We start from the raw sequence: 72,089 nt of genomic DNA, 5'->3' as shown, positions 1-72,089 counted from the left end.
GCTTGATTTGTGGATACTCAGTGAATACCTCAATGTGACAGAAAACAATGGTATAACTCAATGTGAAACACGGCTACTGTTTTGTTTTATTTTATTTTATTTTATCCTATCCTATCCTATCTTATTATACTTTTTGTGGTCGCTATTTTCAACTAAAAAACAATAACAAAATCACCCCAGAGTCATAATGAATGGTAAGGTATATATCACCGTACCATTCAAGAAGCAATATATATTTAGAAAAGAAACAAGTTAAATGGCTGTGAAATGCCTTCTTAGGATCATTTGGATAGGCTTCAGGAAAACAAAAAAACAAACAAACAAACAAAAGAAAAAGAAAAGCCGTAATTAAAAGCATGTCAAATGGACCTTTACCACACCTTTTCCGAGCTGGCAAGTAAGAAGTCACATCGTGTCGAACCTGGTGGTTCCTGTGAATGGAGCTGTAGGGAGACCAGCCCTTTCCCATGCCCTTAACTCTTTCTCTTCCACTCTAGAGGAAAAATGCATAGAAATGAAATTTGACTTTTGGTAAAAAGAAACTGGCCACAGCATAAGAGCCTGAAAGATAATCATTATTAAAAAGACTCTGATTTTGCTGCATCCTATTTAAAATTTGTATGTGAATGTGTGTGTGTGTGCATGAGTGTGTGTGTGTGTATGTGTGTGAGTGTGTGTGAGTGTGAGTGTGTGAGCGTGTGGGTGTGTGTGACTGAGTGTGTAAGTGTGAGTGTGAGGATGTGTGACTGAGTGTGAGAGTGACCGTGAGTGTGTGTAAGTGTGTGTGTGTGTGTGTGTAAAGGCTTTTTCTTGCCTTCCAGTAATATACCAGCGTTTTAAGTTTGTTCTAAAATTGGTGAAAAGTCTTTTGTTGAATTTACTTATTAAGACCATTTTATCAGCACTGAAGTTTCTCTCCTGGTATTTAGCCAAGAATTGCATCGCTATTACTCACATTCGTTCCCCTTATCTAACTTATTGTTCTTTTCTTCCTCTTGCCTTTAAAACTTAAATATGTAATTGCTACTGTATTCATTTTTACTTTTTCATACTTTGCTTGTAAGGATTCTTTATATGTACTTTTATCTGTTTTCAAGACTTCTCAAATCTCCTCAGTTCCAGAAATGTATTGGGGCAAAGGAGGGAGATGCAGGAAGAGATTTCTCTGGTAGGGTGTACCTGGATCAATGTCACCTGAGCTTGCTTGCTTTTTCTTTTCTTACGACTCAGATGTTGAGGTGAGACCTCAAGCTGGGTGATGTGCACCCTCCGAATTCATGTCGTTTCTTCAAGGCTGAGTGTGGACGGACCATCAGATTGCTCGGCCTTCAGGCTGTCCACCCAATGGATCATTGCACTGTTTCTTTTATTTATTTCCATGTTGAGTATGTCTGATCCCTTCCCTTTCGTATTTCTACCCCCTGAACTCTTTCTCTGATTTTCAGGATTATAAAGGAATGGAAACTAATTAAGGAAGTGACAGTCCTATGGATGAATAGGCTAAGTCACAAGGGACACTAAGAAATTCACCCAAGGTTACTGAGAGAAATGGGCCAACAATTTCTGGTTTCTGAAATCAGCAACGTTTAATCTACACACTTATTGCCTCCATGCATTCCATTCCTATTATGTTTGAAATAAAGAAAAAGTAAATACGTTTGGGGGAGGATGGATACCTATATATGCATGGCTGAGTGGCTTTGCTGAGCACCTGAAACTGAACTATCACAGTTTAGTTTGGCTATACTCCAATATAAAATAAAAAGTTAAAAAAAAAAGTAAATAATTAACAAAATAAAATATTTGGGAATTTGTTGATTTTGCTCTCTGTTTATCTTTTGAAAATGGCGGGAATGCTGAGTGGCAGGTACTGGTGGTCCCCAACATTGTGTGTCCTGATAGAAAGATTACACTCCCAGCTTCCCATATGGATCTGGTGACAATGTGGCTAAGCTCTGGTCAATGAGATGCAAACAGATGTAACGTGTGCAACTCAGTCACGCTTTAGGGGGCTGGGGCATGGTATCCCTTCTTCTTTACCTCTCCTGCTGGCAAGGGTGTGGACCTGATGGTGCATCATCCTGGACCACATGAATGCAGCCAACGCCCCAGGGTCAGCAGAACATCATGAGAGGAAAGAGGCTGAGCCTCTCATGACTTCATGGAAAAGAGCCATAGATAAAGTCACTCAAACCCCTATGAAGGATAAATAATCCATCCTTAATCTTTGTCACATGTAGATCAGCCTGTATTCCAACTAACACAGGCTGTCTAAATATGATACCAAAAATATCCTGTTGAAATACTTTAAAATTCAGACTTACTTCACTCAGTACGACAGAGAAAGAAATATCGTATGGTATTGTTTATATGTGGAATATAAAAAAAATGATACAAAGGAACTTATTTACAAAATGGAAACAGACTCATAAACTTATAGACCGAACTAATGGTTACCAGGGGTAAGTAGGGAGGGATAGATTCAGAGTTTGGGATTGACATATGCACACTGCTATATATAAAATAGATAACCAACAAGGACCTACTGTGTAGCACAGGGAACTCTGCTCACTATTCTGTAACCTAATTGGGAAAAGACTTTGAAAAAGAATAGGTGCATGTATATGATAACTGAATCACTTTGTTGTACACCTGAAACGAACACAACATTGTTGATCAACTCTATTGCAATATAAAATAAAAAGTTAAAAAAAAAAACAGTGAAAAGTTCAGACAAATCGATTTCTGAAATTCGATTAAAAAACTGTAAAATGTTAAGTTCAGTCTCATTGATTTGTGTGAATGGTCCCAGCTTAAGCTATATTGACTTTGCTACACATGAGAGATGCATTTCTATTTAGATGAACGAGAAACGTCTTACCCTAACTACACTTATAGGTAAATTTACGCTGTGCTTTATAGAATTAGCAATGTATTGAAATCGCTACATTGAAACAAAAAATTGTTCTTGGTGACAGCATTCACATTAGAATCGCATACTTCATACAGAAATCAGAAGGGGTTTTGAAGCCAGAACTTCCCAAATCTCCTAATTTAGGGATATAATTTCTACATAAAGCATAAAACTGGAAGAGCTAAAAATAGTAAGTAGGCTTTTTGGACCCTGGAAGAGAATAAATGTACCCATGAGGTTGGAGAGAGAACAGTAAAGCCAGGAGATGCCGTAACTGCCGGTAGGCGCTCAGGCTAGTAAGCACCCCATCCCCACACATCATACTCAAACAGTACAGAGGGATTAAATCTGCGCTGTAGGAAACCACGCACGGCTTTATGTCAACGACTTTGGAGGCTTCTTGAGAATGAAAGCCTCACATCTCAGATTTGTGAAGGCCAAGGGTCTGCTCCGTGGCATTTTGTGCTTTGCTGTGTTGGAATCACTGGGGAGAATTTTTTTTTTTTTTTTTTTTGCTGTACGCAGGCCTCTCACTGTTGTGGCCTCTCCTGCTGCGGATCACAGGCTCCGGACGCGCAGGCTCAGCGGCCATGGCTCAGGGGCCCAGCCGCTCCACGGCATGTGGGATCTTCCCGGACCGGGGCACGAACCCGTGTCCCCTGCATCGGCAGGCGGACTCTCAACCACTGCACCACCAGGGAAGCCCTCTGGGGACCATTTTATGGCAGACGTTCCCTAACAGCCCCTTTAGTGATGAAGCCAGGCACAGCTAGGAAACTCTCTGGTCCGGAAACACCTCGGCTCATATAATAAAAGACAACGATGCTAGTGGCTGGTTGTAAGTACTGGGCCCATCCAATAGCAACAGTGTGATTTCTTGCTTTGTTGCTCACATCTTTAAAAGGTACTGCTTGGGAAGTAAATATTAAGTGCTCAAGGCTTAATCACATATAATCGAAAGGCTCTAGGTACACATTGTGCTTACAAATAAAACATCTTAGGTCACTCTGGGAACACGCTAGCTAGTTTTAGTGCTAATTGGAATCCTCAGATATTAGCCAGAAAATTATAGTGGATAAAGCTCATTCGACAACAGTAACAGCAGAAACTCAAGGTAAGGTCTATGTTAATCAAAGGGCTCCAAGCAGAATTATTGTGGGAAAGGAGTCTTTCTGGGGGAACTGGCATAGGTCTGCTAATGTAGCTATCATTTATTGAGTACTTACCCAGGTCCAAATATGTGCCGAGTACTTTCTAAGGATTATCTCATTGGCTTTTTAGAGGAATCCTATGGAGTAGTTACCGTTTTTGATTTCAAAAGGAAACCAATTTAGAGAGTTTAAGTACATTGCCCCAAATTGCGTAATTAATATTTGACAGTGCCAAGTTACAAACCCAGGTTTGTCTTAGACCAAAGCTTATGCTCTTAATATGAAGATTCAATCTATTTATTAACAGAACAAATAATCATATTCCATTGATTATAAGAAATTGAGTCAATGTGATATACATTTTTTTATGACAAAGTAGATCAGTAACTTGTATAGCAAAGGTCTTTTCCAAATAAGCAGTTAGATCTATTTAATATATATGGCCCCTCTTGAAATCTCCCTTTTTCAAAAGCTCTACTTGTGTTATGGAAGTTTCTGACAAAAGGCACTTGGTCTTTCAAACACATGGCTCAACATCCTGGTATGCTTTGCTGTTTCCAGGGAGATATTCAGACACTCACCTTAATGCTCCCCCAAGCAGTGAAGGACCCTCTGGAGCCCTGGACAGCTTTATGATGGCATTGGGTACCTGAGGGTGTCTAAAAAAGAAGAAAATGCAGCTGGTTTCATCTTATCCCCTAATTGGACCAACATATATATGTTCAGAAGTTAAATCCATGTTTGAGAAATAGTTAGAATTTGGAATTGAAATCTTACCTCTGGAAGCTGAAATAAAGTAGTCAAATCAATGTTTAAGATAGGATATATCTGTGGGTTGGAAGGCTTAGAAAAGAAACAGAGTTGGAGAAAAAGAGAAGAGAAATCTTCACTTTATAGGATGTTATGGCACATATACATTATTCTGACAACAACTAGATGAAAAAGATTTGACATTTTGAATTTCCCTGAGGAACTCCCTACCAACGACATACCACTTAAAATATAGTCATAATGGTATTAATATACATATCATATTGTTGTCTCTCTCAACCACTTTTAAGAAATCTAAATTTATTTGTATATCGTATTCTAACACTTTTCATTCAAAAGTAATGGTTTGAAACATTTTAGGATTGATTACACAGGAAAGTTGTAAAGGGAATTAAGAGAATAGGTATGAAATTAATTGAACTTCACCAAAGAAAAATCATAGGAAATTAAAAGTAGGTCATATCCAATTATTAAAAATATTTCATTGGGAATTCCCTGGCAGTCGAGTGGTTAGGACTTGGTGCTTTCACTGCCGAGGGCCCAGGTTCAATCCCCGGTCGGGGAACTAAGATCCCACAAGCCTCGTGGTGTGGCCAAAAAAAAAGAAATTCATTTATTTATTTTATATCAATTAAAGTGTAAAATGTTCAGTCTTTATCCATGACAACTGCATCTTAATGTCAACGGATTGTGACAGATTCATAAGCATTTCACACATTTGTTTAAAAACCATTAAAGTGACCCTCTGAATTTCAAAATTGCTTGCTCACACGTAGTAGGTGATCTAGAAACACTTTAAAAATAAAGGAAGGGATGAATGGATTAGTATGAAAAACCTTCTTGAATAAATAATCCCCAAATATAAGGCTTTGGCTTATAAGTGAAAAGTAACTCAGCTAAAAATGTTTGTCTCGGTGGAAGTTAGATAGAACATCTCTTTTACAGTGATTATTTTGATTAAGTACTTGATAAATAAAAGAGGATATGACAGTCTTACATTTATACATGGCTAAAATGGGGAATAATATTATGCAGTCATTAAAATAATACCATAAAAGAATATTTATTAGTATAAAAATTTAGGAAGTATTATCAAGGGGAAAAGATCATAAGATATTAGTTAATAATGTGAAATGTGGACATTGTAGTCCCATTCAAAACATCTCTCCACCTATCAAGAATAATATAGAAAAAAAGGAAGTATTTATTATACACTAAAATTCAACAATTCATTCTGGATGGTGCTTTCCAAATTTTGCAAAATTTCTACCATAAACATTTGTCTCTGTCTCTTAACAGAAACACTTTATAAAATAAAATGAAAACCAAAATTTCCTAAGCTGGGAATTCCCTGGCAGTCCAGTGGTTAGGACTCGGTGCTTTCACTGTCAGGGGCCCAGGTTCACTTCCTGGTCGGGGAAGTAAGATCCCGAAAGCCGTGTGCATCACCGCCAAAAAAAATTTCCTAGGTTAATAATGAGATGAGATAGTGGAGAGAGAGTCCCTCTTTGCTTTAAGGAAGCAAGGAGGCCATGGGGCTGAGGAGACGGTGGCCAGCCCAGGACCAAGCAGGTGATTCGCTTGGTTAGGAGATTGGTTATATACAGAGAGGTTGAACAAATAAGTAAATATATTGGGTCTTTCTAATGATTACATTCAACTTTTGCATCTTTGGCAGAAGTGGAACAGAAATGACACTGAGTTTTCACTGCATCCCATCTGGGGGCTCACAACTTTAGTTCCTTTCATTAATGGTGACATTAACTTAAGACTTAACTTGATTAAAGCAGGTCTTTCAGGTTTCTTCACAGTAAAGCTTATTCTCCTCTTCATAACTAGCAAGGATTCGTGGGGCAATACTTTGAGACTCTGTAAATATCTTTTTCCTTTTCAATCTTCCAATTTAATTAACCAATATCAGTATGAGTTCATGAGTTCCTATTTTATGCAATGGGTTGAATTATCTATACCATCATGTCTTCATGATCAGATTATCTCAGAATTTGTCCCAGAGAGATTCTCTTCAAGTAGATTCCTGCGTTCCTACAGCACATCCTTATCATTCTTTGAGCACTTCCTTACTTTCTGGCAAAACCAGGTGTTCAGACTCATCTACTGTTTTCATTGTCCCAACCCTGGGATAAGCCGTTTCTGCAGGGAGTCCGAGAGAAGCATGGTATTTAGAAACCAAGATCTGGGTGTTAGATGTGTTTGTTGCTGCAGGGACTCCACTGCTTCCATTCTCATCTTGGTAGAAAAAGCAAGGGAATATACGTTTACATATATACACAAGCGTTCATACATTTTCACACATTTATATCTATACTAATTTTTCTATCTATCTACATATTCTAAAAAAATCATGGGTTCACACCAGTATTTCCAATTCCAATTTGATACCACAATGTTTATTCTATTATTTTCCTTTTCCCTATTTCTAATTCCCCCAGCATCGTTTCCACCACTCTTGGTAAATTTAGTCATGTAATCAAGCCCCTCTACGTCACCAGTCTCCTGTTGCCAGCTCTCACCCTGGCATGGATATCCTTCTCTTTAGCTCGGATCTAGAACACACAGCACTTTATCAGATACATGATTTGCAAATATTTTCTCCCATTTTGTAGGTTGCCTTTCCATTTTGTTGTTGGTTTCCATATAGATGTATTTTGTGAATTAATATTCAAAGGTAATATCCTTTAAACCATAAGTCATGGTGTTAAATTAGTGGGTCTCAGCCAGAATTTAATAAATGAATGAGAATTAAATAGGAAATAACAGATGAGTGATTGTACAAAGGAAACATATATACCGTCTTGTGAAATTTCTGCTTCAGTTAAATGTATGCGTATACCTGTGTGAGTTACTGGATCACTATATAAAATGTTTCGTACTGTTGTTCATTGTCAAAATAATTCAAAGCCACTGACTCAAAATATGATCGAAATTTTCTATAAAGCATCTTAGATGAAAGAAACTTCCTAGTATATAAGTAAATGAATAACTATCAAGTAGGTAGACAAATTTAACATCACAAATGTACTGAGAGCTATAAAGACAGGTAATTGAACCTTTTTTCTCAGTATTAATGAACTTGCACTAAGCATTGCCTATTAGGTATTGCTGGAAATGAACGCTCTTTCCCTCTATTGCTGACTAAGGCACATGTCATGTTTCTGCCCTTGGATTGGTACACTGGTGGTGTTTCTCATTGCCAGTGCAAGCTGCAGAGTGAGGAAAAAAGAATCTAGAACAAAACAATTGTTTTTTGCAATAACAAATCTGTCCCTGGGTGAACAGTCCCTTTTCAGTTGTTCCTAATGAGGACCAAGTACACAGAACCAGAGCTCAGAAGACCTGGGTTTGGTGTGAGTTCTGCAATTCCGCTGGGCTGAGCACGTCCAGGGGGAGCCATTCGCACGGAGTGTGATGTACAGAGAATACATTTAGCAACACGGGCTCGGGACGGCCATTCTTCTGAGCCAGTTGCAACCCCAGTAGCAAGCGTCCTAAGCCTTCACTTCCTGGATGTAGTAAGTATCCTTTCGTAGTCACTATTCTTGGTAATGGGCCATGTGAGCTCATGAAGAAGAAGGAATCCCTCTGAGTACCTGCTCACTTCTACCTACCTTCTAAAGGTCCCTGAAAGGAGCCCTGCTTTGTGTGCTGTACAACAATGACTTAGGGTGGTACCCTTGGTTTTCATGTTTTATGAAGATTTGGGGGAACTTAATTGTCTCCTATGAATTCCACTGAGATGCTGTCAACCACCTCACCAAGGCAAACACAGGAGGAGCTCAATTCACATCTGTGGTGAACATGATGTGTATCTGTTTCTCACCTATGTCCCTTGATCATGGATGAGCCATGGCTCTTTTCCCTCGGTTATTTTATAGTCACTTTATTGTGCTGTGCAGATATGGTACGTGGCACCACTATGCCTAGGTATTTGTTTTCAAATTGAAGTACAGTTGATTTACATGTGTAGGTATTTTTGAAGCCAGCGTCCAGCTCAATTTTCTCCCCTTCCTTCCCCGCTCCTTCCCTCCCTTCCCTTCCTTCTGTCCATCTTTTTTTTTCTTCCTTTTAGAGGGTGGGTAGAAGGAGAGAATATTACCACATTTACAAATAGTTTTTGAAAAGATAAAACATTAGTTTTATTCAAAATGATAATTTGTGACTCAGATTTTTAAAACTTCCCCTTTTAGAATAGTTTTATATTTACAGAAAAATTGCAAAAATAATACAAAGAGTTCTTATACATCCCACACCCGATATCTCCTATCATTAACACCATGTAATAATATGACACATTTATCATAATTAATGAACCGATATTGCTTCCATATTAAGTAAAGTCCATATTTTATTCATATATCCTTGATTTTAACCTACAGTCCTCTTCGTGCTCCAAGATCCCATCTGGGATGTCATGTAACACTTGGCTGTCACGTTCCCTTAGTGTCCTCTTGGCTGTGACAGTGCCCTTGCTTTGATGACCATGAAAATTTTAAGGACTCCTGGTCAGATCTTTTGAACAATGTTCTTCAATTTGGATTTATCTAATGTCACAGTTAGACTGGAATTTGGGGTTCTGGGGAGGAAGGTCATAGAGATAAAGTACCGTCAATACGACTTAGACTGTTAACCTTGGTCACCCGGCTGGGGTGTGTTTGCAGGTTTTTCCATGGTGCAATAAATCTTCTTTTCCGGGTCACGAACCTGTGTCCCCTGCATCAGCAGGCGGACTCTCAACCACTGCGCCACCAGGGAAGCCCTATTCTGTGCTTTTTGGAAGAGGTCATGCCCAGCCCTCATTGAAGGGGTGGGGTGTTTTGTTCCACCTCCTTAAGGTGAGGAGTTTCTGTATAAATTACTTGGACAGGAGATTTATTTAATCTCCCTCACTTACCTGTTTATTCAATTGTTTATTCCTACTAATGAGGACTCATGAATACTTTGAGTGTCACAGATTTTTTAGATTATGCAAAACGCGTCTGGTTCAATTTGGACCCCATCTTACCAGCTCAACTACTATGATCCCTCACCCAACACCTCAGATTCTAGGCACAGGAAACTCCTGTGTGTTCTCAAACATGTATCTCTCCCAAGCACCCTGCTTCTTCACCTGGATGCTCTTATCCACATTTTATAGTTGAATGCAGGTCAATCTTTAAGATATAGCTCACATGATTGCCTGGAAGTTAGCTTCTCCCTTTGCTTCCTTGGTAGTTTATGTGTCCATTAGTGTGTTTGTCATATCATCTAATAAATTTTTGCCTGTTTATGTCCCTAACGAGCTTGTAAAATCACGTTAGGCCGTTTCTTAGTCACTTCTCCATCCTTGGGCATCTGGCGTCCCACCTGTCATAGAGGAGGTTCTTAACAAGGTATTTGACTGGCTGAACAAGGAATGCCACTTGGCTAGTTGACTTTGGAGCTGATTTTGGAATCACTCTCTGAGTCCTTTCTAGAGAAAAATGGCATCGCAGATCTGCTGTTATTAGGATACACATTTTCTGTTGTTTTCACCTTCTTGTAATGATGTGTTTATTTTGACCATCTAGGTTTCTGAAAGTGGTCATTTTTAAGCTCAGTCATTGGTGAGATGGCTGGTCAGAGTAAGGGTCACAATTCCTGGCCAAGGAACAGCCCTAAAGCCTGTGAAGAGGATATACCCTCCCCCAGGCAAGGATGGAAACGGAGTGACCTTTGTCTCATTAGCAGGCGGCCCTAACCATCCGAGCTAACAAGCCGGACTACAAAGGCAGCAGGCACGGAATCGAACAAACACAGAAGCTCACTTTGCAACCTAAAAACTGGGGCCTATCTTGACACACACAAACTGGCTTGACTGTTTTGACTGTCAAGTAGTCAAGAAAATATTTAAGTCAGTGAAAAAGCAGTCGAGTTAGTCAAAAATCATGTCTGACTTTTTTTTCCTCTGACTAGACTTTGAGTGCAGATTTGACTGGTCTATGTTTGTAGAAACAGTCACATTTTCCTTGCCAAAAGAGGAGGCTTTTTTTTTTTTCACTGAAACTTAATGAAATAACTGTTACATCATATAAATTCATTTCCTCAAGAATATGTGTCAGACTATCAAATCAGTTAAGGAAAATTCTCATCTTTTTTTCTTTTTGAAATTATGGGTGGGACAGTTTGGTTCCAAATTAAGTGAGTTCATAGCACCATCTAGTGCTTCAAAGCAGAATGTCAGCACAAAGGTGGAGAAATTTTAAATCCAGCGTTCGTTGGCTGCAAACGCACATCCTCAAAATCACTTGTCTGATTCAGGCTAGCACTTTCTGGTTTTAAGTTTATTACTCACAGTTGACTGGGTATTGACACTTTATCACACTTTATAGTGTGAGTGATCATTGATTAAAGTTCAGCTTGAAAAGAATCCCCCAAACAGAACCAGGAACATAGGTCCATTTTCTTCTAAGAGTATTAAGCATGAGATGAACCCACGAGTAAAACCCAACAGGACCACGCAAGACAAATGATGAAAATCACAACCTTAAGTCTCCTCCCACCCAAATAGGTGAATTAAAGTGGACGAATCCTGGGACAGATGTCATCTTATTCCATACACTTCTGAAAATATGTATTCTCTGAGTGTGTTTGGCACTAAAACACAGAAAGGAAGATGTTCACTGGAGAGAAAAAGCAACTTACTTTGCTCGACTTCAAGGAAACAGGCAAACCTCTATTTACCAAACAATTTCTGCCTCGATCGCCTTCCCCTCCTATAGAAAATTGTATGAGTTTTGAAGCCACTCTTGATTTGGAACCATTTCTTTTTTTTTTCAATTAGTTTTTATTGGAGTATAGTTGCTTTACAGGGTTGTGTTAGTTTCTGCTGTACAGCATAGTGAATCTGCTATATGTACATATAATCCACTCTTTTTTTGATTTCCTTCTCATTTAGGTCACCACAGAGCAATGAGTAGAGCTCCCTGTGCTATACAGTATGTTCTCATTAGTTATCTCTTTTATACGTAGTATCAATAGTGTATATAGGTCAACCCCAATCTCCCAATTCATTCCACCACCACCCCACCCTTGGTATCTATAATTTTGTTCTCTACATCTGTGTCTCTATTTCTGCTTTGCAAATAAGATCATCTACACCATTTTTCTAGATTCCACATATATGCATTAATATACGATATTTGTTTTTCTCTTCCTGACTTACTTCACTCTGTATGACAGTCTCCAGGTCCATCCACATCTCTGCAAATGACAAAATTTCTGGAACCATTTCTGATCAAGGTGCAAGTGTGACAAATTTGCATTTTTTTCTTTGTCTTTGAAATCTAATAATATTTTATGTTTCTCTGCACATTAGAATTTTGGAAGCACCTGGATGTGTTATTCTGTCTCAAGCAGCCCTGGAAGCATGGTCAGCCCCACTCTCCAGTGAACTACCAAGCTGGCGTGCAAAGCCCATCTCCTCCACTCCAGGGCACTCTCATAGCTGCACGTGCTTTAGTCCCCTTCTCTTAGTGGGATTTTGAAAGCTTGGATGAAACAGTGAGAAAAGGGAGGAAGAATCAAGAACGCCGGACAAGGAGAGAGGGAGGCTTAGACTGGGGCAGGAGAAGCAGGCTGGGCAAGGTTTATGCACCACTGTATACAAGGCATTGTAACTCATAAAGTTATACTTTTTAAAGAATGGGAAAATAATTATGAATATTGTAAGCAATCCCAACATAATGACATGTCCCCACGTAAAAGTTTAATAATGATCAAACACTGAATGAATATTGCTGATGTAAAGAATGGATACAAATTCATTCGGGAGCTTGTTCAACATCGTGACTACCATCCTATCCATCCCAGTTACTTGCACAAAACCAAAACAAAATTTTTTCTTTGGCTTTTTCTTATGCATTCCGATTCATTTCAGTTCATTCACTTTGGGGTTTTAATCTGGCTAGAGCAGCAAAGTCGTATTTTGGAAATAATTCGCAGTTAAAAAATACTCAAACAGTGTTAATTTTTTAAACGTGACAATAAAGCTTCGTTTTCAGTAGTGCTTCGGGTTCATCATAGCAGATCAGCCATTGAAGGTACTCAATAAAAGGAGTTTTCTCAGTCTCAGGAATGTTCTAATCGTTGCCCCTACCTCTCCTTAATTGCCCATCCTAGGAGAAAATCCTTTACCCCTGCGGGATTATGTCACTGTGGATGAAAAAGATGCTTACCTGTTAAAATATTTATGACTTCGTCTACCTGCATTATCAACTCATCAAGACTTATTGGTAAGAAATCGCTGTGCCTCTCGGCTAAAAGAGCAACGCCAGAAGCGGTAAGGATCACGCTGACAGCTGGACCTGTTCCACTGCTAGCGACTTCAGTGCTTCTTGCCCTTGGCAAAGAACTTAGCGAGAGAACAAGAAACATATTATTATAAACCACTCAAATGTACCCAGTTTGCCAGTTTGCATATTTCTCTGCAGGACCCATGATCCAGGTAGCTGTGGGCAGAGCTGCAAGCTCTGCTAGCCTCCCTGGCTTTGAACGAAAGTGTTTTGTTTCTCCGTTCTCTCAGGTGGTTTCCTGTGGGTATTTTGAGGAAGAGTGTGAGGAAAGAGGTATTTTTTGTTTTGCCTTGTTTTTTTTTTTCAATCACAAACAACAAACCATGAATTCATTTACTCCTCACAAAATGGAAACAAAGGGAAAAAGCCTTTGGGAATCACCTTTGAAAGGAGCTGGCAGCAAGGAGGAAGAAAACATTCGCCACAGCCATTAGAAGCACACATTTGTTGGGTTAGATTGATTTTTGTCATCCTCCAAAAGCCTTCAGTTGACTTAGCTGCTGTGTCTGCTAAGTGGATGAAAAAGACGCTTACCTGCTAAAATATTTACGACTTCGTCTACCCGTCATGAGGCCTGTCCACGCCGGCCCTCCTGCCTGGAGGATGGCCGTGGCTGTCGCCTTGGTCCTGGTGTAGACTCACCTTCATCGTCTGTGTCCGTGGTGCCTTGGCTGTGCCAGCAGAAAAAGTGAGCTATCTCCAAGCAGTTCCAACCACACAAAATTAGGCAGAAAGAACTTGTCATTCAGAAAGAGCTAATAAAGGAATAATTTCTGTATGCCTCTGGAGTTAGTATTAAATTGCATATTCCTGCTTTCCTGAAAATATCAGCCTTCTGCCTTGTCTACGTTCTCACAGTGCTTTACCCGAAACCACCGTTGGCACTGAACACTTTAAATTGTATTATATTTCTGTCCTTCTGGCCTCTGTGGGTAGTTTCTGAAAAGCATTCTTCTCTGCATCACCTGGAGGGTAGCACAGAGCCTTGCATGCTGTACCTACTGAATAGCTATTTGTTGAATGAATGAATTTACAAAATACCCTAGCAATATAATGAAGAGACTTCTTGAAATTAAATGAAGGCGAAGGATCATGTTATACACCGATCAAATATATTTTTGAAGTGTCACAGTGTAGGTAAATATGTGATTTGTGTAAGTATTAACATGAACACCCAACCAAGTTTTATTTCCTATACCTGTCAGGCAATCTGTTCTTCCTTAATCGTATTTTAGTTTTTCTATAAACCATCCAAAATGGCCAACCCTCTATGTTTTAAAAGATAGTTTTGTATTGTTTCCCTTCTGTAGAATGAAAATCTATTTCTAAAAATAGAGAAAAGAATTATTTTTCAGAGGAAATTGAAAATTAACATTGGTTCAGTTCTAACCATGTTCAAGAAATGTAATTTTGTGTGAGCTTGTGTTGCCTGTAAGTAAATTGTCATGCCGTGATTAAACAGCAAATTCAAGCGAATTAATACAGCCTTCTTTAATTATAGCTGCTGCAGGTATAAGAAACATTAAATGGTACAAAACAGGAAATAATCTTTTTTTCCCCTTCCTTACCTCCCACCCTCCTTCCTTCCTAATTTCTCTCTCTCTCTCTCTCTCTCTCTCTCTCTCTCTTTCTCGGTTTTGTACTAAGAGATTTATAGAGAGCATTAACCCAGAAGTTATTCTTTTCCTATCAAAATTCCTGGTTAAAATAGTAGTGTGTGAAGAAATAATTCCAAATGTTTGTTCGGAAGACTGGGCTGTATTTTCAGTTTTCCACAAATGCACAGATCTATACAGTAGTACATAGGAAAACAAAAATGAAAAGCTCAAGTTATGGAAATACCATAGTTGAAGAACATCGTTAATTGCAGACTGAAAGATTGATAGCATTTTGTAATGAACACATCCAAACGGACAAGACAAAGTGTCCAGTTAAGATGAAACAAGTCGTTTAGCATAAAACACGGAAGAACAGAACGCATGCATCATTGCACCCACATGGACGCGCACACACAAGGGAGATAAAAGAGGAACTGTGCAGAACAAAGACCAAAGCATTTTGTTTAAATACGTCTGGCTAAAAAGTGCTTCACCTCGTTGAGGCAGAATTGGCATCTAAGACAAATACTACAATGTAGTTGTATCTGAACAGTTCATTAAAAAATAATTACTTTTTAGTTGGCATATGAACATACACTTAAGCTGCCGCTTAGTAAACATTTCATGGTGTGAATTAAGTTGTTCTAGACAAAACTGTTATACAATTTTCAAATTTAAGAGACAACCAAAACTAAATCCTAGGTATATTGCTCAGAAAGGGTCCCCCATCCCAGTAACACCCAGCTGATAACTTACCACAAAACTCTCGCCATTGGAGTGGGAAAGCCAGTTAACCAGCGCCTGTTGGTGGCTCCACACGGGCACTTGCAAAGCTATGTTTGCCTTGACGCCCATCATTGGCATCTCTTGAATATTTCCCCTTCTCTCTGTTTCCAACCCTTCCACTTCTGTGGCTCTGGTCTTTCTCATCTTTCATTTGCTCTAATATGATGCAAATTACTATACGTTTGAAGAGCTGTGTTCCCTGGCATCCGCTTTATACTTACTTTCCTTTATCCCATTCCCTCACAGTATCCGGTATTTAAAAAAAAATTTATTGAAGTATAGCTGATTTACAACGTTGTGTTAATTTCTTCTGTATAGCAAAATTATACATACATATGTATATATACATAGACATATATGTATATGTCTATATATATATACATATATATATTTTCATATTCTTTTCCATTATGGTTTATCACAGGATACTGAGTACAGTTTCCTGTGCTAGACAGTAGGACCTTGCTGTTTATCCATCCTGTATGTAATTGTTTGCCTCTGCTGACCCCAAACTCCCACTCCATCCCTCACCAATCCTCCCCACTCCTGGCAACTACCAGTCTGTTCTCTATGTCTGTGATTCTGTTTCGTAGATAGGTTCATTTGTGTCATATTTTATTTTATTTTTTTGCGGTACACAGGCCTCTCACTGTGACAGCCTCTCCTGTTGTGGAGCACAGGCTCCGGACGCACAGGCTCAGCGGCCATGGCTCACGGGCCCAGCCACTCCGTGGCATGTGGGATCTTCCCGGACCGGGGCACGAACCCGTATCCCCTGCATCGGCAGGCGGACTCTCAACCACTGCGCCACCAGGGAAGCCCGTTTGTGTCATATTTTAGATTCCACAGATAAGTGATACCTTTGTGGAGTATCTCTTCTCTTTATCGTGCAGGGACCACTCTCAGTCATCTTATTATTTCTTCCACAGACTTTCAGTCCTCCCAGAAGGGGAAAGGACACCAGCTCTAATGGTAGAAAGACATGAGTTTGGAGGATAACTTATTCCTCACTAACTGTGAAGCTGTGATAAGTTTCCTCAGTTTTCTTATCTGTAAAATGTGGGTAATAATACCTACCCTACAATCTGTTGTCAAAATTCAATTAGGAAGTGGATGATGTAGTGGTCAGGGACTGGTATCTGATAGAAAGTTCCAGGTAAAAACTAGTTCCCATCTTGCAAAATCACCCCACGCCCAAGATATTCTGTTGGCTCTTTGAGCCAAAATAGTTGCATGAATCACATTCATTATTCCTTGTTGAAACCCAATAACTGGTAAGAGAGGAAAAAAACAAGAGTGTGGTTTGTCAACTTTGTGGGTGGTCATTCTCTGTTAGAAAAATAGTCACTTTATGCTGTAGATCAACTGGGATAGGAGAGTTTAGGGAATACTGCAGTTAGGGAAGGACTGGAGAATCCTTGTATATGGTGAATTTACCCTGGCTGTGAGAAGAATTGCAACCCAGCAAATAGAAGCAAGAGAGCATTAGTGAATATATATATATGTAGTTGGTCTTCATCATGTTTCCAGCCCAGAGCTCCTAAAACCCTTAGAATTTCCTCAGGGATGAGGGTGATAGGGCTGTTCTTGCTGTGCTAATGAGGTTATTTTTGGAATGGCCCTAGATCACTAAGGATGGGGGCTGATCACCAAGGGAAGCAACCCATGTGATGAGAGGGCTGGAAACTTGAGTTCTCACCCCTTCACCCCTACCTCTGGGGAGGGGGAAGGAAGCCGGAGATTGAATCAATCACCAATGGCCTATGATTTAATCAATCATGCATACAATGACGCTTCCATAAAAAACCGCAAAGGATGGGTTCTGAGAGCTTCCTGGTTGATGACACGTGGAGGTGCTGGAGGGAGCATTGGGATAGCACGGAAGCCCTGCACCCTGTCCCCACACCTTGCCCTGGGCATCTCTTCCTTCCAGCTCTTCCTGAGTTATATCCTTTTATAACAAACTGGGAGTCTAGTAAAGAAAACGCTTCTCTGAGTTCTATGAACTGCTCTAGCAAATTAATCAAACCCAAGGAGAGGGTCGTGGGACTCTCTAGTCTACAGTCTGTAGCTCAGAAGCACAGGTGACACCCTGGACTGGGGACTGGAGTCTGAAGTGGAGGGTGGGGGAGGGGGAGAGGGGGGAGAGTGAGGAGAAACACCTTCATTTGGTTGCAGAGGTCGATGTCATGCTCTTAGACGATACAGTCATCTCTAATTGATTTTGATTAAACATATATTCTCAGTAGGAATTTGGAGACGTAAGAAATGTAAGGCCTCTTATATCTGTGTGGCATTCAGTAGAACAGGATGACTAATGTGATTAGAAAATTTTTCCCTTTAAATATTAAAATGTATGTTGCTACCTTGTGAAATATTCAAAGGACCTAAATATTTCCAGTGAATGATTTGACCTACAGAAAAATCCTCCCAGAAATAGAACCCAAACCTACAGTGTAATTTGAGAGTTACTTATAGCCCTCTCTGTCCCATATAGATCTTTCCCATATTTGCCAAGGGGTAGACTATTTCTCCTATTAGTCTGAATTTAACACAGGGCTTTAATTGTACATAAGAGTTTGGATCAATTATTCATTAATTCATTCAACAAATATTTATTGAGAACATACTATGTGCCTGGCACCGTCCTGTACTCTAGGAGAAACAGTAATAGCAGAAGGAACTGCAAGCAATGCCTGTGAACAGAGAAATAATTGACATGGCTTTAAAGAATGAGATGACAAGGGTGATGGAGATAGGCACTCCTTTAGATGGATGGTCCAGAAAGATCTCCTTGACGTGGGGACTTAGGAAAGGGATAATCTGTGCCGTTGAATAACGAGAAAAATAGGAGGAAAGATCCACATATGTGTGGTAGAAGAATGGGCCACACATGGTAGTATGTTTCCCATAAGAAAAGGTCAGCATAGATTTCATAACTGAGTCTTAGTACATCTTTAACAAGAAAGAAGAGCATTCCCCCAAATATAATAAACTGACAAGTAGGCATGAATTTCCACTTGAGATCACGTCCTATAAATGCTACGTTTATTATTAACAGTATTCCAATGTCATATTTACTTTTTATTTGCAGTTTTTATTTGCAATAATGATGTTGGATCATGTATTCACGGCCAGTGGTACCATTCCTTAGGAATTTCCTGTGGTTTAAATTGTCTTTTACTATTGTAAGGTGAAGGGCAATAAAAGATAGAAAGCCAAAGCAACTGTGATACTAGCTGTAAATGATACAACTAATGTACTGGATACAAGGCAGCCACCTTACTTTGTGTAAGTAGGAATTACTGAACTGGTATTGTAATACATAGAAATCCAAAGTCCACTACACAGTGGTCTGAGCAAGTAGATAACAAACTCACAATTTAGGAAATTTAAGGTGAATTTCACACACAAAGTGTAAAAATACTAAAACAGATTAATCTTATTAGGTTAATCAACATCAACTATAAATCTGACCATTATAATCTAAAAATTGGATTGAATTCTTAACACTTTTTTCTAGCAATTGTATCAAATTTAATTCTGACACACTATAAAATTTCTTAATTAAATTAAGTAAGAACACTGGAAACTTCTGTAACTGTCTGTTTGTGTCCAGCTTTTGGAACGTTGTACTCAAAAGGATATGGATCTTTTTTTCTTTTTATATAGCTCATGTTTTACTGAAGTATAGTTGATTTACACTGTTTCAGGTGTACAGCAAAGTGATTCAAATATATATGCATATATATATATATACTATATATATATATATACTATATATATATATATACTATATATATATATATACTATATATATATATATATATATATATATACTATATATATGTTCCTTTTCAGATTCTTTTCCAGTATAGGTTATTACATGATACCGAATATAAGGAATACAGATTTTGAGAAAGACAAAAGAAAAGCCAACCACATTATAAGCTTTAGATGGACAGGGAGCCTGTCTTTTATTTTCTTTGAAATCCATATGCCTCATGATAAGCTTGTCAAAGATACTTGCTAATACGTCAAGGAATTAGGAGATGTTTATTGGTCCTATTTACAGGCAAGGCACTATCCTACGACCTGGGAGTAGAAGTCTGACTTCAAAGACCTCACAATCCAGGGGGATTCCCTGGTGGTCCAGTGGTTAGAACACAGCGCTTTCACTGCCAAGAGTGCTGGTTCAATCCCTGGTTGGGGAACTAAAATCCCACAAGCCACATGGCGTGGCCGAAAAAAAAGAAAAAAACAGAGATAGAGAGAGATCTCACAATCTAAGTGGAGGATTGAACACACATGTTTGGACACATGCATGTATCTTGCAATTTAACAGTATATAATTTAATAAGGTGCCAGCAATAACTCTAGAACATGTACAGATATGACACTTGATTTATTCGGACATGGATTCATATTGACATGGATTCCTATGGTCAAAGCACCATTCTGATGGAGCATCCCTTTCCTGGTTTCCCTATTCTGTGGACTAAACTCTTGACTAAAATTGTAATGAGTGAGGCCCATCTATTTCAGGAATCAATCTTTAAATGGAGGATTTAATGTAAAGACAATCCAAGAGATTAGTTCAGAGTCCCATATTGTGATATCAAATGTATACAGTTTACCAAATAACTAACTTGGACAACAAATAAATGTATGAAATGGGATCTCCATGTTGACTGACACTATCTCCACGGTCAAAAACTGCACGGTGCAGTCCATGGTCTAGGGCTATTTCCTCTGTCCCGATATGGGTGGAAACGCTTCCTTTTAGATTTCTGATTTGGATTCTCCTCCCACACTATTTCACCTCCTACGCCCTGTGGATCACAGTACAGTGTCGTGGTTTGGACCAGGGACGCTGGAACTAGGCAACCCGGCTTTGAATACGGCTCATCCTCACTTCAGAGCTGTGAGTCTGTGGGCAAGTTGCTAACTGTCTTCAGGCTTCAGGATCGTTTTGCAGAGTGAAGATGCTTGTGTTACTGCCGTGGGATGAATGGGGGTCTCCTGAAAGATAACTCCACATCCTACTCTCTGGAACCTGTGAATGTTCACTTATTTGGAAGACAGATCCTCGTGGACGTAATTCAATTAAGGATCGTGAGATGGGATGGTGGTGGATTGGGTCCTAAATCCAATGACAACTGCTTTTAAGAAACAGAAGAGGGAAAAGTGACATGAAGAACAAGACAGAAGGATAAGGTGGCCACAAGCCAAGGAGGCCAGGGAGTGCTGGCAGCCCCAGAAGCTGCAAGAGGCCAGGAGGGTTCTTTCCTAGCGCCTCCAGGCCGGCTGAAACCTTGACTTCAGACATCCGGGCTCTGGAGCTGTGAGAGAATACATTCCCATTCGTTGAAGCCACCCAGTTTGTGGCCATTTTTTCACGCAGTCTCAGGAAACTAGTACAAGTGCCTGCATCTGAAATTTATGGTCAGGATGCAAATTCGTTGGTCCCACGTCTGACATGGAGTAAGTGCTCAGTCTAGTTGAGCTGTCATTGTTCTTTCAACGATGGCCTTCTGTAGTGAGGTGTGCTCTCTTTGTGCCCGACATTCACGCTTGTAACTTTTTAACATCACCTTGACCTTCCTTGGGGGAACTTCTGATTTTTAATCTTGAATGAATGACACATGGGCACAAAATGATTGATACCAATTCCTCTAGGTGTCCTAAAGGGACCGTTCCTTTTCTCCTGACATCAGGCCTTGAGATGCCCCATTTCTTGGCCTTTTATTCCAGTTGGTGGGCTGCATGGTAGCCTGTTTTCCTCTTAAGTTATACCTGTGTACAGTATATAGGTAATCTCTGGAAAGTACTTAACCAGTTATCGGCACATGCTAACAGCTAAATAAAATAAGATCTATTAGTATTACTTCCAATCTTGCTCTCCAATTTTGAGTCTCTTTTTGAATTTCTTGTTGGGTATTTCGACTTGGTTGTTTTGAGATGATTTCACTCCCAGTATGTGTAAAATAAAACTGTTTATCTTCCTCAAAAGCTCTATTTTTAGATTCCCCTTTCTCTGAGAATTACATTATTTTCTTATTCAGGCTTCATTTGACTCATCTCTCTTGTTATTAAGCCTTCCTTATATATTTCCTTGGCTTTCTCAGCATTAATACCTGTTGATGCCCATATGGTAATCTGCATATCTTTTTTTTAATTGTTTTTTTTAATTGAGGTATAGTTTTTGTTGTTGTTTTGTTTCCTTTTTTTGTTTTGTTTTTTGTTTTTTGGCTGGGTCATGCGGCTTGCAGGATCTTAGTTCCCCGACCAGGGATTGAACCTGGGCTCTGGCAATGAAAGCCCAGAGTCCTAACCACTGGATCACTAGGGAATTCCCCAAAGTTGAGGTATCGTAGACTTACGATATTATATTGATTTCAGGTGATCTTTAACTTATTTCTATCTATCATGACTAATAACCTACTAAAGCCATGTAATATTATTCAGAACTCCTCAACAGTTTTTCTTTTTTTTCCCAATACTCAGCCTAGTTCCAACTCACAATTGTTCATACTGAGATTATTGACAAATATTAGCTGAATCTAAGATTTTTCTCCACCTCATATTTAGAATTCAGACTCCTGAAGATAAGCCTTTCTTAAATACAGTTTTTATTCACAATATTTTCCACTAAAAATTATAATTCCACTTATCTAACAATAGAAAAATCCACAAAAGCACATGTAAAATAATTTGTCAAAATTATGGTACAAATTAGAAATAGTTTAAATTTTATGCAAGTCTTCAAACTCCTTCTCCAGTGTTTTATTTAAGCCTTAATACTTGTTGCCAAATTCAAAGAAACTATTATTAAATGATAAATACTAGAAAGCTTTTCATGTTCAATTTCTGTTTTTTAATAGGTAATCTTTTGAAAAGATTAACATATCAAAAATTACTATATTATCACCTATAATCGTCATAGAATAATATTGGTTTTGGGGTGTCACATTTACATCTGTGCAATTACCACAATATCAAGAAACATTTGGGATGAGATAGAAAACCCAGGAATTTGTAGTCTAAAATGAGCTTATTGGAAAAGAAATTCTCTCTCAGTAATAATAAAGATCGCTTTTAACTGGACAAAGTTCAATTTCCATATTTTAACTTCTATGCTGTTGTCTTTCCTCTTTTTTTCTTTCAGTGTTAGCATGATACTAGAGACTCCATGTTGATGAGTCATGATTCTTGGTTTAGATCTTTTTTATTTTCTGTGACAACCAAGTCCTGAGGGATACAGTGTAACTGACAAAAAAAAAAAAAAAAAAAAAAAAGAAGGGATGCTGGACGGTGCAGCATCCCTGCCAGGCAGAGCGTGGTTGAGACCAGAGGCCCCAGCAGGAAAGCAGGGTCTCCAAAGCAGGATGAAACAATTCTCAGCGGATCTTATTCTGGACTGCAGAGACTATTTGGCCAGCAAGTTCCTCTTTTAGACTTAAAAAACCCCAAGATTGATTAAATCCATTAACATACAGCTCTTATCAGCTGTAACATAGGACTATGGATGGACATTTTGCAGCAGGAGTGCAAGTCTGAGAATATAGAAAATTTTATCACCACCTGGGGTACTTGGTGTGCTGGGAACCTGGGAGTGAAAGCATCCAGAGGAAGGAGGTCTCGAAAAAGAGGGGAAGGGGCAGGAATTCCCTGGCGGTCCAGTGGTTTGGACTCTGCGCTTTCACTGCTGAGGGCATGGGTTAAGTCCCTGGTCGGGGAACTAACATCCTGCAAGATGCACCAAAAAATAAATAAATAAATAAAAGAAAAGAAAAAAAGAAAAAGAAAAAAAAATGAGAAAGTAGGGAAGGAGCAACAGCCCAGGGGAGGAATTGGGGCAGCCCCTAGTAGCTGATTATAGGTAACTTTCCAGGTAAGAAAAGGATGAGCTCTGCCTTGTATAGGGTGAGTGAGGGAGGTGATCATCCTTGGGTTGCTGTGCTGTCAGGGGTTCTTGGGTATAAGGGGAACAGGACATCACAGAGTCCCGGGTCAAAGTGACACTGCTTTTAACCTTTATGGTGAAGAAGGATGCATTTCCCCATAGCTTGTTATCCTAAAAGGGATTCAGAAACAGCTGTGCCTTCTTCAGGGTCTGGGATGAAAGGGTAGAAAATACTGGAGCAAGTCCTATCCACCCACCTGAATGCACGGAGCTCCCGGGGCTGTGACGGGGAAAGAAAGCACAGGAAGAAGAAGCTTTGTGCGGTGAAGGAGGAAAATGGTATAGAATCTGGCTGGAGTGGGAAAGCAAAGAGAAGCAGACACAATAGCGGAGGGTAAATAAGAGGTTGCTCCCCGAGAGCAGCGAGGAAAAGAGAGATGGAGAGCCCTTCAGGAGATGGAGCTTTTTGTCTGAGGGCAGGACGCAAGCACAGGGGAGGCATCATTGTTGTAGGACTGAACTGAGAAGAGCAAAGCAAGTGGGAATAATAGGTCTGTAGATGGGACCTAGGCACGGGCAGAGAGCGAGGGAGTGGGTGCACCTCCCCTCAACCCGGGGAGAGCTTCATGCCTAAGAAGTAGAAAGGAAATGAGCCTTCAAAGAATTGGACCCGACATTTTATCAATATGGAGCTAGGAGAGCATAAAGTAGAAATATAATCTAATACTTCAGAAGATGGCAACCAGTGAAACAGCCTCTGAAATTCGGGAAGCAGAAAATGTAATATCTTAATGTAATATCAATCCAAAGGCTGGATACGAGGAGTAAGATTTATTTTAAACTGAGATCTTGATTTAGGATTTCTAAGTGGCCAAAATATAGGAGGTCCCTTCTGGTCAGGATTACCAGCTGAAGAAGGATTTTTCAGACTCTGCACGCAGAAGACATTTAAGGGCTTGCAGAGTGGACATCCTGGTGTCCAACACTGAATCCTCCCAGCTGTGGTAGCAGGAGGGAAGAGTCTCTAGTTGTTCCAGTTTTTTCTAAAGGAGAAAAGTGAAATTGCAAGGTCATGGAGCCGTTTTGGTGATGTTTTGCAGAATTACACACATTCAGGCTTGCATCCCAGTTACTGGCTCTGTGACTTTGAACAAACTGCTCAACCTCTCTGAGGTTTAGTTTTGTCACCTCTATAATGGGGAGACTGGCACTTTCGAGCTATGTTTGTGACAAAGACTGAAAATACTGATGTGTAGAAAGAACCCGCTTCTGTGGCTGCAAATGCTCAGTGCTGCGTGGGAGGGTGACATTTTTGTTGCTGCTGCTTTATGTGTTGTTGAGAATGTGAGGTCAGTCCAGGACCGGAACCCGACTCCACTCCAGAGGGCTTCCTTCCACACCGGGCAGTTAAATATGAGAGTGGGATTGAAAATGCATTTATGAGTGTGACTTAGATGAGCGGACACAGGACTCTGGGATGTGGGACGTAGTGTTTGGAAAAGTGTGGGAAGGTTTTTCAACTGGACACAGGAGACAGTGATAGGAAGAGTCCAGAAGTAGTCAAAGGTGATCCGTGGATTTAAATATTTCCAAGGGTATGAAGCAGGGTTGGTCACTACTTATTTACACACAATCTGGTGCTGTAATTGTTCCAAATCATTCAGCCTATTTCATGTTTGTGTTTACTAAAACAAGCCAAGGTTGTGTGTGTGTGTGTGTGTGTGTGTGTGTCTGTATGTGTTGTGTGTCTCTGTGTGTGTTGGTGGGGACATTTGCAAAGTACAACCTAATTGTTATAAATAGGCAATGCCGTTTTGCCCAGATTGTCAAAATTTTAAGAACAAAGCAAAACCCAACCACTATTTAAGATGTGAGCAGTTATGACAGGGTAGATGTAGATTTTTAACCTCTAAGCACCTCCGCATGTCAGGAAGTTAATAATATTAATTTTGTTTTAACACTCGGAGTATTTGGAACCTCCAGCATTTTTCTAATTCATCTCAACTTTCTTCTGGACAAGCTTCACATTTTCAAAATGCGTCTTTTAATCCTGAATCTAAACATCCCTAATTCATCTTTTTAGTTATGTTTGTAGGAAGACCTAAAAGACAAGACAACCTCTGACACCTCTGTGTCCCAGATCATAGAAATCACAGTTGAACACTCAAAGCCAAACTTGTGATGCATCATGGGACTTCCCTGGTGGCCCAGTGGTAAAGAATTCACTTTCCAATTCAGGGGATGTGGGTTTGACCCCTGGTCGGGGAACTAAGATCCCACATACGGTGGGGCAAATAAGCCCGTGCGCCTCAACTAGAGAAGAGAAAATCCTCATGCCACAACAAGAGAGAAGCCCTCGCGCCCCAATGAAAAGCCCGCACATCGCACCAAAAGATCCCACGTGCTTCAGCGAAGATCCTGTGTGTGGCAACTAAGACCCGAGTCAGCGAACAAAATACAAAAATAAATATTAAAAAGAAAACAAACTTGTGATGCATCAGATGTACACAGCACCACCCATGTTATTAGTTTCATTGTGACTCACGAGAGACTTTAAGGGAATGTTTAGGTTAAACCATTGCACAAAAATGAAACCATATTTCAGGACATTTTGAATAAAATATTATTTTATTTTATTTTTTAACATCTTTATTGTAGTATAATTGCTTTACAATGGTGTGTTAGTTTCTGCTGTATAACAAAGTGAATCAGCTATACATATACATATATCCCCATATCTCTTCCCTCTTGTGTCTCCCTCCCACCCTCCCTATCCCACCCCTCTAGGTGGTCACAAAGCACAGAGCTGATTTCCCTGTGCTATGCAGCTGCTTCCCACTAGCTATCTATTTTACATTTGGTAGTGTATATATGTCCGTGCCACTCTCTCACTTCATCCTAACTTACCCTTCCCCCTGCCCGGGTCCTCAAGTCCATTCTCTATTAAACCATTATTTTAAAGTGAAATGTTCAGATTAAAGGAAAACTTGACATGATGGTGTCCTGAAGAAATACTGACCACGAGTTTTACAAGGCCAGGCTATGACCGATTCTTCTTACCAAAGAGAAAAGGGGGCCGTTGAATGGGTAGACATGGTGACAATAGTGGAAGAGTCTTTCTCCCCTAAAATTAATGTTTCAAAAGCTTGAAACCCTGGCAGACACCTATGGAAGATGAGCAAATCCTTGTTAAAAGGGGAAGACATCAAGAATAATCCAGAGATGAGAGGTCTTCCTAAGACACCAGAGAAGATTGGGGGGCAGGGCGGGGGGAGCGGGAAATACTATTCTGTAAAATAGGAAGCTAGAGAACATTCTAGAAAGGAGGGAGGTTGGGACATCACTGGTGGTCCGGTGGTTAAGACTCCACACTTCCAATGCAGGAAGCACGGGTTCAATCCCTGGTCGGGGAACTAACATCTCACATTCCAAGTGTCAAAAAAAAAAAAAAAAAAGAGAGAGAGAGAGAGGAGGGAAGTTAATGATTAAAGAGCAAAATAAACACGAATAGCTGCTGAAGGGATTATAGGAGGCAGTCCATGTGTAACTTGAATCAGAGATAGCAAAATACAATAAATGCTTGTAGGATAGAGTTAAGGTCACATATGGAGTTATAGAGTTCAAGCAGGGATTCAGACACAGCCTCCAGGCACCCGGGAGGATTTGTGGTGGTCAGTTTATGGGATTAAGACTGATAGACTAAGAAAGAGAAATTGTGGATAATGGAAAAGTTCTCTAGAGCCTTGTTCAAGAGCAAGAAAAAGGAGCTCAGACAGGAAAGAACGTGGCTTAACGCCTCATCGAAGCATCGAGAAGCAAACGAATGGACAGAAGGTCAGGACAGGGGGCTATGATGGAGACGGGGTGTTTGCTGGTCCCAAGTTCTCACTTTCAATTCTACACACTTTCGAGCACCAATAAGGGCAGCTTTTTTGGTTGAACTTTTCATGGAAGATAAACGGGGAAAGGTGAAGTTGATTGGCAGAAGTAATATATCATGATATCTCTAAAAGGCAGGGTAGAGAACATAAAAATTGAATGTTCGAATGTCAATGAAATGACAAACTATTCTGTTGGATCTTGCTTATAAAAAAACAAAGAAGCGCTAACATGATAAAGAGGCCTACCCTTGTTGGACATACCTTCCCTGCTCATAGCAGCAAATCCCTCCTTAATCTTTGAGGGCTGCTCCAACCTTCTCTGAGATGCCTTTCTTCGCTTGCTGGGGCCTCTCCCCACTGCACCACCGCAGCATTGTACCCATGGTGCTGAAAACTCGGCCTCTGTGCACCGGTGCCGCATCAAATCTCAGAGACAGAGTTTTGGGTGAAGTAGAAAAGAGTAGCTTTATTGCTTTGCCAGGCAAAGGGGGACACGGTGGACTCACGCATCTCAAAACTGTGTGTCTGGACCCGCGAGGATTTGGTGAGGAGTTTTATAGCAATTGTTCAAGGGTGGGGCTCCTGATAAGATGGGGGTGTATGCCTACAACGCTGAACTTATATGACTTCACTCTTCTACTCAAATCTGGCAATGACTCAGCAGTTAATTCAGCTTAAAGAGATGGATTTCCTACAGTAGACTGTAGGGCCCTACATGATGTGCCCCCTTCTTGAACACTTCTACTAATCTCTCATTTGCTCACTGTGCTCCTACTTTTCTGCCCTCTTACTTCCTCAGAGGGACCAGGCATGCTCCAGGCTCAGGGTCTTTGCTTAAGTTTTTTCTTCTTCCTGAAAGCCCTTTATTATGTATCAGTCAGCTCAGGAGAACACCAAAAATCAGTGGCATATAAAAACAAAGACTTATACTTTCTAATATTCGATGTCCAGTGCTTACTCTGAGTTGTGTTATTCTCAGATCCAGTTGGAAAGATCACCTCTTATCTGAACGTTACTGATACTGTGACAAAGGAAAAGGAAATATGGGAAAAACATTCAAGAACATGGCTCCCAAGCCTTCTTCTTAGAAATGGGGACATAATTGCACTCACATTTCTTTAGTTCAAGAGAGTCATGGCCACTCCTGATGTCAACTGGTCAGAGATTTATAATCTCAGAAAGAGAGACAAGATGTATTCGGACAAGGATACAATCTATGTATCACTCTCCACACATCACCTTGACCGATTCCCTCACCTTCCTCAGGTTTTGCTTAAATCTTATCTTCACAATTAGGCTCATCATTTTAATAATACAATCTGCTCTATCTTATTCTACTTGTTTATAGTACTTACACCTACTAGTTAAACCCATTCCAGCCACTTCTCAAAAGTATCAACAAGAAAAGTATCCTGATAATTTATAGGTCCATCCATGTTGAAAGAATGGCATTATTTCATTCTTTTTTATGGATGAGTAATATTCTATTCTCTCTCTCTCTCTCTCTCTCTCTCTCTCTCTCTCTCTCTCTCTATATATATATATATATATATATATATATATATATACCACATCTTCTTTATCCATTCATCTGTCAATGGACATTTAGGTTGTTTTCTTGTCTTGGCTATTGTGAATAGTGTTGCTATGAACATAGGGGTGCATGTATATTTTCAAATTATGGTTTTCTCAGGAGATATGCCCAGGAGTGGAATTGTAGGAACATATGGTAGATCTATTTTTAGTTTTCAAGGAACCTCCATACTGTTTTCCATGTGGCTGTATCAATTTACATTCCCACCAACACGGCAGGAGGGTTCCCTTTTCTCCACACCCTGTGAAGTAAGACAGACAGAGAAAGACAAATATCATATGATATTGCTTATATGTGGAATATTAAAAAAAGGTACAAATGAACCTATTTCCAAAACAGAAAGAGACTCACAGACATAGAAAACAAACTTATGGTTACTAAAGAGGACAGGGGAGGAAGAGGGATAAATTAGGAGTTTGGAATTAACATATACACACTACTATATGTAAAACAGATAATCAACATGAACCTACTGTATAGCACAGGGAACTATACTTGATACTTTGTAATAACCTATAAAGGACAAGAATCTGAAAAGAATATGTATATATATATATATATTTATATATAACTGAATCACTGCGCTGTACACCTGAAACTAACATGGTATTGTAAATCAACTATACTTCAATTTTAAAAAATATATTGCTTTAAAAAAAAAAAGAAAAAGAAAAGTATCCTGGCTCTCAGACTGAACTCAGTAAATGAATGACCTCTAAGATAAGGTGAAGGGCACTCTTCCCTGTGCCACAGACCTTAGGAACTCTCCTGGGAGCAGCTTCCTCTTTCTTGCACCCCAGGCTTGCTGCAGGTGGAGCTCCATGTCTGAAGCTGTCTGCATCATGGGCACTGAGTTATGAAATCAATAGGTGTGCATTTAAATTCTTGCTCTGCAAATCGAACAGTTATGCAACCTTGTGGGCAATATTTAATCTTTTGGAGCCTCAAATTTTTCATCTGTAAAATAGAGAGACTAATAACTTCCTGAATAAAAGATGGCATTTCTTCAGCAAAAATAGGGGATGAGGAACAAACATGTAAAGTTGTCAAGGGGAATACAAATTCAGGAAAAGTATAAAAAAGTGAAATGAATGATGAAAAATGAAATATTATTAAAGTTATGCTTGGTTATTAAAGTTATCTATTACATTATTACAGCCATAAAAATGAGAAGAAATAGAAGTATGATGCTATTAGATAAATCAGTAGAGGCTTTTAGTGAGACTGTTCAAATTAGGGAGGAATAAGATGCAAAAGGAAATTAGGAAATTAACATAAGGGAAGAATATATTACTTTTGTACCAGAGATTTAAGAACAATATCGGATGAATACAGTAAAAAAAAAGAAGAAGAAATAAAAAGAAAACAAGATGAACCAAAAACAGAGACTTTCATTTATCATAAGAAACTAAAATGAGTGTTCTTTTTTTAAAAAACAAATTTCCCTGCACATTTCTTTGTAGCTGGCTTCTGCTATTTTTCCGTATTTTGTACTGACGGGGACATTTTGGTGGTCCAACAGGGCACATGTGTGGTAGGGATGCTGAGAGTTACTAATATACAACTGCTTTATAGTGTAATGGGATTCTTCTCTAAGAAAAGAGAGACTCCCACAAACCAAGGTCAAGTTTTGCATTCCATTTCCTACATAATCAGACGTTGGAAATCGAATACTCTGCTCAGAAGAAAAGAATGTTTTGAAAAGAAAACGGCACTTGGCGACCCAAGAAAAGGACATGGCAAAGAAGATGGCAGAGTGGAGGATAGAAGTCAACAACTTGAAAAAGAAGACCTGGATTGCTACAGAGAATGATCAAGGAACTTGATACTGTAAAAATAAAATGTATGTAAGACTTGAGGATAAGGACATTTAGAAGAGATTTGAAAGGTTTGCAGAAGTAGAACTCAGAGAAAGCAGAGATGTCATGTGGGACATTCTACATAAACTGCTGGTTAAAACCAGCAGAGCCCTGAGGTAGGAGAGGGGCTGCCCCCTTTCTCCCACAACAGAAGGTGAGATCCAGGGGCGTCATCTCTCCTTGGAGCTTCTACTGTGAACCAGGTTCTGGAGGAGGATCTTTATTCCCTTTTCACTTTAATGTTAACAGCAAATTTGTGAGTTGGGCATCATGCGTTCTTAAGATGAGCACACTGAGTCTTGGAGAACTTGCAGAGGGCTAATCTGGTGGGACAAAGCTGGGTTTCAACTAAGAAGTGTCCAACTTAGTGTCTACTTTGCTGCCTGGTCCTTGGTCACGCCCTGTCAGAGACCACAGCAAAGGCTACTGGAGCCACTGGGAATGGAAAGAAAAACTATTGGCAAATATATACCAAGGAAAGATGTAAAGGATCTGTGAAAGAGGAAAAAATGAGAAAGACTGAGAATATTAACAATAAAGTCATGGCAAAAAAAAAAAAAAATACACATACATCCTCACATACAAATGAATAACAGACAAAAGAATAAAAACTTACTGTGGAAGAAAAAGAGAAATCAAAAAGTAGGCAAGTCCTGTGAAAATTTTATTGGTTTTGTTTGGTGAGGAAAGAAACACATATTAATATATTTTATAATAAATCTTGGCAGGACATTTTTTAATAATAGAAAGAGTTCAAGCCCTAAAAAATCAACATGTGCTAGGTATTTTATAATTAATAATTCAGTACATTAATAAAGAATATACAACCAAGCATCATCTCAATTTCTTCCTTATTCAATTTTCCCTTCTCAATGTCCCACATTTAACACACTCACACCTGGACTGAATCACATGTACTTTTTTTCTCTCTCTAAATCTACCAAAAGTATCATCCTTCACAAAAGTGTCTTAGGTTGTTGTTTTTTTATTGTGGTAAAAATACACATAACATGAAATCTATCCTCAGCAAAAATTTAAGTGTATAGTATTGTTACCTACATGCACATTGGTGTACAGCAAAGCTCTAGAACATTTTCAGCTTAACGACTGACACTCTACCCATTAAACAATAACACCCACTTACTTCCACCCCAGCTGCTGGCAGCCATGATTCTACTTCCTGCTTTCAAGTTTGACTGCTTCAGATGCCTCACATAAGCAAAATCACACAGTGTCTGTCCTTCTGTGACTGGCTTATTTCATTTAGCATAGTTTTCTCAAGGTTCATCCATGTTGCAGCATATGACAGGATTTTCTTCTTTTTTAAGACTGAATAATATTTCGTTGTATGTATATATCACACTTTCTTTATTCATTTATCTATCTTTGGACATTTGGTTGTTTCTATGTCTTGGATATTGTGAATAATCCTGCAATGAACATGAGAGTGCAGATATCTCTTTGAGATACTGTTGAATACCTTAAGATAAATACCCAGAAGTTGTGTTGTGGGATCATGTGGTAGTTCATATTTTATTTTTTTGAGGAACCTCTATACTATTTTTCATATCAACTGCACCATTTTACATTCCTATTAACAATGTATAAAGCTTCCAATTTCTCCACATCCTTGCCGACACTGTTTTTCTTTCTTTCTTTCTTTCTTTTTTTTAAATTAATGGCCATCCTAGTAAGTGTGAGATAAAAACTCATTGTGGATTTGATTTTTATTTCCCTAATGATTGGTGATGTTGAACATCTTTTTCATATATTTGTTGACCATTTGTATATCTTCTTGGGAGAAGTATCTATTCAAGTTTTTTGCCCATTTTTGAATTGGGTTTTTTGTGTTTCTGTTGTTGAGCTTTAGAAATTTTCTATATATTTTGGATATTAATCCTTATCACATATATGATTTACAAATATTTTCTCCCATTCTGTGGACTGACTTTTTACTTCTTTGATAGTGTCTTTTGATGCACTAATTTTTCTAATTTTCATGAAGACCAATTAGTCTAATTTTTCTTTTGTTAATAGAGAAAGCCCATGTATTAGAGTCCATATATTCTATTGATCTAAAATGATACAGGATCCAAATATTCCATTGGTCTATATATCTGTCTTTATGCCAGTACCACACTGTTTTGATAACTGTAATTTGGTATTTAGTTTTGAGAGCAGAAATTGGGAGTCCTCTGATTTTATTCTTTTTCAGCATTGTTTTGGCTATTTGAGGTCCCTTGAGATCTCATATACATTTTAATATGGGTTTTTCTATTTCTGCAAAAACCATCATTGGGCTTTTAATAAGAATTGAATAAATTTGTAGATCTTTCGGTAGAATTGACATCTTAACAATATTAAGTCTTCCAATTCATGCACATGAGATGTCTTTCCACTTATTTATATCTTTAATTTTTTTCATAAATGTTTGTTTCCATTGCACAAGCCTCTTTCACCTCATTGGTTAAGGCAATTCCTAAGTATTTTATTCTCTTTGATGCTATTGTAAATGAGACTGTTTCCTTAACTTCCTTTTTGGACTGTTCATTTTTAGTGTATAGAAAGACAATTTATTTTTGTATGTTGATTTCATGTCTTGCAACTTTACTGAATTTGCTTATTAGTTCCAAGTTTTTTATCGGTGGGGTCTTTAGGGTTTGCTTACATATGAGACCATCTACAAACAGAGATAATTTTACTTCTTTCTTTCAGATTTGGATGACTTATATTCATTTTTCTTGCCTAATTTCTGTATCTAGGACTTCCAGTACTATGTTGAATAGAAGTGGTAAGAGTGGACATCTTTGCCTTGTTCCTGATCATAGAGAAAATGCTTTCAGTTTACAACATTAAGTATGATTTAGCTGTGGGCTTGTTACATATGGCCTTTATTAAACTGAGGTAATTTCCTTCTATTCCTAGTTTATTGAGTGTTTTTATCATAAAAGGAAACTGAATTTGGTTGAATGATTTTTCTGTACAGTATCTGTTGAGATGATTATATGATTTCTGTTCTTCACTTTGTTAATGTGGTGTGTCACTTTTATTGATTTGCATATGTGGAACAATCCTTGCATTCCAAAGAAATCCCACTTGATCATGCTGTATGATCCTTTTTGTGTGCTATTGAATTCAGTTTGAAACTATTTTGTTGAGAATTTTTGCATCTGTATTCATCAGGGATATTAGCCTATATTTTTCTTGCAGTATCCTTGTCTGACTTCAGTATCAGGGTGATGCTGGCTTCATAAAATGAGTTTGGGAATGTTCCCTTCCTCTAATTTTTTGGGAGCATTTGAGAAGGATTGGCATTAATTCTTCTTTAAATATTTGGTGGAATTCATGTGTGAAGCCATCTGGTCCTGGGATTTTTGCTGTTGTTGGCAGGATTTTGATTACTGGTTCAATCTCCTTATTATCTATAGGTTAATTAAGATTTTCTGTTTCTTCATGATTCAGGTGAGTAGGTTGTATGTTTCTAGGAATTTATCCATTTCTTCTATGTTGTCCAATTTGTTGGTATATAATTGTTTATAGTAGCCTCTTAGGATCCTTTGTATTTCTGTGGTATCAGTTGTAATGATTCCTCTTTCATTTATAATTTTATGTATTTCAGTCCTTTCTCTTTTTGTCTTTTTAAGTCTAGCTAAAGATTTGTCAATTTATTTGTCTTTTCAAAAAAAACAGCTTTTAGTTCAATATCAAAAAATCAAACAACCCAATCTAAAAATGGGCAGAAGACCTAAATAGACATTTCTCCAAAGAAGATATACAGATTGCCAACAAACACATGAAAGGATGCTCAACATCATTAATCATTAGAGAAATGCAAATCAAAACTACAATGAGGTATCACCTCACACCAGTCAGAATGGCCATCATCAAAAAATCTACAAACAATAAATGCTGGAGAGGGTGTGGAGAAAAGGGAACCCTCTTGTACTGTTGGTGGGAATGTAAATTGATACAGCTACTATGGAGAACAGTAAGGATGTTCCTTAAAAAAACAAAAATAGAACTACCATACGACCCAGCAATCCCACTACTGGGCATATACACAGAGAAAACCATAATTCAAAAAGAATCATGTACCACAATGTTCATTGCAGCTCTATTTACAATAGCCAGGACATGGAAGCAACCTAAGTGTCCATTAACAGATGAAAGGGTAAAGAAGATGTGGCACATATATACAATGAAATATTACTCAGTCATAAAAAGAAACTAAATTGAGTTATTTGTAGTGAGGTGGATGGACCTAGAGTCTGTCATACAGAGTGAAGTAAGTCAGAAAGACAAAAATAAATACTGTATGCTAACACAAATATATGGAATCTAAAAAAAAAGAAAAAAGGTTCTGCAGAACTTAGGGGCAGGACAGGAATAAAGATGCAGATGTAGAGAATGGACTTGAGGACATGGAGAAGGGGAAGTGTAAGATGGGACAAAGTGAGAGAGTGGCATGGACATATATACACTACCAAATATAAAATAGATAGCTAGTGGGAAGCAGCCACATAGCACAGGGTGATCAGCTCGGTGCTTTGTGACCACCTAGAGCAGTGGGATAGAGAGGGTGGGAGGGAGACGTAGAGGGAGGAGATATATATATATATATATATATAGCTGATTCAGTTTGTTATAAAGCAGAAACTAACACACAATTGTAAAGCAATTATACTTCAATAAAGATGTTAAAAAAGTAAACAAAATATAAAAAATTAATAAAGTTTGAAATAAAAATAAAGCAGATCTAATTTTTAAAAAACAGCTTTTAGTTTTGTTGGTCTTTTCTGTTGTTTTTTATTCTCTATTTCATTTATTTCTGCTTTGATCTTTGTTATTTCCTTCCTTCTGCTAATTTTGGGCTTAGTTTGTTCTTTTTATAGTTCCTTGAGATGTAAAGTTAGGTTGTTTATTTGAAATCTTTCTCTTTTTTAAAAAATGTAAGCATTTATTTCTGTAAACTTCTCTCTTAAGACTTCTTTTGCTGCATCTTATAAGTTTTGGTATCTTGTGTTTCCATTTTCATTTATTTCAAGGTATTTTTAAATTTCCCTTTTGATTTCTTCTTTGAACCATTGGATGTTCAGGAGTGTGTTGTTTAATTTCCACATATTTGTGAATTTTCCAGATTTTCTTCTGCTCTTGATTTCTAGTTTCATTCTGTTGTGGTCAGAAAGGATAGTTGGTATGATTTCAGTCTTACATATTTTAGGGCTTGTTTTGTGACCTAACATGTGATCTATCCTAGAGAACGTTTTATGTGCACTTGAGAAGGATGTGCATTCTACTGCTATTGGGTGGAATGTTCTGTATATGTTAGGTCCATTTGATCTATAGTGTTGCTCAAGTTCTCTGTTGCCTTATTGATCTTCTTTTTGGATGTTCTGTGCATTATTGAAATTGGGTATTGAAATTTCCTGTTAATTTTTGTTGCTGTCCATTTCCCCCTTCAATTCCATGAATGTTTGCTTCATATATTTGGGTGCTTTGATCATGGGTGCATATGTATTTATATTTGTTACATATTCCTGATGAATTTACTCTTTTATCATTATAGAATGTTTTTCTTTGTTTCTTGTGATCATTTTTGACCTAAAGTCTATTTTGTCTGATATAAGTATGGCCACCTCTGCTCTCTTTTGACTACTATTTGCATGGAATATGTTTTTTCCATCCTTTTATTCTCAACCTGTGTGTGTCCTTTTGTCTAAAGTCAATCTCTTGGAGACAGTGCAGCATCAGAACTACCAAGTGTGCCTGTTAAACAAGCAGATTCTTGGAGTTCATCCCAGACCTACTGAATTAAACTCTCTATGATGGTATTGCCATATTCACATTTTTAAGAAGATAAATTTAAAACCCAGTATTCCCATTTCTTCCTGGAATTTAAGATTAGCTGTGTCCACCAGAAGGAGTTTTGTGGATTATCTGGGAAATTGTTTACTGTAACTAATTTAAGATTGGAGTTTGTTATTTAAACTTTCCCATTGCCTTATTAGAGGTTGGATTCCGGTAGCTGGATGATTCTTTGTTTGCCAAGCAAAGTGACGGATGTGGGAATATCCATTTTGGGGATAGAAGCTGATGCTGGATTTAGTTATTCTTTTTTCCCCCCAGAGATTATATAAGGGAGTGTGCAGGGAAAGAGAGAAAGGAAGACAGCGTAAGAAAGAAAACTTCACGAGGAAAGAGACTAGGTGGCTGGTTTCCATGTTTTTGAGGTTGGCGAAGCATGACTGCTTGAAAGAATGGCTGGAGAGACCTTGGGGGAGAGGCAGGAGTAAAAGAAAATTTTCAAGTGAAATGCTACATGCTAGGGCATGAACAATCCCTTTGACCCCATCAATGTTCAGGAAAAGTATAAAACCCATAATATGCTTGGAGAGATGAGCTTGGAGAGATGAGCTCTCTTGAGAAAGCCTATGATGACATGAGATGGACTCCAGGTCATTGCGACTCAGAATAGAGTGCACTTGCCTGCATGAACAGCTGTACATCCTGCACAATGATGAGTGTAGAGTAGCTCCTAGGATATTTCACACACCCACCAATCCTCCCAGATCTCCAGGCCCTCTATATTGTTTTGTGTTGTTACTGGATGGGAAGAGAAGGAGGCAATGGTGGGGGCTGGATGATATAAGGGGATTGGGATGGAGAGAGCGGGACAAAATTTGAGAGTCAAGATTCTGGTGGGGAGAAGGGGTGTCAGTAGTGGCAGGTAGATGTAGAGAAATGTAGAACTCAACAGGATTTCAGGTATGTTATTTTGATTTAACCTCGGTTTCTGCATAAGATGACAACTGTGAGAATGAAAGAGGGAGCTCTCAGTAGTCTACCAGGAAAACAGGTATAAACTGAGTCTGTGTGTCTGGCAGGAACTAGCCAGGATATGTGCTCAGTCTCCTTCTGCAGGACTGTTAACATCTGGGTCTCCCCTTTGTCCTCAGAGGACTGTTTCTTCTCAGTGTCCGCAGTCTTTATGTCCCTTGAATTCTCCTTAAGTTTCTTTTTTTTTTTTTTAAGAACTCTATCATGTTTCCTTTTCATATCCATTGAGTTCTCAGGTCAGTTCTACCTCTTTATTGTCTCTCTTTCTATCCTCTTGTCTCTTTTCCTGCTATAGACAAGGACCTACTTATCACTCACTTGGATTCCAACAATAGCCTCCTAACAGATGCCTTGGTGTCCAGTCCGGTCCCCCTTTCTAATCCACTGGAGGCACTCTGATCAATACATGTGCAGTTCTCATTATTTCACTTTACTGCTTACAGCTGCTCAATGGCTCCTGATCCATTTCAGGTAAAGAACAAACTTCTTAGCATGGCCTCGAAGCCCTTCATAAGCCACCCTTCTAGCCTCTCCAACAGCAATTTAAGCCTTCTCCCAAATGCAATTCTCTAGCTTTCTACATCTCCTTGTCTTTGTGGGTGCTCTTTTTCTAGCAGAAAAATAGATTCTAAGAAATATTCTAAGTTCTAATTCTGTGAAATTCCTGTTGAAGTGTTCATGAGGATCTATTATCATATCATAATAAGAACAATTGATTACTGTGAACTTTAAATTTATTAATTAATCACTAACCAATCCAGGGCCAAACACTGAGTTAGGCCTTAGGAGATGAAGATTAGTAAGACATAGCTTTTGACCTGGACGAATCACAGTTAGGGGATGGGGAGAGACCAATAGACTATGTCCTACAACATGGGAAGTGTTATAATAGAGCTATAAAATCACCAATGTGGTAATGGCCACCTTTCCTAGGGGAGTTGAGTAAGACTTCACAAATGAAACAAACCTTTAACCCTAGTGAAACCGAGCTGAACCCTGTGGAGCTCCTGGGCATGGAAGCCTTTCTGTACCCCATTTTCTTGTTTGTAAGGAACGGACCCCAGATTCCATGACCTTCCCTGAGTTTCAAAGGGCATATTCGAAGAGTTGCTAATCAGGGAAGGGAGGGGATGCAAAGACAAGGGAGTAGCAGCCAAGAAACCACCTGAGGCTACATTAAAGGAACCAAGAAGACCATCGAGAAGATTACCTGAGACCAGATTAAAGGAATGCAGGCCCTGCATGCACCCTAATCTTATCAGCAACCCCACCCTTGAACTATTGCTATAAAACTCCTCATCAAGTCCTCTCAGTTGGGACACATAGTTTTTCAGGGCAGGAGCCCACTGAGTCCCCCTTCACCTGGCAAAGCAATAAAGCTATTCTTTCCTACTTCACCCAAAACTCTGTCTCTGAGAATCTATTCGGCACAGGTGCACAGAGACCAAGTTTTCGGCATCATTGCCTTGAAAAACCAGTAGAATTTGCCAGATAGAGAAAGAAACTCTAGGCAAAGAGAATGGCAAGTTATTATAATAACTGGTCTTAATATTTTTCATTTGCTAATATTGCTGCTAAGACTTGTTTTGACTGTCTCACCATTAGCAAGGCCTTAACTTGAATGAAAGAGAGAGGTGTAGGTTACTATCGATGCAATTATTTCACAGCTGGGGCGGTGAGTGGTATTGTGTCTGTGTATATATATTGCCTGAGGGTTTCTCTTTCCCTTCTGTGTGATCACAGATGATTTTGAAACTTTTTTTACGAATGGTGGGCCATCCAATGTTCAATCAGCAAAATCACAGCGCTTTCAAACTTTGCTGACTCTGATAGGGTCAGTGTGGGAAACTTCTTGCCTCTTGTGTAGACTGATAAGTACATCACATTCGGTGCTGGTGGTTTTATTTGGGGTGTTTGGGCATATTTACACTTTTGCTTAGGAAAGCATCTTTCTGAACTGTGACTACAAACTGTGAATTCACTAGGAAACAGGTCTTTAGAATATTGGCAAGGTTCTCATATTCACTGTAAGCTCTATTTAAATATCTCTGGGGTTGGTCTGTGGAACACATATGTTCTTATTAATTGATTACACATTAATAAGAATGATAACAAGTTAACACTTGTGGATGCTTTTTCAGTGGAAGTGCTAGCATGATAAAACAGGCTCCATTAAACTTCTGTTCTACTGGATTCTACTTCACCGAAGATAAGCAGCTTACTCTAAAAATGAGATAATTTCATAATAGTCTATTTAAGCTGGCTGCAGAAGTAAATTACAATGGTTTTCTGCCATTCCCCACCTCACCAGTCCATACCACAATCATTCTGTCCTTAAATCAGTTGATTTGGCTTAGTTCTTTTTCTACTATAATAATAATGATAATTATTATTATAAACGTTTATATATCACACATAATGTGCCAGGTAACATGCTGAGCATTTTCTGGGTATCTAATTATTTAATATTTACAAGAACTCTCTGTGGTAACACCATTACTCTTTTGTTCGAGGAATGAGGGAGCTAAAACACAGAGAGGTTAGTAACATGCTCAAGGTCACAGAGTCAGTAACTGATGGTGTTGGGATATGAGTCCACACAGTCTAGCTGCAAGCATGCTGCCCTTTAATACTGTGCTACACAATCTCTCTAGCCACAGTCATAGTCAATATGCTTCTCTTCACAGTGTCATAGCAGGAGTTTAATTGACTTGAGGACATAGGGACCCCCATGCCATCCAAGTACCCCCTCTTACACTGGAAGTGAGCACTTGGGTGACTGGAGGTGGGAGGAGTAAGAACATGGACTTGTCAATGGCCGTAATGGCCCTGGATATATTTCCCATCTCCAATGTGTGATTTAATGGAATTCAGAAACCTTGGTTGAATAAATGAATGAGGGGATGAATGATTACTATTGCACAGGATGTAAGATCTCCATTATGTCATTGGCAAGAAGCTCCTTCAGGCACTCTGTGAAGTGAGTGAAGAAATTCCCTACACCAGTAACTCCCTGCAATGCCAGGATCCCACCGTCCTGGGAAGATGGAGATGGGAGAATGGGAAACAGGACAACCAGCTAGAAACAGCAGCAGTTGCGTTCCCTCTCGCCGATAAAATAGAGTCACAACATTTTCCAGGACCTCTAGAATCCTGCCTTTAGGGAATTCCCAGGCCATCCAGTGGTTAGGACTCATCACTTTCACTGCCATGGCTTGGGTTCAATCCCTGGTGGGGGAACTAAGATCCCACAAGCCACATGGCGTGGCAAAAAAAAAAGAATATATTCTTATCTTTATTTTTAGTGCTTTTCTTTCAGTGATCTTGTTTTCTTTAGGTCTAGGGCTACAATAACCATTTGGAGGAGAATTTTCCCAGTGCAACTTTTGAGCTGAAGGAAGCAGGACAAGAGAGCTGATCTCAGGTCTTTGTTGATGAATCTAGAGGTGGAACGAGACCATCTGCCCACCCTCTGCCCACTCCTGAATCCCGCTATCACCAGAGAAAAGCACATGACTGACGTCATCTCATTCTAAAAGGATGGCAACGTACTATATCTCATTTTGACACTCAACGCTGTTGGCAATCCTATTACACTTCCCTAGCATAGCCATCTTCATACTTTCTAAAATGATCATTTCCCCCCTTGTTTTGTTTTGCTAAGTCTCCTAAAATTTCTCATTCAGCCAATCATTTTCCTCCTATTTATTAAAACAAACAACAGCAGCGGCAGTAAATCAGACAGGAACTTTCTCATCTTCCTAGCACTAAATCTACCCACCCATTTGTATGTCAGTCCCACTGCCATCTTCCTGTTCATGCAAGAGTCCCTACTTTTATCTAAGGCCAACTCTTCTGCTTTAATCAGAATCCTATGCTTTTTGCCCTCTCAGGGACTTGGCTTCTGCAATAGTTTTCTTCTATCCTGCATCACAATCTTTTCCTCTTCAGTGGAATTTCAGTCAGTGTATGAATATGCTCTAACATGTCCTGTCCCAAGCAAAGAACACATGTTTGATACACACTGAAACCAAGCGGGACCCTGTGGGGCTCCTGGGCATGGAAGCCTGTCTATGTCCCCCATTTCTTGTTTGTAGGAAATAGGCTTCAACCTCCATGACCTGCCCCAAATTCCAAAGGGCAGGTTCAAACAGTTGCTAATCAGGGAAGGGAGGGAATGCAGAGACAGGTGTAGCAGCCAAAAAACATTAGTGCAGCCTTGGGGCAGGGTCCTGGTTCCACCTCAAGGGATATGCATAACAATATCTTTGAGCTCTTCTGCAAAACTAAAACCCCCAACAAATGGAAGATATTAGCTGCTTGATGAAGCATTCTTCATTCCAGAGAGAAGATCACAGTTTGATAACTTTGAGAACCACAGAAGCTCATCAAGAGACAGCCTGTGGCCAGATTAAAGAAATGTAGGCCCTACACACACCCTGATCCTTATCAGCAGCCCCAACTTTGAACCATTGTTATAAAACCCCTCACCAAATCCCCCCAGGTTGGGACACACAGTTTTTGAGGGCACAAGCCTTCTGTGTGCCCCTTTTCCTGACAAAGCAATAAAGCTATTCTTTCCTGCTTTACCCAAAACTCTGTCTCCAAGATATGAATCGGCCCCAGTGCATAGATGTGAGTTTTCCACATCAACGTCTCCCTCAAGCTGCATTTCCATGTCTCTGGTAGTGTTTGCAGTCTTAGGGTTATCTGGAGCTGGTATCTCTCCCCTGTTCACCACACATTCTCCCCTTAAACTCCTCCTCCTCATGCCTGAATCTAACAGTCCCACCTCTGTATTATTTCACTGGAACTCCCAGCAGCGTTCAAGACAGGTGATTACCCTCTCCTTTTTAAAAGCAATACCGAATGGGTCTATCTGTTAGCTAGTGCTTCCCAAAGCATCACACCAAAACTCAGTGGCTTAAAATAACAATTTACTGTTGCTCGTGAGTCTATGGGTCTTCTGGGCAGTTTATATGGTCTCTTCTTTTCTCACTCAAGTGTGATGGTCAAGTGCAGGTAACGTGGTTCTGCTGATCTAGGCTAGGTTCTTACATGCTGTGGGTTGGCTGGTTCTAGGATGGCCTCAGGTGCAAATTTCAACATTGGCAGCTTTGCATACTCTGGCCAGCTCTGTTCTAGCTCAGTCCCTCTGTAAGGTAATAAGGCTGATTTACTGGTGGCAATTTTTGATTCTGTGTGTGTCTGTGTGCTAATATAGAGGAAAAGAATCTGAAATATTTTTATCCCTGTACATTTCTGTGAATGGCATGGTTTTGTTTTCAGATACAATGGAAATGAGTAAGAACTTAATGGAATCATTTTTCATGTTGCAAAGGAGCAAAACAAAAATAAAGGAGGATTCAAAGCATCCTTAGGTTATTCCATTTCTGTGAGAACAGAAAAGCATTTTAGGATAAGGGCATGTGCAAAAAGGTCAACTTTTTTTGTGACTGAGAAAGCTATCAGAGATAATCGAGTCATCTCTGAAATATGTAAAACCTTCTTCATATGTAAATAAAATAAACCCTGGTGGCTCTACCTTCTGTGAGAGTGGAGAGCTCTTGAACAATGACTCATTCAGTTAGGCAAAGACATGAAACCATATTTGAATGTAAAACTATATGAGTTACAGAGAATCTAGGAAGCTGGGTATCAGTACACACTACTGCCAATATAGCATGCAGGGTAGATATGGGGTCAAGGAGAAGTTAACAAATACTACAGAGGTATATGAGAAAATGCCAAGTAGTGGGTACTGCTCTTTGAAATTGGTTTGATTTGACTGGTGGATTAAATGTTGAAGACCTATAGGGATCATTTATTTCAACACCATTTTGTCTATTAAGCCATTAGAAAAGAATCTGAAGCCCAACAGGACATAGAGAGGACATAGACAGGACATAGACATAGACAGGACATAGAGAGCTTGGGGCACAGCCAGGACCAGACTCACCCAATCTTCATCCTTGTCTTCTGGCTGTGGGCGCTACTTTACTGCTGAGAAAACTCTTGTACTGATTTTAGTGTGTTTCCGTCGTGCTTAAGGCTTAAAAAATTTTCCTATCTCCTCTGCAGGAATTTATTAACATGGGTGTTCTGGACACTATATGAGCTTTTTACATGCAGAAAATTGACATCTTGATCGTTTTCATGGGACAGGGTATTTAAGATATTTTTCATGAGATTAGATCTTCAAGGCAAATGACAAGTCTGTGTTTTTCAAAGTGATCTTTTCACATGAATGACTTTTCAAATACGCTGTTTTACTCATTGTTTTACATGTCTTGATCTGTAGGATAGAGTAATTGAATTCTCCAAATCTGTGTTGAGCTGGAACTCCTCCATGGCTACCCTCATTTTATGGAGGTAACTTTACTTGATACCTTCACCTCCTCCTCCAATCTTCTCCTCCCCCTGAAAAAATGAGGGGCAGTGTCCTAGGAAAGGTTGATACCTTTCCTAATTAACTGGGGAATCAGTTGTCTTTCCGGTAAATGGAGAGATCTACCACATGAAACCAGTAAGCTAACCTGTTTGGTTTTCTTGGCCCCCAAAATTGGGAAAACAAATGGAATTCAAATTTTCTTCTATTAACCTAATGTGAATGTACGATTGAATATTTCTGAGATCTAAAACTATGGTAAAATTTTAACTTTGTCTGTTAAAAGGAAACAGTGATGCTAGTAATCTAAAACAACGATCAGTTAGAATCATTACAGTTTGTATTTGGAATTGAGTATACAAATAATTTGGTAACAATGAAAATTTCCTAATTAAATTTTGTTTGCAGTGGAATTAAAATTTGTCTGTATATATTATTGGAAGATCAGAGTACCCAGGATTCTTAATGATATAAATGTAGAAACTTTTCAGAGAGGCAGCAGGGTCAGTACTGAAGCCTGGGGACATTGGAGTCATATTTCCAGATTGAAGCCCCAAATTGTCAGAGTTTCTCAAGCAACTCTAGGCAAGTTTCCTAATCTCTGTTTCGCATTTTGTAAAATGGGGATGCTAATACTACCCACCACAATGGGATCAAGATAATTTATACATTGCACTTGAAGTAGCTGGTACTTAACAAGAAATTAGCTGTGACTCTTTAGGCGATTGGGCTAATGGCACACTGTTTTAGTCCATTCAAGTTGGTGGGGGGGGCTCCTGTAACAAAGTACCACAGACTGGGTGGCTTATAAATAACAGAAACTTATTTTTCATAGTCCTAGAGGCTAGAAGTCTGAGATGAAGGTGCCAATGTGGTCAGGTTTTGATGCAGACCCTCTTCCAAGCACGGGCAGAGGGCTTATTGGATCCTAACCTGGCAGAAAGAGGGTGAGCGCCCTCTGGCCTCCTTCAATAGGGCACTAATGAATCCCATTCACAAGGGTGCCACCCTCATGACTTAATTATCTCCCAAAGGCCCTACCTCCAAATACCATGACATTGGGAATTAGATTTCAGCCTATGGATTTTGGGGCAATACAAACATTCAGGTTATAATACATACTAACCTACTATGTCTCCTGGGAGGTTTTGTTGTTGTTATTTTGTTTTTTGTTTGTTTGTTTGGTTTTGGTTTTTTTAGCCTAAACATGTATGCTGGCAACTCATTTAATTTTTTTTAACATTTCTGCTAGAAAGAGAAGAATATTTGTTTTGTTGAGGTTAGGCAGAGAGGATGGTTATATAACCCATTACTCTTTAAGTACCTATGTATCTATCTGTCTATCTATCATCTCTCTTTCTATCTATGAAGTTCTTATTCTTCTTTGAACTAGTGATAACATCTTACTGGTTTCCTCAATGATTATTGAATTAAATAAAATCCTTAACATATATTCATTTTATATCTGGATCAGAGTCATGATTATATCTCCCTTAAAAATGATCTTTTAACAACTGCAACTAAGAACACATTTTCTATACTGATAAAAGGGAGAGGAAGTTAAAAAAAAAAAAACCTACACCCACTAAAAAATGGTCAAGTCCATTTTTTTCTTCAAGTTCAAAAAATATGTTGCCCTACATTCCTGACTTACTCTGAGTTAAAAGACAAGGTCATAGCTATTACCAGGAAAGCTGTAACAACTTTTTTGTTGGTTTGCTTTTAAATTCAGTATTCATGTATGAATTATGTCACATTATAATCTGTAGATGTCTAGTAAATTTAAGATGTACAGTTCAAATCTCTTAATATAAACATGAAACCATAAGCAACCAGGGGGCATGCAGACACCATTTATTGAACAATGGGGTGCACATTTAGTTGGCAATTCTGTAGTTTGCGTGGATTTCTGGTTTCACGTCACAGATGATGCTCAAAAGCTGGTTGATCACACTTTCCATGGACTTGTTGTAGCTTCCATTCAGTTCTTTTATCTTCTCTAGCGTTTGCGCTTCTATTTCTTCTGAGATATTACTCTGAGAGCCCATTATCTGCCAAAATAAAACAGACAATTCACTGCATTATACATCATATTAAAATTTAGTTGTTTTTTAAGAGTAGCATCGACATATATACACTACGGAATGTAAAATAGTTGGCTGGTGGGAAGCAGCAGTGTAGCACAGGGAAATCGGCTTGGTGCTTTGCGATGACCTAGAGGGGTGGGATAGGGAGGGTGGGAGGGAGGCTCAAGAGGGAGGGGATACGGGGGCAGGTGTACGCATATGGCCGATTCACTTTGTTGTACAACAGAAACTAACACCGTATTGTGAAGCAATTATACTCCAATAAAGATCTATTAAAAAAACTTAATTGTTTTGTAAGTTAAATGCATTTTGGCTTGTTTGTCATTTACATTATGCATTATTTTTCCAGAACTTTTTCGGAGAATGGGTAAGATCACCAGTATTATGAGTGGGATGGATACACTTTTCTAAAAGAATATTATCTGCAAAAAAAAAGTCAAACCTGAATCACTATGCTGTGCACCTGAAACTATATTGTAAATCAACTATTAAAAAAAAAAGGAAGCTGGCCACAACAGGTGACTTCTACTTCTAAATTGACCTTCACACAGTACAAATCGAATGCAAGTTCACAGTCATTATACCATGCTCAGAAATTTTTTCATGTATTGATATTTATAAGAGTTTCCATTGAATTCCTGTATCTTACCTATTGCTTACTTTCTGTATTAAAAGTCCGGAAAATAAAGTTGAAAGACATCATTAAACCCATTTTGCTGGTCTTTAAAGAGCAAATACCTGGTTTGTCAATTTTTAAAATACATTATCTGAACTCATTAAATCTTTTTTTTTTTTTTTGCTGTACGCAGGCCTCTCACTGTTGTAGCCTCTCCCATTGCGGAGCACAGACTCCGGACACGCAGGCTCAGCGGCCATGGCTCACAGGCCCAGCCACTCCGCGGCATGTGGGATCTTCCCGGACTGGGGCACGAACCTGTGTCCCCTGCATCAGCAGGCGGGCTCTCAACCACTGCCCCCCCAGGGAAGCCCTTTTTTTTTTTTTTTTTTTAGAAAGATACAGCCACAGTATGCTCAATAAGATACTTTCACACGCACAGGTGTACCTTTTTTTAGGTATTAGATATAATCTTGAAAATTTTGGTATAAATTGGGATATACAGACATTTGGCCCCTAATTTTTATGGCTCGAGTTACAATTTTTTGATGGTGTGAAAGTGATACAAATTCAGTAGAAACTGTACTTTGAATTTTGATCTTTTCCCGGGCTAGTGATATTCTACATGATACTCTCTTGTGTTGCTGAGAAGTGGAGGCCACAGCTCCCAGTGGGCCCAGTGATCTCAAGGGTCAACAACCCTTATACTCACACCCATTCTGTACCCAAACAACCATTTGGTTTTTCACTTTTGGTACTGTATTCAATCAATTACATGAGATGTTCAACACTTTATTACAAGATCAGCTGTGTTAGATGACTTTGCCTAACTGTAGGCTAATGACAGTGTTCCAATCACGTTTAAGGCAGGCTGGGCTAAGCTATGATATGGGTAGATTAGGTGTATTTAATGCATTTTCGACTTTGATAGTTTCAACCTACCATGGGTTTATCAGGAGGTAACCCCACCATAAGCTGAGGAATATCTGTACTCGTTCATCTAGTTCCATTGTAATTTTAGACTTCTGTTTAACTTATCTTTCTGATTGGTCTTTCATGGGCAGTGATTCCCACTATTTCCCAGTACCTCCTCTATCTCTTAGCCTCTCTGTCAAGTAATGATAGGACTGAAATATAATTTTACCAGGGGAGTTACCAGTTTAAAGGGATTCTGCAGAGAAACCGTTTGTAAGGTTATCTTTGCTAAAGCAAACAGACAACTCCTAATTTTATATCCTTTGTAAACTCAGCCTTTCTTGAACAGGACATTGTGAAGGCAACACAGCTGGTTTTTCCCTTCCATGAGTGTTTATGGAAAGTATGCATTTAATTTAGTCCAAGAGACCTCACTAATGATTGATTTTTTACTTCATGGTAAAGAAGGCTATTCTAAATTCTAGAATCCACATGATCTTTCTGGGTCCCAAACTTGAAATCAAATGCAATTGAGGTGATCAGGTTCAAGTTCTTTTCTGTTTATAGTCCAGGCAATTGGGGCCTCCTAGTTCAAAGAAAGTCATTTTGGGGTGATATAGCTTCTAAGACATCAAATGACTTTAATAAAATAACATTTTGATAAGTGAGTATACAAGAAGCACAGACATGTGGACGAAATTTCCCTTGCTATGAAGATACTGAAAAATAGAAGAGAACTACTTACCAAAATAGTTCTACCAGAATAAAATTTTTCCTCTAAATCCAATATTGGATTTTTTTTTGAGTTTGATAGAGTCTACCAAACTCAAAAAAAAATGATTGTTTCTAAATTCAATGTCTTAACTGATGAAAAATTTAAAAGACACACAGTTATGAAACTATTGTCTACTTTTCTTTGGAGTAGTGTTAAAAATAGTTATTATTAGGCTAAGTTATTGCAACTGTCCTGAAGGACTTTGCAAAGTTCACCTCAATCTTAGGCTTTTTATTTTTATTGGAGTGTATTTGCTTAACAATGATGTGTTAGTTTCCGCTGTACCACAAAATGAATCAGCTATAGGTATACATATATCCCCTCCCTCTTAAACCTCCCTCCCACCACCCCCATCCCAGCCATCTAGGTCATCACAGAGCCCCGAGCTGAGCTCCCTGTGCTATACAAGAGCTTCCCACTACCTATTTATTTTACACATGGTAGTGTATATATGTCAATGCTACTCTCTCAACCTTAGGCTCTTTATTTTTTAAATGGGGATAACATCACCCATTTGATGCGATCGTTTTAAAAATTCAGCCAGATTCATGAATGCAAAGTGGTGCTGTCCAACAGAAATGTAATAGCCCCAAAGTGAGCCATGTAAGTAATTTTAACTTTTCTAGAGTTGTATTTTAAAAATTGGTAAAATTAACTTGAATAATATTTTTATTTAACCCAATATAATCATACTACTCTTTTAATATACAGTGTAATATTATTGCATTATTGTTTGTCATACTAAGTCTTTGTAATCTGGTATGTATTTTACCTTTATAGAATGTCTTAATTTGGACTAGCTACATTTCAAGTGCTTGGTAGCTATATGAGAATTACCATAATTTTTGACAGTGCAGGTCTAGGGCGGCAGATGACAGCCACTAGTATTAGTTATATTCTTAAGGTGCTTTGTTAAGGCAGCATGATAATTTTCTGAAGATATTTATTATGAAGACGGTGTTTAGCACAGAAGCTTAGCACTGAGCAAATAATCAGTAAATGTTAGTAACGATTATTATGATTTCTCACTGTGTTGCTTGTACTTTAAAATTTGTATAATCCATCTTAAACTTTCAGAAACATTGGAATACCCTTGTCAACAACCCATACTCCTATGTCTCATCCTGCATAATTATTATTTCTGAGTTTATTTGACCTGCAATAATTTGAGTTTCTGCACTGTTTCCTAGATGGTATGATAGCGTGACTCACCATACACCACTTTAAATGATCTTCCTTGGGAAGAATTGCATTTGTATCTGAAGACAGTGTTACTTTAAGCCATGTAGGAGTTTAAATGAATGAATGTAAGCTCCACAAAGGGAGGGATAAGTGTCATCTCGTCCACTGATGAGTTATAACTGCCTCAAACATTGCCAGGCACATAGTAGATGCTCAATACATATTTGTTGAACAGAATAGAATGAGCAGATCACCAGGTGTTACAGAGAACTTATCACCTGTTCTACTGTTCTTCTTGGCCAAAGCCTGCTGCTTGAATATTTGGGACACTGTATAAATTAGAAGTTGATAATTAAGTGACAACTAATGGCACATTTGGTTGAAGGGCACAATTTAAAGACTTCTCTATGTGTATTTTCAAACCTTCAGTGTTGAGACTGATGTGTATAGCTTTACAGCTTAATGACCGATGGTGTTGGTGAAATCTTTCAGCATTCAATAAGTTTCTTTTTAAGTTGTTTACATGTCCCAGTTTAAGGGCAATCAGAGGTTCAGGTCCCACACACAGTTTTGCGTTCTCAATTTGTGGTTGCCTCAAGGAAACAAAAATGTTTTCATGATATGAATTTAGGAAGAAAGATTAAAGACAAAAATCTTCAATATGCCCAGGGCAACCATTTTCAGGTCTTTGGTTTACATGAACGGTGCATCTAACTTTTACTTGCATTAACGGTAGATTAAATTTTTCCACTGTAGTAGTCCAGATTTCTTTTTATCTTCTTCGGTAGAAGATGTTATTTTGTAGGACTTTTCCAAAGTTCTACAGGATGGTTGCAGTAACTCCATCACTATAGTGTTGTCTTTTTGAGAATATCGTATAAATGGAATCACACAGTATATATTTCGTATCCAATATAAACGAAATCAAACAGTATAAATGACGACCTTCTCTCACTCAGCATAGCAACTTTTTTAGAGTCACCCAAGCTGTTGCATATATTTTTAGTTTGGTCTTTTTCATTGCTGAGTGGTATGAAATTCTAGCAAGGGATAAAGTGAAACAAGGAATAAGTAAATATGCAAGGGATCAGTAAATCTTTGTTATAAAAATATTCGTTGATATACAGCCCACATTGGGATACTTGCTTCTATTGACAAGTCAGGGGAGTTGGAAAAACCCAGACATTAACAGGAGCTAAAAAGCAACCAAAAAAGTAGCATCAAGGAGCAACCCCCACAGCAGGCAGAAAACTGGTTTCTTGGGTCTCCTCCCAGACCTCCCACATGCCCTGGGTTAACGATGATGAGCTTTAACTGGAATAGCTCTGTGTCTGACATATGGAGGTCACGCCAGGAAAGAAGATCTGTGCTCATGGTTGACAATATGCTTGAGGTAGCAGAGGCTTAAACATGCTGAACTTTTTATGTAAGCTTTTGATCAACTAGCTGTAAGATTGGCTTAGAGCTCTAATTATGAGAGTAGTGAGGAATTTTAATTATTCTCTGACGCAGAGAACAAATATCCTGAACCAGTTTTACATTTTAGGAGATTCTTCTGGAGAAATAATATTTCAAGAGATTAAACCCAGCCACTTTCTAAAATGATGGTCAGTTTTGTAATTACTTAAAAATGCATATATTAGAAATATCCAACACAGGATCAAAAGAGCTGATTGGTGTGAAGAATGATTATTTTTTCAGGTCCTAATATGGCATGGTTATGACAGAACTCAGTAGGAAAGGTAAAGGCATGGAAGAGATGTTTAGCTCTTCATTCTTACTGGATACTGATTGGATACTTACTGTGGAGCAGACTCCATACCAATGTCAAGGAAAGCAACAGAGAACAAAACAAAGAACCTGCATTTTGGTGCTTATAGTCCAGAAGGAAAGATAAACAATAAGCAAAATATGTATATATATAATATATCCAGTAGTGATAAATGCTATGAGTACAATGGGTACTTACTTTCTTTTTTTATGAGAGACACAATTTTAGATAAGGTGATCAGGAAGAAGAGCTAACAACTAAACAGAGATCAAGGAGAGATGAAAGTGTGTAGAAGAAGAAGATCCTTGGAGTGGATAGAGCATAGGCAAAGGCCCTGTGGCAGCAGCCTGTTTAGTTCTTCTGGGGTAAAACAGGGAGACATATGGTGAGAACAGAACAAGTAGGGACAAAAGTAGTAAAAAATGTTACAAATGACCAAAGTAGATATTGTTGTCTATTGCTGAAAAGTCTTCTGGTATTTCCTGATGATTTCCTTTTCAATTAGCTGGCTTCATTCCATAAATCCTTCATGAAAATATAAAGCAATGCTGTTTCCTACCCTAACATTTAAAAAATATCTGCGGTTCAGAGTAAAAGGTAAGTGCATGACACTTTCAGAGCTGACAGTTTAGAGAGATAGCCAAGGGCCAATCATAGAGGGCATATATGCATGTGTGGACTTGGGACTTTACGATTCCTTTTTCCAAATATCGATAAGAAGAATTTATTTTCGCTGAGTGGTCCGCTTTGTTCTAGAAATGGCTTTTTATTTTAAGAAACAGCCCATTGGAAAAGTTTTTCCTACCGTGTAATCCAATTTACCTGATCCCACCTGAGCTCCGCACCTACTGCCACTAAAATCAAAGCTGTAAACAGAAAGATTTACAAACTGCTTGTAGTTCATCTTGCAATGTCAGGCTTCTGCACAGAGCTTTATTTGTATTTTTGCTGACGCAAAAAGAAAATACATAAACTTTAGTTATGGCACATGGAATTTAAGCCATATTGCAATCAGCTCTGAAAAATTCATGCGCTTATATATAAATATTATATATATATATATATACACATCTTTATTGGAGTATAATTGCTTTACAAAGGTGTGTTAGTTTCTGCTTTATAACAAAGTGAATCAGTTATACATATACATATGTTCCCATATCTCTTCCCTCTTGCGTCTCCCTCCCTCCCTCCCACCTTCCCTATCCCATCCCTCCAGGCAATCACAAAGCACCAAGCTGATCTCCCTGTGCTCTGCGGCTGCTTCCCACTAGCTATCTTCCCACTAGCTATCTACCTTACGTTTGGTAATGTATATATGTCCATATTTTTTTTACTGTAAACTGCAGATATTTTTTTAAGTGCTAGTGTAGGAAAAAGCATTTCTTTATATTTTCCTAAAAGATTTGTTGAATGAAGCCAGCCTGTTGAAAAGGAAATCATAAGGAAATACCAGAAGACTTTTCAGCAATAGATAACAACATGTACTTGGTTCATTCCTAAATCTTGAAACCATCAAAGGAAATCTGGCCTAACAAGTTCATTGTAGAACATTGTACAACACTTTTTATCGGTTCTATTAGTAAACGTTAACAGACAATAGCAACCAAAATGTTCTCTGATGTTTCTTTCTTTCTAAAATGTGTTAGTCAATAATCTGTTGTAGCTGTGGTTCGGGGGCTCTAGAGCGCAGGCTCAGTAGTTGTGGAGCCCAGGCTTAGTTGCTCCGCAGCATGTAGGATCTTCCCAGAGCAGGGCTCCAACCGGAGCCCCCGGCATTGGCAGGCCACAACTACTGAAGCCCGCGCACCTAGAGCCCGTGCTCTGCAACAAGAGGAGCCACTGCAATGTGAAGCCTGTGCACCGCAGTGAAGAGTAGCTCCCGCTCGCCGCAACTAGAGAAAGCCCACGTGCAGCAACGCAGCCAAAAATAAATGAATAAATACATTAATTAATTATAAAAAAGAATCTGTCGTAGGAATAATACTTTAACCAATTCCATCCACTTGTATATTTGAGAATACGATTTTTAATCTACAGTGTGTTAGAGAATAACTATAGATTGACACTTTCTATGACAAATCAAAAAGCCTTGGAAGTGAAAATGTAAAATCAGTAATTCTGAAACGTTTAAGATTTTGCTTGATGTTCAGCCTTGGTTGAACTATATTCGCTCCATCCAGGGTATTTTTCTCTCCTGGTAGTGTACATGACACCTTATGAGGATTAATATCATTATTAGTGAATATTCATACCTTATAGTCTATGCTGCAAAAAATCAGTGCTGACTTTCTTACTTACCTTAGCGTGTTTCTGTCGAAATTCCTGATCTCTCTGCATTCTGTACTGGTCAATTTCTGCCATTGCTTCCTCCTTGGCTTGACGCAAACGCTTGGCTTTTCCTGAAAATTAACAGTGGCATAGAAGGAGCACTATTTCTTTTCAACCCATCTGGAATTGACAACTTGATTTTTAAAAATATGGGTGAGGTCTTACATTATTTTATTTTATTTTTTTTTTTTTTTTGCGGTACACGGGCCTCTCACTGTTGTGGCCTCTCCCGTTGCGGAGCACAGGCTCCGGACGCGCAGGCCCAGCGGCCATGGCTCACAGGCCCAGCTGCTCCGCGGCATGTGGGATTTTCCCGGACCAGGGCACGAACCCATGTCCCCTGCATCGGCAGGCGGACTCTCAACCACTGCGCCACCAGGGAAGCCCTCTTACATTATTTTTTGACGCTTTTTTTTTGTCTAGAATGACATCCTGCATTAAAACATGATAAATATTGAAAAGTTCCTGGCTTTTTCAATTGGATTCTTTAGAACATGGAAATGACAACATTCTTTCACACCTCCATGTTTCAATAAAATATCTGCCCATTTACTCACAGCAGTACCAGCCAGAGAACAGATTTTAGCTGTCACTGAGTCAAAAAGACATTATTTGGTCAGACTTTCTGTCCTGATTTGCTGCCAGGAATCCTTCAGTCCATACCAACTGGATTCTATTGAATACTGGCAGATCTCCAAATGCACAAACATGCAGCTCAGACTCTATCAAACCAACTAACAATTTTTTAAAGCATTTTATTGGGTTTTTTCCTTGCCATTTGTTGACTCTAAAAAGTCTGATTAAGCCCCAGAGCACATCAAAGTAGATACTTTTTGTAGTAGCTTTCTCTGAGGGGGACTTGAAAGTGATTGTAAAACCAACCATTTTTAATGGTTATGAGATTTAGTTAAGTAGCTCTCTTTTCTTTTATTAAGAGCAAAGGTGTAAGCCTTAAGCCAGCAGACAGCAATGCAGATGAAAGTTTCAGACAAACACAAAGCTGTGGAGATCATTAGGTGAGCACATGACTTTTTTTGACAACCAGAGTAAGTTTGGGGGGTTATAGAGTGATAGTCATCGCTGCTAGGCACTCACCACCCACCACCTTCAGATACTAATGCTTTGTGATCATTAAAACTTTAAAGAAATTCCCAACTGTATTAAAATTAATTTGTCTCAGAATCTATCGTCTCTTTATTTTAGTTAAATGCCTTTATGCTTTTGCCCATTTAACATAGTTTCTTCTCTCTGATAAGGCCTCAAGCTTTTGTTTTTAATTGTTGTCAAGGGTTTGTTATATGGTGTAGACTTTGAACTAAATAAGTGTATTTTCAGACATAGGAAACAAACTTATGGTTACCAAAGGGGAAAGGGGGAAAGAGGGATAAATTAGGAGTTTGAGGTTGACATATACACAGTACTATATATAAACATAAATTAGATAAAATAGATAACCAGCAAGGACTATATAGCATGGGAAACTATATTGAATATTTTGTAATAACCTGTAAGGGAAAATAATCTGAAAAAGAATATATATATATATACACAGATATATATATATATACACACAGATATATATGTATATACACAGATATATATATATATATATATATATAACAGAATCACTTTGCTGTACACCTGAAGCTAACACAACATTGTAAATCAACTATACTTCAATAAAAATAATGAATAAATAAATAAATAAATAAATGTGTTCTCTTTAAGTAGCATTAAAAAAATCTTAAACTTTTATCTATGTGTCAATCTAGATACAGGCTTTTACATGGTTTCGTCTTTCTGTACCTTTGTTGTATTTGAGTGTAGATGGTGTCTAAATTTCTCTCCCTGCTGCGTATGAGTTGCTTTGCTAGTCACTGTATATAGATGGGATAAAGAGAGTCGTTGAGTTATAAATTGAGATGTGTCTCTTTGAATATGTATTACCCTTGAATGGGACTGAGCTGACCTTATTCAGAACAGAATCTGTCTACACTGTCTGTAAAATCCGAGGTCTCATATAAATTAATGGTCTTCTGATGCTTGAGGCTTAATGGAACATTCACAGCAATGCTTACCTTTTTCCTACTTAATTAATGCTCCTTACCATTTTGCATATACAGATTTCTTTATTCTCTATAGTTCTAACCATTTTGTGGCAACCAAACACATGCTATCTGCAGAACAATTAGATATGTTGGCAAGGAAAGCTGTTACTGGATCCCCAGCCTACTTTCTTATCACGGCTTATCATTCACATTAGGATAAAAATATGTTTAAGATGTATTAACATTTTCTTAGTTATAATGGGTTCTAGGATACATAATGATGGGTTGTAGGATATGATTTTATCCAATCAACCACATAAAACATCTTGACTTTCCACCTTAATTGCAAATTATGTTAAATATACTGGTTTCAAAGTCTCGACTCTAGCACATAAAAATAATAATAGAAAGAAGAAAATCTCCATGTGCCCTGCCGCCGGGAAGAATCCAGTACTCCACTTAAGAGGCTGCATATTAGCTCCATCGTGCAGTGACAAGCTCAGAGTGTGTCTGATCCCCTCCTCATGGCACCAGTCACCCGCTGGTTCTCATTCAGTTAAAGAGGAGAGCCACAGGGAAGTCGCTGCTGGCACAGCAATTTTCTGGAAGGACTGGGCAGCTGCCGCCTGTGAGAGCTTGCATATCTTCCACCTGATTTCATCCAGGGCAAGAAGCTAGAGCCTCATGCTGACTGTCTCGCTGGAGGTGAAGCAAAATGCATGCATCAAATCCACTTGTATTAACCTCTAGCTGGCTTCTCTGTCTCTGCGGGAGATTTCCAAATTTTTAAATTACACCCCTTTCGGAAAGACAGGTACCATTTGATATTGCTTATATGCGGAATCTAAAAAAAAATGATGCAAATGAACTTATTTACAAAACAGAAACACAGTCTTAGAGAATGAACTTATGGTTACCAGGGGCAACGTGTCGGGGTGTCGAGGGATAGATTGGGAGTTTGAGATTGGCATGTACACACTGCTATATTTTAAATAGATAACCAACAAGGACCTACTGTATAGCACAGGGCACTCTGCTCAATGCTCTGTAATAACCTAAATGGGAAAAGAATTTGAAAAAGAATGGACATATGTATATGCATAACTCAATCACTCTGCTGTACACCTGTAACTAACACATCACTGTTAATCAACTATCCTCCAATATAAAATAAAAATTAAAGAAAAACAGCATAAAAAAGTTACACCTCTTTCTTCTTAAGCATTAAAAACATGGCTGCTGTGAACCAAAAGGGGTTCATTTTCTTATTTCTCAATACTTTCTCTATCAAATACAAGGGCGACCCTATGACAGATTTCAAATACAACAGTCAAATTTTTGTCCCAAATTTCCTCCAAGATCACACAGGCTTATTAGGCTGAATGCTCTAACTTTTGTTTTAGAGAATGTGGTAATCTCACACGTCACGATTTTAAGTACTGCTAAATCAGGTGCTTCAGGGTGGTGCAGGAAAGGATGGATTTCATTTATTCATCCATTATTCATTCAATATTTATTAAACACTTATTACTACTTATTACGCTTATTACTACACTTAATACTACTTATTATGCACAGGACTAGAGCCAGAAAAATATATGATATGGTCCTTGCCTCTAGCTGAGGTACATATGGTGTATTTTTGTTTTTTTGGCTGCGATGCGAGGCATGCAGGGTCTTAGTTCCCTAACCAATCAGGGATCCAACCCTCACCCCTTGCATTGGGAGCACAGAGTCTTAACCATTGGACAGCCAGAGAAATCCCAATATGGTGTAGTTTGGAAACATGTACACGCTGCTTCAACGTCCAAGAGGAAAATTAGAAAATGCATAAAATTGTGAAGGATACACAAAATCAACTGTGAAAGCAATGAAACAGAAATCTTGGTCCTATTTGTTTTGTGACAGTTAAAGATGACAACATTTATGGAAACTTCTACTATGAAAATTCTAGAGCCTGTGCTTCACCTTCATCCCAAGAGTCATGTTGCATCTTCTGGTAACAGAGGAAGTGAAAAATGCAAACAGACCCACACATGTAGAGTAAGGGGCTCAGAAAAGGCTTCTAGGGGAGGTCAGGGAAGACTTCTGAGGAGGAAACGTTAAGCTGAATAGACTTAGCCAGGACAGAAATGGGAATGAATTGTCTACTTTTGAGATTAGAAAAAATACAAGACCATCTTTTCTGAGATATTTTTGGGAAAATTGGACTACCAGGGAATTCCCTTATTTTATTAAATTTATTTTATTGAAGTATAGCTGGTTTACAATGTTGTGTTAATTTCGGCTGTAGAGCAAAATGATTCAGTTATACGTATAGATACATTCCTTTTTTCATATTTTTTCATTATGGTTTATCACAGGATACTGAATACATTTCCCCTTGCTATACAGTAGGACCTTGTGGTTTATCCATCCTCTATATGATAGATTGCATCTGCTAATCCCAAACTCCAAATCCATCCTTCCCCCAACCCTCCTCCCCCTTGGCAACCACAAGTCTGTTCTCCATCTCTGAAGTCACTCATTTTTAGACATTTGGTTGGTTACACAGAAATGTCCTACATTCAACAAGCCATTATTGGGATCTATTCCATAGGATGTTTTGTGGGAGGAAAAGTAGGAGAGAAAGATGTTTGGATTGATTTTTACGTGATTTGTGGGGAAAGGACTAAGAAATTGGGCAGGTTACACTTGAACTCTACGTGGGGACAGAGGGCAAGGCTCACAGCTGCATCCTGCCTGGTTTCTTGGCTAGAAGAGGCCAAGGGACTGTCCCAAGATGCTGATGGGTCCTTGAGACACTCTGTTGGTTGTATGGCTAAACTGGTTCTGGAACGTGTTCTGGTGGGAAGACAAGATGACATTGATCATTTCCGAAGGAAATCAGAATGATACAGTAGGCACTGATACAATAAGATGTTAGAAGCTTTGTAACCTTAAGCCAGTTATTTAGAGTTTCTGAACCTGAGTATTCTCATCTATAAAACAGATTTAAGAATCTACTGCAAAGAGTCATTGGAAGGATTTTTTAAATTGTATATGAAGTGATTGTAAGAATATGCAACAATTTCTAATCATTGTTAGGAAAACAGATTTCAATTCCTGGGACCCTTTTGCTAAGAAGGAAGGCAGCGAGTAAAGCATGAGCTGGAGGAAAGGTCCCTAGGATGTCACCAAAAAAGAAGCCTCTGTAGGCTTCCCTGAGGACACCTACGTGGGTATATCCAGAGGGCGGCTGGACAGACATCTTTGGAATTCAGGAGAAAGGTCTAAAATGGAGACAGAGATTTGCTTGTTAGTCATCTGAGTTTGTGTGTGTACTAGTCCTAGCAGCGGGTTTGCACTGAAATCAACGCCAGGGGACGGGGTGGGGGGGGTGTGGAATGAGAAGAAAAGAGGGCTAAGGTCTCAACCTAGGGATCACCAACATTGGGGGATGAGGAAAGGAAGAGGAACCTTAGGAGGATCTGAGAGTAGTCATCAGAGAAGTAGGGGAAACCAAGAGAGAGGACAGAACTGTGCAGGGAGGAGGTGGCCAACACACGTTCCATGGAGTGGAAATAAGAGACATCTAACCAACCAATACTCCTGTCTATCTACTATGTCCCCCACTCTTCTAGGTCCGTTGATACAGCAGTGAAAACCACAACAGACAAAATTTCTGCTCTCGTGGAGCTCTGAATGTAAGAAGGGGAAGCAGAGATAGGAAACAGGTAGTAAGGATATGATACGGCAGGGATCATGAACACTGTGCAGGGGAATCAAGGCACCTAAGGGACAGAGAGACAGCAGTGGGTGCTGACACAGATAGGGCAAGCCTTTCAGAGGATGGGGTATATGAGCAGAGACTTCAAGGAATGAAACAACTAGCCATGCAAATGCCTGAAAGGGAAGAGCATTCCAGGCCGAGGGAACAGCAGAGGCAAAGACCCTGAGGGGGAAGAGTATTTGACCGGTTCAAGGAACAGTAAAAGCATCCGCCTGGCTGGGTCACAGGTCAAAGAGAGCAGAATGGTTGAATGTTAGGAAATGATATCAGAGAGGCAGCAGTGGGACCAGGTCACGGAGACCTCTTGGGGTTGATAAAGACTGGGATCCCTGAGGTGCTAAAGCCATGAAGGGTTTTTAGCCACAATGTGGCATTATACTACTTCTGGTTTAAAAGGATTTCTTGGGACTTCCCTGGTGGTCCAATGGTTAAGACTCTAAGCTTCCAATGCAGGGGGCACAGGTTAGATCCCCAGTCAGGGAACTAAGATCTCACATGCTGCACATAGTGACCAGAAAAGAAAAAAAAAAAATACAGGAAAAGATTTCTTTGGCTAGTGTGGTGAAAATAGATTGTAAGGGCTAGGGAGAAGCAGGAAGATCGATTTGAAATCTATTGCGATAGGTCAGACAAGTGTTAATGATGATTAGAAATAGTAAAGCAGCAGTGGAATTGACAAGAAGTTCTATATACTTTGAAGACAGAGTTGATGGAGAAACAGAGATAGATGAGTCAATGCTGGCTCCATCATTTTATTTTGGGGCAGAGTCAAGAGAGCAGTTTAATTGAGATGGCCATTAAACATCTAGTGGTGTGGGGAGAATGCTGGTGTTTATATAAATTTGGAGATCAGGGAAGCAATTCGGGCTGGAAATATTAAGTTTGGGAATCATCAACCTGGAGCCAGGATTTAAAGTCATGGAATTAGATGTAATCACTTAGGAAGTATCTGTGGATACAGAAGAGAGCAAGTCTCACCTGGGTCCCCAACCGTAGAGATTGGGAAGATGAGAGAAAGCCAAGCATGAGAGCAGGGCTGTATAGTCCAGTGAGGGAAGAGTTTCAGAGATGAAAGAGGAGTTCAGTTGGGACTGAGATAGTCAATTAATTGGATTTAGCAACTTTGCTGGTCTTGACAAGGGGGGCTTTGGTGGAGTTGGAGGGACAAACGTCTGATTAGAATGGGTTCAGGAGAAAATGGAGTTTAAAAATATGTAGACACGGGCAATACAGGCAACTTCTTTGAGACGTTTTCACTAACAAAAACAGACTAAGAAGGTAAGGACTCAGGACAGCCAAGTGAATCTGACAATTAGAGGATGTTGGATTGTGTCCTTCAAAATATGTTTACATCTGGTACATGTGAATGTGACCTTACTTGGAAAGAAGGTCTTCGCAGATGTAATTAAGTTAAAATGAGGTCATGCTAGGGCTTCCCTGGTAGCGCAGTGGTTGAGAGTCCACCTGCTGATGCAGGGGACACGGGTTCGTGCCCCTGTCTGGGAAGATCCCACATGCCGCGGAGCGGCTGGGCCCGTGAGCCATGGCCGCTGAACCTGCACGTCCGGAGTCTGTGCTCCACAACGGGAGAGGACACAACAATGAGAGGCCCGTGTACTGCAAAAAAAACAAAACAAAACAAGCAAACAAAAAAAAATGAGGTCATGCTGGATTGAGATGGGCCCTACATCTGATGACTGGTGCCCTTCTAAGGAGAGGCAGATCTGGAGACAGAAGCATAGGGGCACAGAGTAGACACACTGGGAAGAAGACCTTGTGATTACAGAGGCAGAGATTAGAAGGATGCAGCTCCAAGCCAAGGAAAGCCAAGGATTGCCGGCGATCAGCAGAGGTTAGGAGAGAGGCACGGGACAGATTCTCCCTGAGAGTCTCCTGGAGGAAGCAACCCCGCCAGCACCTTGTGTCTGGACTTCTGGCCGCCAGAGCTGGAGGTTAATACATTTCTGATGTTGTAAGCCACCCTGTGTGTGGTGATTGGTTACAGTAGCCCTAGGAAGCTAATATAGTGGCTTAGAGAATCAGAGAAACAATGTTAGTTGAGCTTTGGAAACCAAGTCAGATACTTGAGTGTGGTACAAATAGTAGGTATACAAGTGAAAAAAAAAAAGCATAAACGGAGCAGAGGTCACCTTGATTTGGTATAAACACAAAGTGCACTTGAGGAATGCTTGGAGATTTCTATCTGTTGCTAATAACATTTTTATTCTGCTCTACCACATAGAAAAAAAAAAAGAAAAAAGCTTTCTTGGCTTTGGGGGGTTGTTAATATTATGATATAACCAACCTGGTTTGAAGAATGCTTTTATTTGGTTCACCTACCACAAACATTGGAAACAGTGAAGTCGCCAAGGAAACAAAGAAGCTCCTCTCTTTTGGTGCCTATCCTCATCTCTCCTTTCATTACTCTACCTCCTTGTAATTACTTTGCTTTTTCTTTTACTTGTTCTTTCCTTGTTTAAAAAAAAAAAATATATATATATATATATATATATATGTAATCATAAGTAGTTTGGTGTAGATCCTGGATTGAATATAACCAAATGTTATTAAGAGATGAAAATGTCGTGTGGTTATTATTTTAACATGACCCACTCAAAGAAATGAAAGTCCAATATACCTACAAATACCCCATTAGTCTGTGGGCTATAAAGAAAAAGGAAGAATTTACAAGCCTACAAAACATACAAAACAGGGCCATGAATTTTTACTGGAACAATTTTTATTTTATTAGTTCAGTAGAAGTCGTATCTTCATGAATCAGAACACACACTTGCATAGGGAAAATTGATGAAATCAAGGTGCTTGTTTAAATAAACTTGGAATATCTGTATACTGGGAAACAGACAATTACAAATGTTGATTTACAAAACTATTGTTGGTAGGCCTCCTAGAGAGCCAGACAAATCTGCATTATTGTTTTCACTGATGTGCTATCTAAGTAAGAAGTAGAAATATTTCAATTATTTATTTTGCACTAAAGTATAATTCAATGGGGACTTCATCAAAGACGCTGAGGAGGTCAGGGGAACTCAGCTGAACTCAGAATCCTCGTTATTAAGTAGCGGAAGAATACTCATAGCTAATTCTCATGCAGCCCCTTCTGGGTACCAACGGGTGTTTTAAGTCCTTTATAAGTATTCGCTCAAGTTGATTATGACATCAACTCCACGAGGTAGATACTGTTCCTCCAATTTGAGGCTAAGGAGGTCAAAGCATCAGGATCCTAAGAGACGACCTGCCCAGTGCCACCCAGCCAGTTGGAGGCTCAGCCCACACTGTCTGGTTGCAACCCCTGCGGGTGTGTCCCTTTCCAAGATAAGTGAAATAAATACTGCTCTCATAAAAGGTCATAACTTAAAGTAAAAAATCATATTCCAAAGAAACACAAGTCCTTATTCCTCCTGTTGATAATGGTACCTTGAATTTCTATTCCAATTCTGATCAAAGATGCAGTTCAATTCCCCAAACCTGGGCTCCAGGATAGGTCCCAGTTCTGTTGCAAAAATGTATTTGTCTTCGGCCAGCACACCCACTTTGATGCTTTGATTGATGAACAACTTTTAGGCAAAAGGTATTAACTTCAAGTAAGATTATTTAAAATAGTGTCAACCTACTGTGATTCCATCTGAATTCAACCAAACAGTGTCTCAAATAAAAATTTAGGTGAAGGTCTTAACTAATAAATACAAAGGAATGCATAATCGGTGAATAGAGGCAAATATCTGAGTTCTTCAAATAAAAATTTAGGTAAGGATCTTAACTAAAAAATACAATGGAATCCATAATCAGTGAATAGAGGCAAACATCTAGAAGCAGACCCAGTCTCCCCCATTATAAGAAAAATTGACCCAGAAGCTGCAGCAGTTGTAAAAAAGAATGAAATTAGACTGTGTATTCTATTCTTCTATTTCATTCTTCTATTGTTATTACTTATAGTAATATACAATATATATAGTACAAGTTAAAAACAACAATAACTATTTAGTTTGTACTCTACTGCCTTAAGCATCATTTTCTGATCCTTAAAAATATTTGGCCATATACGTATTAAATATTTATATAAAATATAATATTTATATTTAATATTATAAACATAATATAAATATTATATATATTTTATTCTTATATATTTTTATATTTTAAAAACTATAAAAGATATTTATATATTTTAGAAAAGAAAAAATTGAAACTCAGAAATTCTCAATAACTTGCAAAAGAAACATAAGAAAAAGCCAATGGTTTTTCTATTTTGTTGCCTCACTTTTTAAGTCTGTTTACTCACCCCCAACTCCGCACTCCCGCTCCTTCAAAACAAAACGAAAAACAAACTCATCTGTCTCAGCAGCTGGTAAGTGGGGACCTGTGATCCTTATACAACGGGGCCTCCAACCCCTAATCTGTACCCCTTTAGGCAAAACCTTTATTTTTTTAACATTTATTTATACCATCTACTGGATTATGTAACAGCTTCACCGGGATCTGAGGCAGCCTCCTTAATGGAATAAATCAATATTTTTGCAACATAATATTAAACATGTCCACCTTATTAATCTTATATTTTTCTAAAAGGATTAACATGTAAATTGCTGTATTTTCTCTCTCTCTCCCTCCCTCTCTTTCTCCCTTTTAAAATGAATATTCCCAAGTCTCTTTCTAGCAGAGACTCTATGTGTAAGTTTCTGAGGGACTTTCCAACAAATGGATTTAAGAAAGAGATGGTGATTCTAGACCTTCTACAATGGTGTTCACTATTGTGATCTGTTGGTTCTCATTCTGAATCTCTATTCTGCCTTCGTTATGTCAGGTTTTCAAATAAATCTCTTTATGGAAAGAGATGAAGTGAAACATATGGGTTTATAAAAATGATGGCTATCTGTACCTCTCATGTCATTTACATATTTACGTCATTGGGGAATTCTTTAAGGAAAGGTCTAGGTCTACTCATCAAGCATATGTATTAGAGTGGCTTGGAAATGGTGGGTGCCCGATAAGTACTTACTGAATTAAGTAAATGAATGAAATAAAACATAGTGAAATATGAGAGAAGCTACAAAATACCAGGTAGCAAAGGTATTATTTTATTTTGCCTCATGCATGCTTAAGAAGTGATATGATGCCCAGTTACAGCTGGACAAGAAAACAGCTTCTATCCAGTGAAAATGCTTCTCAAAGCTGTTTGAGGCAGAGGAGAGACATTCTCTGTAAAATTGAGTGCAGAGGTTATTGGTTGAAATAACATTTGGAAACATATTTTCCAAAATGTTTTTAAGGTCTGGGTATTTACTATTACTGATCGATATTTGCTTGAATATTTAAGAACAAAGACGAAGAAAAAGAAAAGTACACAAGTACTTTCAGTGACCAGCAAACAAAATGAACATTTTGTATACGAATAATACAGTATGGATTTTCTAGTACTGACTTCTGAGGAAAGATTGCCCAAGGACAGCATACGTACTTGAGGAAAGGAAAAGAAGTTTGGCTTTTATCTTTATTATGAAATCTGAGCTTAGACTGTTCTGACTGGTTCCCAATTTCAAACAGCTTGCATGATTTACAGTACTTCTCTAACGATGTTGAAAAAGGAGAAGTAGTTGGTAAGAATCATTTGGATCCTATAATAATAGTGATTCTTTTTTTTCCTTTTTTTGGTTTCTCATTTGTTGCTTACTACATTCTTTTTTTAAATATTCTTTTCCATTATGGTTTATTATAGGATACTGAATATAGTTCTCTGTGCTGTATAGTAGGACCTTGCTGTTTACTGATAACATCGATCCTGTATGTGCTTTATCATTGTTTCACTTCTTCCATAATGGAAAATAAAGGTAACATAATGATCACATCTTAAAATAAGTTGGTTTTCTGTTCTGGATATTTTAAATGTGGTAAAGAAATCTGAATAAAAAATAAGGGAGTTTTCTACACTGTTTCAGCTGGCAGGTACTGGACTGCTTTGTTTCCTGTACAAGTACGCTGCATTCAAACCATTTTGCCAACCTTGGCGTGGTTTCTTGTAGAAAAAGAAATGGAGAAAGAGGTAAAGTTTTCTTTTTCATTATCTTTCGCCATCCTGTTCTCTTCTAGCTCCTCCACATGGGGTCTTTTTCTTTTTTGTTGTTGGTGCCCACCTTGCTGAGTGTTCAGGAAATCAATTTATCTTAAGAAAGGAAAATGATTTTGCCTGCGGTAGAAAACCCCAGGGGACAGAGCAGTGCCTCAGCCCGACTTCCTCTCTCACATTGTAATGTCTTGTGCCTGCATTTCATGTGATATACTGAAACTAGCTTCTGCCAGTATCACCCGATCCCTATCACTCCATGCATCCAACTACTTACATAAGCAACGATTTTAAGACATGATCCCTATCTCACAGGGCTTTGAATCTAATTGCAGAGACAGGGCATGTGATTAGGGAGAAGGTAAATAACATACCTTCCTATAGATTAAGTCATCATGTGATATGAAATGGGACAGCGGGAAGAACAGAGGTCTTGGCCCAGGGAACATGAATTTGGGTTGCAGATCTGCGATCTTAGTTTATTCATTATAAAAATCATGTACGTTTTGTACCATGCAGTTGTTAAGATCATGGCTGGGTAATCAGACTCCATCCAAATCCAGTCTCTACCATTTACCCTCTGTGCGACCTTGGGAAAGGGGCAGAATTTCTCTAAGCATCACTTTCCCCTTTTTGCAAAATATATTTGTGTGAGGAGTAAATAAGATAAACTTTGAACATGGTGCTTAGGTGATATTTTCTATGTTTAAAAAAATATTATGGCAAATTATGGACTCAGTTTCTAGATACGTGAAATGGAAATAATAGTAATACCTAATTCATATGGTTGTTGTAAGTATCAAGGAGAACAGGAAGGGGGTTGAGGTTTATTGAGAACATCTTACCTGTTAAGTCAGTAGATGCAGGGCCAAATAGCAAGAGTATTAGAAAATGAGAATAAAATGGAAATATTTTTAAAAATTAGAAATTAAAAGCTATCCAGAGAGGGAGGAGAATGAGCCATTAACTGTTATGATCACAATTTTATAGAAACAGAAACCGATGCTTACAGAGCTTAAGTCACTTGCTTATGTTCACTCCTTAGTAAATAGATTCAATCTGGAAGTTGTCTATCTCTCTCTCTTTTTTTTTTTTTCTTGGCCACACTGCATGGCTTGTGGGATCTTAGTTCCCCAACCAGGGATTGAACCCAGCCCTGGCAGTGAAAGCACCAAGTCCTAACCACTGGACAGCCAGGGAATTCCCAGTGGTCTATCTCTGAACCATGTCACAATATTGAGACACTGAGGCTGGGCAATGTGAAGGAACTTGCAGAGGCAAAGCTTAAGCCTGTGTTTCCATAACTTCAATGTCCATTATCATTTCACTTAGCAGGTAGCCTGTCCAAAAGATCTGAGCTGGCAAAATCTATCTCCACTACAGTGATGGGGGATAGACAACTGGGTAGTTTCTATGAACTGGCCAAGGTCTACCAGGGAGTGTGGTGGAACCAGGATTTTTTTTTTTTTTTAAAGAAGATGCTGGGGGTAGGAGTTTTATTAATTAATTAATTTATTTTTGCTGTGTTGGGTCTTCGTTTCTGTGGGCGGGCTTTTTCTAGTTGTGGCAAGCGGGGGCCACTCTTCATCGCGGTGCACGGGCCTCTCACTATCGCGGCCTCTCTTGTTGCGGGGCACAGGCTCCAGACGCGCAGGCTCAGTAGTTGTGGCTCACGGGCCTAGTTGTTCCGTGGCATGTGGGATCCTCCCAGACCAGGGCTTGAACCCATGTCCCCTGCATTAGCAGGTAGATTCTCAACCACTGTGCCACCAGGGAAGCCCCATGGAACCAGGATTTAACCAGAGTCTGCCTGCCCCTGAGATCCGTGCTCATCCTACTGCACCCCCCCTCGTCCCTTTTTGTGACAAAACTCTCACAGATCAGACAGAATGGAGACTTACTCTTCTTAGCCTCCTCGAGCTTGTCCTTGGCCCTTTTCTCTGCCTGGAGGAGCTGGTGGATCCCTTGAGACTGGCTGGTCATGGCGGCGGCTCCAGCCAGGCGGCTTCTGTGACTCTGGGAAGTGATGGATCTATTTATCCTTAGAGAAATCACCACATAGCTCAAATTGTTGTGTCAACAGTGAGTTCTAAGCACAGCTGTTGGTTCCAAAATGGCCTGAGTGAGTAGGGTAGCTGGACTCCAAGGAGAGCCCAAGGGTGGAATCCAGAAAAACAAGTTAAGTCAAGGAAGTTGAGGACTTATTTCTGCCAACTTTAGCTCTTTTCTATGAAATGGGTGTTGCATTTACTTACAAAGAGTGAGTAAGACGTCTTTAGGGAGATCAGCGAACCTATCCCTCCTAGGAATACTGACTTATTTACTGAATTTTTCTTTCAAGTTACAAGATCTTTCTTTGTACTTTGTCCTGGTGGTTCTAGTTTTAGGTCTTTATTTGTTTCTAGTGATTCAATTATAACCTCAGGACAAATTTATTAACATTTTGGGAGGAAAGGGGATTTCCTGGGTTTATGATAGACATCTATTCTGTTCTCTCCCTAGGCCTCAGGTGATAGGAAAGAAAAGGATTCTTTGGGGCTTGGTGTTGTTCTGTAGCAGGGCTGTTTGCTAGAGTTCGATCTTAGTACAGTGACTAAATCAGCATTAAGGGAAATATTACTGAAGCTTTTGAGTTTAAATTAAAATCGTCTAAACATGCATTTTATGTTAATTGCTTTGTGCTTGCATTGGGGGTTGTCCTAAGACAGTCCAATAAAATCCATCATATTTGATTTGATTCAATCCACTAGTGATTGGACAGATTGGAACATTCATCACAGTAGAGGATCATAAAATATCATTCACACGTACCTAAAAGTTTTATTTGAAATGAAAAGTTAATCTTTTGAGATATGGCCAAGGCTTTATAATCAGCAGAGTGGAGTGTCATGTACTATTACTTTCATAAACTACACCTCTGTTGCCTCATCTGTAAATATCAGGTGCAATTTCTTTCAATAGATGAATGAATTTAAAGATAAGTAGAATACATTCTGAGAGCTAAATCTTTTAAGATTTTAGTTTCCTCCTAACAGTTTAAAAATATCTCATCATCCATACCTGTATCAAAGAACCAGGTGTACATCATGTGTACAAATCTTTCCAAAAAAAAAAAAATCTCTTTTTCACAAGGGCACTTTCTTTCTTTTTACATTCATATTTAATCATTTTATAAAATTTAATTTTTTTTATTGCATAATTACAATCCAACTGGGATAAACAGATATGTGAACAAACACAGCTCTTGTTAAACGCAGATTTCAATTGTAAGAGCAGAAGACTGAAGGCGAACTAGAAACTCGTTCATTGGCTTCATGTTTGGCCTGTCTTAGGCATCAGTTAGTACTTTTTTACTAACTGAGAGAATGGAGATCATCAGTGATTTCAGTGAATGGTTAGGTGGAGGTCATTGTAAGAAACTTGCTTTAATTTTATACCAACAGTGTTTATTGACTATCTCCTGAATGCATTGCACCAAATGAGGCCAGTTCAGGAGAATCAGATCTTGAATTACAGCGAAAGGGTGATTCTAGAGGGAGATTACAGAAGAGGAATTAGGTAAGAAAGATGATTTTTTTATACTAGCATAGAAAAATACTAAAAGCTTGAAGGGACAGGTCTGACTTTGTCATCATTTGAACAAGGTACTTAGCTAAATTCTCACCAGCAAAGGCATCTCTAGTCTGCAACAAACACCTTCCTGGCTTGATTCTAAGACTCCTTTCCTGGGTGTTTCATTTTTTTTTTCATTCAAATCAGTTTGCCTAAATAATATAATATTAATGTGTGTGTGTGTTTTAAATCAACTTGGAGAACATTTTACTTTCAGACACTTAGTACAGAAAATATGTATTATGTGAAATACAAAAGGTGTTCAATACCACTTTCTGCCACTAACACGAAGTGATGCCCAACAGTGATTTACACTGGGACTAATTGTACAAATTCAAGCACTCAGAACTCATCAATGCCCTGATTGAATTTTGGTCTACAAAGTGCTCAAACACTTATCAGAATTCTGTATGTAAACTCTGATAGCAATAATGATAACTTCTTTTTAAAATTTTTATTGAAGTATAGTTGATTTACAATGTTGTGTTAGTTTCTGCTGTACAGCAAAGTGATCCGGTTATACATATATATATTCTTTTTCATATTCTTTTCCATTATGGTTTATCACAGGATATTGAATATAGTTCCCTGTGCTATACAGTAGGACTTTGCCGTTTATCCACCCCTTATGTAATAGTTTGCATCTGCTAATCTCAACTCCAAACCCATCCCCCCATTCTTTGGCAACCACAAGTCTGTCCTCTATGTCTGTGATGCTGCTTCATAGAGAAGTTCATTTGTGTCATATTTTAGATTCCATGTATAGGTGAAATCATACGGTATTTGTCTTTTTCTTTCTGACTTACTTCACTTAGTACAATCATCTCCAAGTCCATCTACATTGCTGCGAATGGCATTACTTCATTCTTTACTGTGGCTGAGTAATATTCCGTTGTATACACGTACCACATCTTCTTTATCCATTCCTCTGTCTATAGACATTTATGTAGCTTCCATGTCTTGGCTATTGTAAACAGTGCTGCTATAAACATAGGGGTGGATGTATCTTTTGAATTATAGTTTTGTCTGGGTATATGCCCAGGAGTGGGATTGCTGGATCATATGGCAACTGTATTTTGTAGTAATGACAAGTTTTGAATAACCTAGATGTTCAGTTGGAACAGAGGAATCACCCATTGTTAGATGCTACTAACACAATAATATTGTCAGGTACTTTCGAAATACCTGTAACTTACAGTGAACATATCCTTGGCAGAAAATTGTAATCATATTTCCTTTAAGATCTCACTCATAATTTTAAATTTTATGACAGAAGTTTTCCTTCTCTTCATTTAAGTAATAGAGGAGTCTTTCTTGGGACCAGAAATACCAACAGAACATTGCAGGATCCTTCTTGACAAAAAGATGCAAAGTGGAATATTGGAAGAGGTGTCCACTTACACAGGAGAAAAGGGCTTTGAGTGTAACTCAAAGTAGGGAGTTAGAATGATTCCATCTTGTCTTCCCCCGACTCTCAAAGGATCACAGTCCCAGTTAGAAGGAGGGATAGAAAAATCTACCCATAAGCAGAGAAAGATCTCATCTCAGCCTGGGCTCTGGGTAAAAAAAAAAAGTAACTACAGGCCTACACTTGTGTAGAGTTAACGGTATATTAACAGGATCTTCTGTAGAAATAAAACCATGTTGGACAGGAGCTTACAATCTAAACTGCAGAACAACTGGGAAGGTAAAGTACAGGGGAAGTGGGCAGAGTGGGTGTGGGTAGCGCCGGAAGCCTGGGAGGGGAATCTGAACTTTGTCATAAATGGAGGGGATTAGTTTTTATCATAATAATGGGTTACTTTAACTGTGTTAGTCCCTTTTAAAATCAAAGCGAATTCCAGATGTGACTTTTCATTTATAAAATTTAACATTTTGAGGATAATCATACTTTAAAATTTTTATCTGTTAATAACCCAGATTTGAGTTCTTCTTTAAATATTTTGTGTTGTTGAGGCATTAATGGACAAGCATTTCTTTTTCTGTTCACCAGCAAAATACCAACAAAACTGTCTCTGAGACTTCACAATTCCAATGCATATTTCCTTACATTCACCCATTTGATTCTCCCGGTTGTCCTGGAAATGGATATTGTTGCCACATATCACATCGATTTAATCAGTAAAGAGACTGGGGCACCTATAAAATAAGCAAGACTAGTGTCAGGAAACTGTGGCTCAGAAAACCTGAGAAGCAGCTCCAAGGTCAGGGGCTCCTAAGTGGAAGGACTGAACTCATCTCAAGGTCAGCTATCTCCCTCCCACCCCACCCCCCAATCCTCTCTCTTCCCAGGGACAATTTCCTTCCATATTTCTTTTTTCTTCATGAAAAAGATGAACAGAAAATAAGCCTATCAATTGGCATTTCCCTCTGTATAAAAGCATGATCAAAATATGGATCAAACAAAATGCTAGGTGCTCAAACAATTGAAAACAAAAATATCAAATCAAAGTGAGATTTGGCTTAATTTAGATCTCCTTGATTAGTGAAAATTCCTCCTCAGAAATACTTGTTTTAGGTAACTAGAGTTCTTCCTATCCTATTTATTTGGGACCACTTGTTCTGGTCTTACTGTTTATTCTGTTCTATTTTATATTTCCTTTTATACCTAAAAATTAAACCAAATAATACAGTTTTCTTTAATTTGAGTGGTACGAATCATTTTTGGTTTCTGTGTTAATGTTGATTTCTATATGTAACCATATAAGAAACACAATTTACTGATACTATTACTTATTATTATGTATATGATTTATTATATATGATGTTATTTTATGCTTATTTATTATTATTTTCAATAATAAATTGAATATTTAAGTTATATATTTTTATACAAATTCCAAAAAGTAGAAGTGATTTGGTTTCTCAGATGAGGTAGAGAAATAA

General features: G+C 38.7%; 1 protein-coding gene across 1 annotated transcript; it reads right to left on the bottom strand.

Annotated features, from left to right (window-relative positions):
- Positions 1-45,849: 45,849 nt before the first annotated feature.
- Positions 45,850-67,587, bottom strand: ATP6V1G3 (ATPase H+ transporting V1 subunit G3). Its single transcript, XM_024764214.1, has 3 exons — positions 67,493-67,587; positions 53,660-53,760; positions 45,850-46,063 (listed from the first exon to the last, which is right to left on the bottom strand). Exons 1-3 carry the CDS (start codon positions 67,572-67,574, stop codon positions 45,890-45,892), a joined length of 357 nt encoding a protein of 118 aa, XP_024619982.1. The 5' UTR covers positions 67,575-67,587; the 3' UTR covers positions 45,850-45,889.
- Positions 67,588-72,089: the final 4,502 nt, after the last annotated feature.

The sequence above is a fragment of the Neophocaena asiaeorientalis genome, unplaced genomic scaffold (genome assembly GCF_003031525.2).
Source record: "Neophocaena asiaeorientalis asiaeorientalis breed wild unplaced genomic scaffold, Neophocaena_asiaeorientalis_V1.1 scaffold159, whole genome shotgun sequence".
Classification (NCBI taxonomy): Eukaryota; Metazoa; Chordata; class Mammalia; order Artiodactyla; family Phocoenidae; genus Neophocaena; species Neophocaena asiaeorientalis.
This window is presented reverse-complemented; position numbering and strand designations above follow the sequence as displayed.

Excerpts from the sequence above, each read along its gene's own strand:
- ATP6V1G3 (XM_024764214.1), bottom strand. The coding sequence starts at position 67,574 with ATGACCAGCCAGTCTCAAGGGATCCACCAGCTCCTCCAGGCAGAGAAA. Across the intron at positions 53,761-67,492 it reads GCTCGAGGAGGCTAAGAAGA|GAAAAGCCAAGCGTTTGCGT; the intron begins GTAAGTCTCCAT and ends GTTAATTTTCAG. Across the intron at positions 46,064-53,659 it reads TTCGACAGAAACACGCTAAG|ATAATGGGCTCTCAGAGTAA; the intron begins GTAAGTAAGAAA and ends TTATTTTGGCAG.